This window comes from Petromyzon marinus, assembly GCF_048934315.1.
Source record: "Petromyzon marinus isolate PM22_M1 ecotype Great Lakes invasive population chromosome 77 unlocalized genomic scaffold, UKy_Petmar_22M1.pri1.0 chr77_unloc.1, whole genome shotgun sequence".
Classification (NCBI taxonomy): Eukaryota; Metazoa; Chordata; class Hyperoartia; order Petromyzontiformes; family Petromyzontidae; genus Petromyzon; species Petromyzon marinus.
In genome coordinates this window covers 500,884-572,972 of record NW_027422621.1, presented here as the reverse complement: position 1 = coordinate 572,972, position 72,089 = coordinate 500,884, and the positions used below count along the sequence as shown (strand labels likewise).

The 72,089-nt window shown below is 51.6% G+C and overlaps 1 protein-coding gene and 1 long non-coding RNA gene across 4 annotated transcripts; both read right to left on the bottom strand.

Moving 5' to 3' along the window:
• Positions 1 to 45,159: 45,159 nt before the first annotated feature.
• LOC142908221 (uncharacterized) lies at positions 45,160 to 46,913 on the bottom strand. Its single transcript, XR_012931641.1, has 2 exons — positions 46,019 to 46,913; positions 45,160 to 45,929 (listed from the first exon to the last, which is right to left on the bottom strand). It is a non-coding gene; the product is annotated as an uncharacterized LOC142908221 (long non-coding RNA).
• Positions 46,914 to 46,946: 33 nt separating this feature from the next.
• On the bottom strand, positions 46,947 to 69,841 carry LOC142908220 (BTB/POZ domain-containing adapter for CUL3-mediated RhoA degradation protein 3-like). Of its 3 annotated transcripts, XM_076058579.1 has the most exons (6): positions 69,704 to 69,841; positions 67,319 to 67,488; positions 61,708 to 61,797; positions 58,953 to 59,005; positions 49,462 to 49,657; positions 47,261 to 47,667 (listed from the first exon to the last, which is right to left on the bottom strand). In XM_076058579.1, the coding sequence occupies exons 1-6, from the start codon at positions 69,741 to 69,743 to the stop codon at positions 47,320 to 47,322; spliced, it is 897 nt and encodes a 298-aa protein (XP_075914694.1). In that variant the 5' UTR covers positions 69,744 to 69,841; the 3' UTR covers positions 47,261 to 47,319. The 3 variants fall into 3 exon arrangements, with proteins under 3 accessions (XP_075914692.1, XP_075914694.1, XP_075914693.1); XM_076058577.1 differs by lacking the exons at positions 58,953 to 59,005; positions 61,708 to 61,797; positions 67,319 to 67,488; positions 69,704 to 69,841 and having other exon boundaries at positions 46,947 to 47,667; positions 49,462 to 50,497; XM_076058578.1 differs by lacking the exons at positions 47,261 to 47,667; positions 58,953 to 59,005; positions 61,708 to 61,797; positions 67,319 to 67,488; positions 69,704 to 69,841 and adding an exon at positions 47,675 to 48,783 and having other exon boundaries at positions 49,462 to 50,458.
• Positions 69,842 to 72,089: the final 2,248 nt, after the last annotated feature.

The window sequence follows — 72,089 nt, the reverse complement described above, 5'->3', positions numbered from 1 at the left end:
TGATGATGATGAGTCTTTGGGTCTCTATGATGAGTCTATGGGTCTCTATGTGATGATGAGTCTTTGGGTCTCTATGATGAGTCTATGGGTCTCTGTGATGAGTCTATGGGTCTCTGTGTGATGATGATGAGTCTATGGGTCTCTGTGATGAGTCTATGGATCTCTATGATGAGTCTATGGGTCTCTGTGTGATGATGATGAGTCTATGGGTCTCTGTGTGATGATGATAAGTCTATGGGTCTCTGTGATGAGTTTATTGGTCTCTATGATGAGTTTATGGGTCTCTATGATAAGTCTATGGGTCTCTGTGTGATCATGATGAGTCTATGGGTCTCTATGATGAGTATATGGGTGTCTGTGTGATGATGAGTCTATGGGTCTCTGTGTGATGGTGAGTCTATGGGTCTCTGTGTGATGAGTCTATGGGTATCTGTGTGATGATCAGTCTATGGGTCTCTGTGTGATGAGTCTATGGGTCTCTGTGTGATGATGATGAGTCTATGGGTCTCTGTGTGATGAGTATATGGGTCTCTGTGTGATGATGATGAGTCTATGGGTCTCATAGAGACTCATAGAGACCCATAGACTAATCATCATCACACAAAGACCCATAGACTCATCATAGAGACCCATAGACTCATCATCACACAGTGACCCATAGACTCATCATGATCACACAGAGACCCATAGACTCATCATCACATAGAGACCCATAGACTCATCATAGAGACCCATAGACTCATCATCATCACACAGAGACCCATAGACTCATCATCATCACACAGCGACCCATAGACTCATCATAGAGACCCATAGACTGATCATCATCACATAGAGACCCATAGACTCATCATAGAGTCCCATAGACTCATCATAGAGACCCATAGACTCATCATAGAGACCCATTGACTCATCACAGAGACCCATAGACTCATCATAGAGACCCATAGACTCATCATAGAGACCCATAGACTCATCATCATCACACAGAGACCCATAGACTCATCATAGAGACCCATAGACTCATCATCACACAGAGACCCATAGACTCATCATCATCACACAGAGACCCATAGACTCATCATCACACAGAGACCCATAGACTCATCATCATCACACAGAGACCCATAGACTCATCATCACATAGAGACCCATAGACTCATCATCATCACACAGAGACCCATAGACTCATCATCATCACACAGAGACCCATAGACTCATCATAGAGACCCATAGACTCATCATAGAGACCCATAGACTCATCATAGAGACCCATAGACTCATCATAGATACCCATAGACTCATCACACAGAGACCCATAGACTCATCATAGAGACCCATAGACTCATCATCATCACACAGAGACCCATAGACTCATGACACAGAGACCCATAGACTCATCATAGAGACCCATAGACTCATCATTATCACACAGAGACCCATAGACTCATCATCACACAGAGACTCATAGACTCATCACACAGAGACCCATAGACTCACCACACAGAGACCCATAGACTCATCATAGAGAGCCCTAGACTCATCACACAGAGACCCATAGACTCATCATAGAGACCCATAGACTCACTCACACAGAGACCCATAGACTCATCATAGAGACCCACAGACTCATCACACAGAGACCCATAGACTCATCATAGAGACACATAGACTCATCACAGAGACCCATAGACTCATCACACAGAGACCCATAGACTCATCATAGAGACACATAGACTCATCACAGAGACCCATAGACTCATCACATAGAGACCCATAGACTCATCATCAGTCTATGGGTCTCTATGATGAGTCTATGGGTCTCTATGTTATGATGATGAGTCTATGGGTCTCTATGTGATGATCATGTGTCTATGGGTCTCTATGATGAGTCTATGGGTCTCTATGATGAGTCTATGGGTCTCTATGATAAGTCTATGGATCTCTATGATGAGTCTATGGGTCTCTGTTTGATGAGTCTATGGGTCTCTATGATGAGTCTATGGGTCTCTATGATGAGTCTATGGGTCTCTGTGTGATGATGATGAGTCTATGGGCCTCTATGATGAGTCTATGGGTCTCTGTATGATGAGTCTATGGGTCTCTATGATGAGTCTATGGTTCTCTATGATGAGTCTATGGGTCTCTGTGTGGTTAGTCTATGAGTCTCTGTGTGATGAGTCTATGGTCTCAATGATGAGTCTATGGGTCTCTGTGTGATGATGAGTCTATGGGTCTCTATGTGAGGAGTCTATGGGTCTCTGTGTGATGATGATGAGTCTATGGGTCTCTATGATGAGTCTATGGGTCTCTGCGTGATGATGATGAGTCTATGGGTCTCTGTGTGATGATGAGTCTATAGGTTTCTATGATGAGTCTATGGGTCTCTATGATGAGTCTATTATGGGTCTCTGTGTGATGAGTCTATGGGTCTCTGTGTGATTAGTCTATGGGTCTCTATCATGAGTCTATGGGTCTCTGTGTGGTGAAGAGTCTATGGGTCTCTGTGTGATGATGATGAGTCTATGGGTCTCTATGATGAGTCTATGGGTCTCTATGTGATGATGATGAGTCTATAGGCCTCTATGTGATGATGAGTCTATGGGTCTCTGTGTGATGAGTCTATGGGTCTCTATGATGAGTCTATGATTCTCTATGATGAGTCTATGGGTCTCTGTATGGTTAGTCTATGGGTCTCTGTTTGATGAGTCTATGGGTCTCTATGATGAGTTTATGGGTCTCTGTGTGTGATGATCAGTCTATGGGTCTCTATGTGTGATGATGAGTCTATGGGTCTCTGTGTGTCATGATGAATCTATGGGTCTCTATGTGTGATGATGAGTCTATGGGTCTCTTTGATGAGTCTATGGGTCTCTATGTGATGATGATGAGTCTATGGGTCTCTCTGTGATGAGTCTATGGGTCTCTGTGTGATGATGATGAGTCTATGGGTCTCTATGATGAGTCTATGGGTCTCTGTGTGATTATGATGAGTCTATGAGTCTCTGTGTGATGATGAGTCTATGGGTCTCTATGATGAGTCTATATGTCTCTATGATGAGTCTATGGGTCTCTGTGTGATGAGTCTATTGGTCTCTATGTGATGATGATGAGTCTATGGGTCTCTATGATGAGTCTATGGGTCTCTATGTGATGATGATGAGTCTATGGGTCTCTATGATGAGTCTATGGGTCTCTATGTGATGAGTCTATGGGTCTCTATGATGAGTCTATGGGTCTCTATGATGAGTCTATGGGTCTCTATGATGAGTCTATGTGTTTATATGATGAGTCTATGGGTCTCTCTGTGAGTGAGTCTATGGGTCTCTATGATAAGTCCATGGGTCTCTGTGTGATGAGTCTATGGGTCTCTATGATGAGTCTATGAGTCTCTGTGTGGTGATAATGATGAGTCTATGCGTCTCTATGATGAGCCTATGGGTCTCTATGATGAGTCTATGGGTCTCTGTGTGATGATGATGAGTCTATGGGTCTCTATGATGAGTCTATGGGTCTCTATGATGAGTCTAGGGGTCTCTATAATGAGTCTATGCGTCTCTGTGTAGTGAGTCTATGGGTCTCTGTGTGATGAGTTTATGGGTCTCTGTGTGATGAGTCTATGGGTCTCTATGATGAGTCTATGGGTCTCTATGATGAGTCTATGGGTCTCTATGTGATGATGAGTCTATGGGTCTCTATGTGATGATGATGATTGGTCTATGGGTCTCTATGATGAGTCTATGGGTCTCTGTGTGATGATGATGAGTCTTTGGGTCTCTATGATGAGTCTATGGGTCTCTATGTGATGATGATGAGTCTTTGGGTCTCTATGATGAGTCTATGGGTCTCTGTGATGAGTCTATGGGTCTCTGTGTGATGATGATAAGTCTATGGGTCTCTGTGATGAGTCTATGGATCTCTATGATGAGTCTATGGGTCTCTGTGTGATGATGATGAGTCTATGGGTCTCTGTGTGATGATGATAAGTCTATGGGTCTCTGTGATGAGTTTATTGGTCTCTATGATGAGTTTATGGGTCTCTATGATAAGTCTATGGGTCTCTGTGTGATCATGATGAGTCTATGGGTCTCTATGATGAGTCTATGGGTCTCTGTGTGATGATGAGTCTATGGGTCTCTGTGTGATGGTGAGTCTATGGGTCTCTGTGTGATGAGTCTATGGGTATCTGTGTGATGATCAGTCTATGGGTCTCTGTGTGATGAGTCTATGGGTCTCTGTGTGATGATGATGAGTCTATGGGTCTCTGTGTGATGAGTATATGGGTCTCTGTGTGATGATGATGAGTCTATGGGTCTCATAGAGACTCATAGAGACCCATAGACTAATCATCATCACACAAAGACCCATAGACTCACCATAGAGACCCATAGACTCATCATCACACAGTGACCCATAGACTCATCATGATCACACAGAGACCCATAGACTCATCATAGAGACCCATTAACTCATCATAGAGACCCATAGACTCATCACAGAGACCCATAGACTTATCATCATCACACAGAGACCCATAGACTCACCATCATCACACAGAGACCCATAGACTCATCATAGAGACCCATAGACTCATCATCATCACACAGAGACCCATAGACTCATCACACAGAGACCCATAGTCTCATCACACAGAGACCCATAGACTCATCATAGAGACCCATAGACTCATCACACAAAGACCCATAGACTCATCATAGAGACCCATAGACTCATCATAGAGATCCATAGACTCATCATCACACAGAGACCCATAGACTCATCATAATCACACAGAGACCCATAGACTCATCATAGAGACCCATAGACTCATCATCACACAGAGACCCATAGACTCATCATCACACAGAGACCCATAGACTCATCATAGAGACCCATAGACTCATCATCATCACACAGAGACCCATAGACTCATCATCATCACACAGCGACCCATAGACTCATCATAGAGACCCATAGACTGATCATCATCACATAGAGACCCATAGACTCATCATAGAGTCCCATAGACTCATCATAGAGACCCATAGACTCATCATAGAGACCCATTGACTCATCACAGAGACCCATAGACTCATCATAGAGACCCATAGACTCATCATAGAGACCCATAGACTCATCATCATCACACAGAGACCCATAGACTCATCATAGAGACCCATAGACTCATCATCACACAGAGACCCATAGACTCATCATCATCACACAGAGACCCATAGACTCATCATCACACAGAGACCCATAGACTCATCATCATCACACAGAGACCCATAGACTCATCATCACATAGAGACCCATAGACTCATCATCATCACACAGAGACCCATAGACTCATCATCATCACACAGAGACCCATAGACTCATCATAGAGACCCATAGACTCATCATAGAGACCCATAGACTCATCATAGAGACCCATAGACTCATCATAGATACCCATAGACTCATCACACAGAGACCCATAGACTCATCATAGAGACCCATAGACTCATCATCATCACACAGAGACCCATAGACTCATGACACAGAGACCCATAGACTCATCATAGAGACCCATAGACTCATCATTATCACACAGAGACCCATAGACTCATCATCACACAGAGACTCATAGACTCATCACACAGAGACCCATAGACTCACCACACAGAGACCCATAGACTCATCATAGAGATCCCTAGACTCATCACACAGAGACCCATAGACTCATCATAGAGACCCATAGACTCACTCACACAGAGACCCATAGACTCATCATAGAGACCCACAGACTCATCACACAGAGACCCATAGACTCATCATAGAGACACATAGACTCATCACAGAGACCCATAGACTCATCACACAGAGACCCATAGACTCATCATAGAGACACATAGACTCATCACAGATACCCATAGACTCATCACATAGAGACCCATAGACTCATCATCAGTCTATGGGTCTCTATGATGAGTCTATGGGTCTCTGTGTGATGATGATGAGTCTATGGGTCTCTATGATGAGTCTATGGGTCTCTATGTGATGATGATGAGTCTATGGGCCTCTATGTGATGATGAGTCTATGGGTCTCTGTGTGATGAGTCTATGGGTCTCTATGATGAGTCTATGGTTCTCTATGATGAGTCTATGGGTCTCTGTATGGTTAGTCTATGGGTCTCTGTTTGATGAGTCTATGGGTCTCTATGATGAGTTTATGGGTCTCTGTGTGTGATGATCAGTCTATGGGTCTCTATGTGTGATGATGAGTCTATGGGTCTCTGTGTGTCATGATGAATCTATGGGTCTCTATGTGTGATGATGAGTCTATGGGTCTCTTTGATGAGTCTATGGGTCTCTATGTGATGATGATGAGTCTATGGGTCTCTCTGTGATGAGTCTATGGGTCTCTGTGTGATGATGATGAGTCTATGGGTCTCTATGATGAGTCTATGGGTCTCTGTGTGATTATGATGAGTCTATGAGTCTCTGTGTGATGATGAGTCTATGGGTCTCTATGATGAGTCTATATGTCTCTATGATGAGTCTATGGGTCTCTGTGTGATGAGTCTATTGGTCTCTATGTGATGATGATGAGTCTATGGGTCTCTATGATGAGTCTATGGGTCTCTATGTGATGATGATGAGTCTATGGGTCTCTATGATGAGTCTATGGGTCTCTATGTGATGAGTCTATGGGTCTCTATGATGAGTCTATGGGTCTCTATGATGAGTCTATGGGTCTCTATGATGAGTCTATGTGTTTATATGATGAGTCTATGGGTCTCTCTGTGAGTGAGTCTATGGGTCTCTATGATAAGTCCATGGGTCTCTGTGTGATGAGTCTATGGGTCTCTATGATGAGTCTATGAGTCTCTGTGTGGTGATAATGATGAGTCTATGCGTCTCTATGATGAGCCTATGGGTCTCTATGATGAGTCTATGGGTCTCTGTGTGATGATGATGAGTCTATGGGTCTCTATGATGAGTCTATGGGTCTCTATGATGAGTCTAGGGGTCTCTATAATGAGTCTATGCGTCTCTGTGTAGTGAGTCTATGGGTCTCTGTGTGATGAGTTTATGGGTCTCTGTGTGATGAGTCTATGGGTCCCTATGATGAGTCTATGGGTCTCTATGATGAGTCTATGGGTCTCTATGTGATGATGAGTCTATGGGTCTCTATGTGATGATGATGATTGGTCTATGGGTCTCTATGATGAGTCTATGGGTCTCTGTGTGATGATGATGAGTCTTTGGGTCTCTATGATGAGTCTATGGGTCTCTATGTGATGATGATGAGTCTTTGGGTCTCTATGATGAGTCTATGGGTCTCTGTGATGAGTCTATGGGTCTCTGTGTGATGATGATAAGTCTATGGGTCTCTGTGATGAGTCTATGGATCTCTATGATGAGTCTATGGGTCTCTGTGTGATGATGATGAGTCTATGGGTCTCTGTGTGATGATGATAAGTCTATGGGTCTCTGTGATGAGTTTATTGGTCTCTATGATGAGTTTATGGGTCTCTATGATAAGTCTATGGGTCTCTGTGTGATCATGATGAGTCTATGGGTCTCTATGATGAGTCTATGGGTCTCTGTGTGATGATGAGTCTATGGGTCTCTGTGTGATGGTGAGTCTATGGGTCTCTGTGTGATGAGTCTATGGGTATCTGTGTGATGATCAGTCTATGGGTCTCTGTGTGATGAGTCTATGGGTCTCTGTGTGATGATGATGAGTCTATGGGTCTCTGTGTGATGAGTATATGGGTCTCTGTGTGATGATGATGAGTCTATGGGTCTCATAGAGACTCATAGAGACCCATAGACTAATCATCATCACACAAAGACCCATAGACTCATCATAGAGACCCATAGACTCATCATCACACAGTGACCCATAGACTCATCATGATCACACAGAGACCCATAGACTCATCATAGAGACCCATTAACTCATCATAGAGACCCATAGACTCATCACAGAGACCCATAGACTTATCATCATCACACAGAGACCCATAGACTCACCATCATCACACAGAGACCCATAGACTCATCATAGAGACCCATAAACTCATCATCATCACACAGAGACCCATAGACTCATCACACAGAGACCCATAGTCTCATCACACAGAGACCCATAGACTCATCATAGAGACCCATAGACTCATCACACAAAGACCCATAGACTCATCATAGAGACCCATAGACTCATCATAGAGATCCATAGACTCATCATCACACAGAGACCCATAGACTCATCATCATCACACAGAGACCCATAGACTCATCATAGAGACCCATAGACTCATCATCACACAGAGACCCATAGACTCATCATCACACAGAGACCCATAGACTCATCATAGAGACCCATAGACTCATCATCATCACACAGAGACCCATAGACTCATCATCATCACACAGCGACCCATAGACTCATCATAGAGACCCATAGACTGATCATCATCACATAGAGACTCATAGACTCATCATATAGTCCCATAGACTCATCATAGAGACCCATAGACTCATCATAGAGACCCATTGACTCATCACAGAGACCCATAGACTCATCATAGAGACCTATAGACTCATCATAGAGACCCATAGACTCATCATCATCACACAGAGACCCATAGACTCATCATAGAGACCCATAGACTCATCATCACACAGAGACCCATAGACTCATCATCATCACACAGAGACCCATAGACTCATAATCACACAGAGACCCATAGACTCATCATCATCACACAGAGACCCATAGACTCATCATCACATAGAGACCCATAGACTCATCATCATCACACAGAGACCCATAGACTCATCATCATCACACAGAGACCCATAGACTCATCATAGAGACCCATAGACTCATCATAGAGACCCATAGACTCATCATAGAGACCCATAGACTCATCATAGATACCCATAGACTCATCACACAGAGACCCATAGACTCATCATAGAGACCCATAGACTCATCATTATCACACAGAGACCCATAGACTCATCATTATCACATAGAGACCCATAGACTCATCATAGAGACCCATAGACTCATCATTATCCCACAGAGACCCATAGACTCATCATTATCACAGAGACCCATAGACTCATCATAGAGACCCATAGACTCATCATTATCACACAGTGACCCATAGACTCATCATGATCACACAGAAACCCATAGACTCATCATAGAGACCCATTAACTCATCATAGAGACCCATAGACTCATCACAGAGACCCATAGACTTATCATCATCACACAGAGACCCATAGACTCACCATCATCACACAGAGACCCATAGACTCATCATAGAGACCCATAGACTCATCATCATCACACAGAGACCCATAGACTCATCACACAGAGACCCATAGTCTCATCACACAGAGACCCATAGACTCATCATAGAGACCCATAGACTCATCACACAAAGACCCATAGACTCATCATAGAGACCCATAGACTCATCATAGAGATCCATAGACTCATCATCACACAGAGACCCATAGACTCATCATCATCACACAGAGACCCATAGACTCATCATAGAGACCCATAGACTCATCATCACACAGAGACCCATAGACTCATCATCACACAGAGACCCATAGACTCATCATAGAGACCCATAGACTCATCATCATCACACAGATACCCATAGACTCATCATCATCACACAGCGACCCATAGACTCATCATAGAGACCCATAGACTGATCATCATCACATAGAGACCCATAGACTCATCATAGAGTCCCATAGACTCATCATAGAGACCCATAGACTCATCATAGAGACCCATTGACTCATCACAGAGACCCATAGACTCATCATAGAGACCCATAGACTCATCATAGAGACCCATAGACTCATCATCATCACACAGAGACCCATAGACTCATCATAGAGACCCATAGACTCATCATCGCACAGAGACCCATAGACTCATCATCATCACACAGAGACCCATAGACTCATCATCACACAGAGACCCATAGACTCATCATCATCACACAGAGACCCATAGACTCATCATCACATAGAGACCCATAGACTCATCATCATCACACAGAGACCCATAGACTCATCATCATCACACAGAGACCCATAGACTCATCATAGAGACCCATAGACTCATCATAGAGACCCATAGACTCATCATAGAGACCCATAGACTCATCATAGATACCCATAGACTCATCACACAGAGACCCATAGACTCATCATAGAGACCCATAGACTCATCATCATCACACAGAGACCCATAGACTCATGACACAGAGACCCATAGACTCATCATAGAGACCCATAGACTCATCATTATCACACAGAGACCCATAGACTCATCATCACACAGAGACTCATAGACTCATCACACAGAGACCCATAGACTCACCACACAGAGACCCATAGACTCATCATAGAGATCCCTAGACTCATCACACAGAGACCCATAGACTCATCATAGAGACCCATAGACTCACTCACACAGAGACCCATAGACTCATCATAGAGACCCACAGACTCATCACACAGAGACCCATAGACTCATCATAGAGACACATAGACTCATCACAGAGACCCATAGACTCATCACACAGAGACCCATAGACTCATCATAGAGACACATAGACTCATCACAGATACCCATAGACTCATCACATAGAGACCCATAGACTCATCATCAGTCTATGGGTCTCTATGATGAGTCTATGGGTCTCTGTGTGATGATGATGAGTCTATGGGTCTCTATGATGAGTCTATGGGTCTCTATGTGATGATGATGAGTCTATGGGCCTCTATGTGATGATGAGTCTATGGGTCTCTGTGTGATGAGTCTATGGGTCTCTATGATGAGTCTATGGTTCTCTATGATGAGTCTATGGGTCTCTGTATGGTTAGTCTATGGGTCTCTGTTTGATGAGTCTATGGGTCTCTATGATGAGTTTATGGGTCTCTGTGTGTGATGATCAGTCTATGGGTCTCTATGTGTGATGATGAGTCTATGGGTCTCTGTGTGTCATGATGAATCTATGGGTCTCTATGTGTGATGATGAGTCTATGGGTCTCTTTGATGAGTCTATGGGTCTCTATGTGATGATGATGAGTCTATGGGTCTCTCTGTGATGAGTCTATGGGTCTCTGTGTGATGATGATGAGTCTATGGGTCTCTATGATGAGTCTATGGGTCTCTGTGTGATTATGATGAGTCTATGAGTCTCTGTGTGATGATGAGTCTATGGGTCTCTATGATGAGTCTATATGTCTCTATGATGAGTCTATGGGTCTCTGTGTGATGAGTCTATTGGTCTCTATGTGATGATGATGAGTCTATGGGTCTCTATGATGAGTCTATGGGTCTCTATGTGATGATGATGAGTCTATGGGTCTCTATGATGAGTCTATGGGTCTCTATGTGATGAGTCTATGGGTCTCTATGATGAGTCTATGGGTCTCTATGATGAGTCTATGGGTCTCTATGATGAGTCTATGTGTTTATATGATGAGTCTATGGGTCTCTCTGTGAGTGAGTCTATGGGTCTCTATGATAAGTCCATGGGTCTCTGTGTGATGAGTCTATGGGTCTCTATGATGAGTCTATGAGTCTCTGTGTGGTGATAATGATGAGTCTATGCGTCTCTATGATGAGCCTATGGGTCTCTATGATGAGTCTATGGGTCTCTGTGTGATGATGATGAGTCTATGGGTCTCTATGATGAGTCTATGGGTCTCTATGATGAGTCTAGGGGTCTCTATAATGAGTCTATGCGTCTCTGTGTAGTGAGTCTATGGGTCTCTGTGTGATGAGTTTATGGGTCTCTGTGTGATGAGTCTATGGGTCTCTATGATGAGTCTATGGGTCTCTATGATGAGTCTATGGGTCTCTATGTGATGATGAGTCTATGGGTCTCTATGTGATGATGATGATTGGTCTATGGGTCTCTATGATGAGTCTATGGGTCTCTGTGTGATGATGATGAGTCTTTGGGTCTCTATGATGAGTCTATGGGTCTCTATGTGATGATGATGAGTCTTTGGGTCTCTATGATGAGTCTATGGGTCTCTGTGATGAGTCTATGGGTCTCTGTGTGATGATGATAAGTCTATGGGTCTCTGTGATGAGTCTATGGATCTCTATGATGAGTCTATGGGTCTCTGTGTGATGATGATGAGTCTATGGGTCTCTGTGTGATGATGATAAGTCTATGGGTCTCTGTGATGAGTTTATTGGTCTCTATGATGAGTTTATGGGTCTCTATGATAAGTCTATGGGTCTCTGTGTGATCATGATGAGTCTATGGGTCTCTATGATGAGTCTATGGGTCTCTGTGTGATGATGAGTCTATGGGTCTCTGTGTGATGGTGAGTCTATGGGTCTCTGTGTGATGAGTCTATGGGTATCTGTGTGATGATCAGTCTATGGGTCTCTGTGTGATGAGTCTATGGGTCTCTGTGTGATGATGATGAGTCTATGGGTCTCTGTGTGATGAGTATATGGGTCTCTGTGTGATGATGATGAGTCTATGGGTCTCATAGAGACTCATAGAGACCCATAGACTAATCATCATCACACAAAGACCCATAGACTCATCATAGAGACCCATAGACTCATCATCACACAGTGACCCATAGACTCATCATGATCACACAGAGACCCATAGACTCATCATAGAGACCCATTAACTCATCATAGAGACCCATAGACTCATCACAGAGACCCATAGACTTATCATCATCACACAGAGACCCATAGACTCACCATCATCACACAGAGACCCATAGACTCATCATAGAGACCCATAAACTCATCATCATCACACAGAGACCCATAGACTCATCACACAGAGACCCATAGTCTCATCACACAGAGACCCATAGACTCATCATAGAGACCCATAGACTCATCACACAAAGACCCATAGACTCATCATAGAGACCCATAGACTCATCATAGAGATCCATAGACTCATCATCACACAGAGACCCATAGACTCATCATCATCACACAGAGACCCATAGACTCATCATAGAGACCCATAGACTCATCATCACACAGAGACCCATAGACTCATCATCACACAGAGACCCATAGACTCATCATAGAGACCCATATACTCATCATCATCACACAGAGACCCATAGACTCATCATCATCACACAGCGACCCATAGACTCATCATAGAGACCCATAGACTGATCATCATCACATAGAGACCCATAGACTCATCATATAGTCCCATAGACTCATCATAGAGACCCATAGACTCATCATAGAGACCCATTGACTCATCACAGAGACCCATAGACTCATCATAGAGACCCATAGACTCATCATAGAGACCCATAGACTCATCATCATCACACAGAGACCCATAGACTCATCATAGAGACCCATAGACTCATCATCACACAGAGACCCATAGACTCATCATCATCACACAGAGACCCATAGACTCATAATCACACAGAGACCCATAGACTCATCATCATCACACAGAGACCCATAGACTCATCATCACATAGAGACCCATAGACTCATCATCATCACACAGAGACCCATAGACTCATCATCATCACACAGAGACCCATAGACTCATCATAGAGACCCATAGACTCATCATAGAGACCCATAGACTCATCATAGAGACCCATAGACTCATCATAGATACCCATAGACTCATCACACAGAGACCCATAGACTCATCATAGAGACCCATAGACTCATCATTATCACACAGAGACCCATAGACTCATCATTATCACATAGAGACCCATAGACTCATCATAGAGACCCATAGACTCATCATTATCCCACAGAGACCCATAGACTCATCATTATCACAGAGACCCATAGACTCATCATAGAGACCCATAGACTCATCATTATCACACAGAGACCCATAGACTCATCATTATCACACATAGCCCCATAGACTCATCATCATCACACAGAGACCCATAGACTCATCATCATCACACAGAGACCCATAGACTCATCATCATCACACAGAGACCCATAGACTCATCATCATCACACAGAGACCCATAGACTCATCATAGAGACCCATAGACTCATCATCATCACACAGAGACCCATAGACTCATCATCACACATAGACCCATAGACTCATCATAGAGACCCATAGACTCACACAGAGACCCATAGACTCATCATCACACAGAGACCCATAGACTCATCATCATCACACAGCGACCCATAGACTCATCATAGAGACCCATATGCTCATCATCATCATCATCACACAGAGACCCATAGACTCATCATCATCACACAGAGACCCATAGACTCATCATAGAGACCCATAGACTCACACAGAGACCCATAGACTCATCATCATCACACAGAGACCCATAGACTCATCATCATCACACAGAGACCCATAGACTCATCATAGAGACCCATATACTCATCATCATCATCACACAGAGACCCATAGACTCATCATCATCACACAGAGACCCATAGACTCATCATAGAGACCCATAGACTCATCATCACACAGAGACCCATAGACTCATCATAGAGACCCATAGACTCATCATCATCACACAGAGACCCATAGACTCATCATCATCACACAGAGACCCATAGACTCATCATAGAGACCCATAAATCGACATCGGATTCGCGGGTTTAGAGCCCGCGGTTCGCGGTGCGTGGCGAGCGCGACATGCACCGCCTCCCTCCGAGGTGGCCGCCACGGCACGCACGCAAGCATGCACCTTCTTTAATCGAGCGCTCTTTCCGATTCCAAATTACCGCGATTGAGAATCGACAGGCCGATTCACTCGACGTCGATTTCAATCGACGGCGGATAGTACCCATCGCAAGCGGTTGGTTCGAATCGATTATTCTGCTCTTCTTCCCACCCTACCCCTCAGCACAAATCGAACACGTCAACTCGCTCAACTTCTCCCCATCGATTATCGATTGTTTTAAATAATCGAAATTGCGGTCGTGTTTTCTTCAGGCGGGGAATCGATTCCTCGGGTTACCTGTTTGCCTCCCCACCCCATCCCTTCCCGCCGATGACGTCACCGCTCCCACCACTCTATAAGGAACCCCTCCCCCTTCCCCACACGCGCGGACACAACCCTCCCCCCCGCAACATCCGTTACCCAAATATGGGTAAAGAGGCGTGTCTCACTAACCCACCCCTCTCCCTGCCCACTTCTGGCGCGATACGGCTCTCCCATTGGTCGATGTGTGGGTGGGAAGAGGGGTGGCCGAGAAGGGGGGGCGAAAGAGGGGGGGGCGAGAGAAAGGGGGGGCGTTGCGAGAGAGAGAAGGGGCGGGGCGAGAGAGAGGGGGCGGGGCGAGCTAGCGTGGATGGGCGGGGCGAGATAGTGGTGGGCGGGGCGAATAAAAATGAAGGGGGGGGGAGCGAGTGAGTGAGAGAGAGAGAGGGGCGGGTGCGGGCGAGAGAAGGGGGAGGGGAGGGGCCGTCGTTGCCCCTAACAACCGCGAGGCGCCCGCGCATGCGCAGTGAGGCCGAGGAGGGAATTTTGAAACGGTTGGACGGTGTGAGAGGCTTAGACGACACCAAAGAAACTCGACGCTTTTTTAAAAAAATTTTTTATTAAAATTAAAGTTATAATCGTTACGATCGCTTACTTTTACATCGTCAACTACTTCGTGAGGCGCGTGAAACCGATAGGCGTTCTAAAAACAGCAACAAAAAACGGACTAAATAATGTAACTTTTTGTGTGTGTGTTCGATTAGGTGTGTGAATATCTTGTTGAAGTTTTTATTTATTTACTAATTTGTGTATTTGTGTGTGTATATACGGATGTAGAATCGTCCGCTATTTAATCTGAGGGGAATTTTATTTTACTTTTAAAAAATAAAGTGTAAAAATTTTATTTTATTTATTTATTATTTAATTTTGTTTCATTTTAAATTAACCATCGGGTTCGCTACGCACGAAAAGTTCGGGTGAGTACTGTGTGAGTGTGTGCACCTAGCCTGGCACCAGCACTGTGTGTGTATGTCAGTGTATGTCAGTGTGTCAATGTGTGTGTGTCAGTGTGTGTGTGTGTGTCAGTGTCTGTGTGTGTGTGTCAATGTGTGTGTGTCAGTGTCTGTGTGTGTGTCAGTGTGTGTGTCTGTGTGTCAGTGTGTGTGTGTGTCTGTGTGTGTGTCAGTGTGTGTGTCTGTGTGTCTGTGTGTCAGTGTGTGTGTCTGTGTGTGTGTGTGTCAGTGTGTGTGTGTCAGTGTATGTCAGTGTCTGTGTGTGTCAGTGTGTGTGTGTCAATGTGTGTCAGTGTCTGTGTGTCAGTGTGTGTCAGTGTCTGTGTGTCAGTGTCTGTGTGTCAGTGTATGTCAGTGTCTGTGTGTGTCTGTGTGTGTCAGTGTGTGTCAGTGTCTGTGTGTGTGTCAGTGTGTGTCAGTGTGTGTGTCAGTATCTGTGTCAGTGTGTGTCAGTGTGTGTCTGTGTGTGTGTTAGTGTATGTGTGTCAGTGTGTGTGTGTCAGTGTGTGTTAGTGTGTGTGTGTCAGTGTGTGTTAGTGTCTGTGTGTCAGTGTGTGTGTGTCAGTGTGTGTTAGTGTCTGTGTGTCAGTGTGTGTTAGTGTCTGTGTGTCAGTGTGTGTGTGTCAGTGTGTGTGTGTCTGTGTGTGTGTCAGTGTCTGTGTGTCTGTGTGTGTTAGTGTGTGTGTGTGTGTCAGTGTGTGTGTGTGTCAGTGTGTGTCTGTGTGTGTCAGTGTCTGTGTGTGTCTGTGTGTGTCAGTGTCTGTGTGTGTCAGTGTCTGTGTGTGTATCAGTGTGTGTGTGTGTCTGTGTGTGTGTGTCTGTGTGTCAGTGTCTGTGTGGGTGTCAGTGTCTGTGTGTGTCAGTGTCTGTGTGTGTGTTAGTGTCTGTGTGTGTGTGTCAGTGTCTGTGTGTGTGTGTCAGTGTCTGTGTGTGGCAGTGTCTGTGTCTGTGTGTCAGTGTCTATGTGTGGAAGAGGAAGTCACCCCCTGTGAGTGGCTGGCTGAGGTGCCATCTGTTGAGGAAGTACTGAAGGCAATCCGGAGTCTGGGACCAGGAAAGGCAGCGGGCAGAGATGATTTCCCAAGCGAAATGCTGAGGGAGGGTGGCGTTTGTGCACAGACTGCCCTATATGACATCATAACAACAGTCTGGACCACTGGACGGGTTCCGCAGGATTGGAAGGATGCCCTGGTGGTCCCCCTCTTTAAGAAGGGGGACCGCACAGACTGTAACAACTACAGGGGCATCTCACTCCTCAGTGTGCCGGGAAAGGTCCTGGCAAGGATTATTCAACATCGCCTTGCCAGGCACGCTGAGGAGAGGCTTGCGGAGCCCCAATGCGGTTTCAGGAAAGGGCGGTCCTGCACAGATGCCATATTTTCTGTCCGTCTGCTACAGCAGAGGTGTAGGGAATTTCAACAAGACCTACATCTCTGCTTTATTGACCTGGTCAAGGCATATGATACCATCAGTAGGCCTGGGCTCTGGGTTGTTCTTCGTGCTTTTGGAGTCCCTGACACCCTGCTCACGATCATTAAGGACCTTCATGATGGTGAGCGAGCCCGGGTAAAACTACGTGGCCGGGAGTCAGAGCCATTCTCCATTTGGTACAGATATAATGGGATGCTGATCGATGCCCGGGTGCGGTCAAGGGATGGCTCCCTATTGGTCAACCACGTTATGTATGCTGATGATTTGGTAATAGCTGCTCAGTCAGAGGAGGAGTTGGAGACGCTCCTGCTGAAACTGGAGCGTGCCACTAAGAGATGGGGCCTTACCATCAGCCCCATCAAAACTAAGCACCTTCCTGGGTATTTTGTACCATCGGACACTCCACCCCCACAAATCCCAATCGGTGATGGGGCAGTTGTGGAGAGAGTAGAGAGTTCCCCATACCTGGGCAGTGTGCTTATGACCGGCTCCAGTTTAACAGCAGAGGTCTCACTCCGAATCAGTCGAGCGGCATTATCTTGTCATCGGCTGCGTAACACTGTGTGGAAGCTACCTGGTCTGTCGCTCCGCACTAAGCTTCAGGTCTTCTCGGCCACGGTCATTCCCTCCCTTCTCTACGCTTGCGAAACGTGGACCCCTCTAATGGAACATCTTTGCCGGTTAGAAACATTTAGGCTGGCCTGCCTACGTTCCATCCTGGGTTTAACCAGGCTGGATTGTGTGAGGAGCTCACAAATCCTTGAAATATCTGGGCAAAGTCCCATCGGTGAGCTCCTCCGGCAGGCAAGGCTGTGATGGCTGGGTCATGTAGCCCGCATGCCCAGCCACCGCATGCCGAAGCAGCTTTTGTTCGGCCGGATCGAGGGGGCTAAACGGGCGCGGCACGGGCTAGAGAAGAGATGGAGTGATGTGGTACAGGAGGACGTGGAGCTGAGTGGACTTGCCGATGACTGGTACCGGCGGTGTCAAGATCGGCCTCTGTGGAGGAGGCTCGTGAAGGACGCTACTGGGCAGTTGGAGGCAGTCGGCCTCCAACAACAACAACGGAGGGCGGAGGAGCGACGCTCACAACAACGAGTGGAGCGCCGGGTGGCTAAAGCACAGCGGGTTGGCACAGTAGGGGGCACAGGTGGTGCATCAGCCAGTCATCTCAGTCAGTCGACCCGTGGCACCTGCTGGGTCTGCCCCGTGACATCCTGCCAGCGGGCGTTCGACACTTCACGTGGCCTCAAGGTGCACGTGGCCTGGCACGAGCGTCGTGGTGACGTCACCGCCACTCGGTGGCGAATGGCGGTTGTTGTTGTTGTTGTGTTGTTGTGTTGTTGTTGTGTTGTTGTTGTGTTGTGTTGTTGTTGTGTTGTTGTTGTTGTGCAGGCGATATCGTGCTTCTTAATAAAAAGGTGCCCCCTACGAATACTGTCTCCAAAGCCACTGCACTGCAGACGTATCGCTGGGCCCACAGACTTAACGCTGGGCCCACAGACTTAACACTGGGCCCATAGACTTAACGATGGACCGATAGACTTAACGCTGGACCCACAGACTTAACGATGGACCCATAGACTCTACACTGCACCCACAGACTTAACGATGGACCCACAGACTTAACGATGGACCCATAGACTTAACGCTGGACCCATAGAATTAACTCTGGAGCCATAGACTTAATGCTGGACCCATAGAATTAACTCTGGACCCATAGACTTACCGCTGGACCCATAGAATTAACTCTGGACCCACAGACTTAACGCTGCACCCATACACTTAACGCTGGACCCACAGACTTAACGCTGGACCCACAGACTTAACTCTGGACCCACAGACTTAACTCTCGACCCACAGACTCTACACTGCACCAATAGACTCTACACTGCACCCATAGACTTAACGCTGGACCCATAGACTTACCGCTGGACCCATAGACTTAATGATGGACCCATAGACTTAACGATGGACCCATAGACTTAACGCTGGACCCATAGACTCTACACTGCACCCACAGACTTAACGATAGACCCATAGACTTAACGATAGACCCATAGACTTAACTCTGGACCCATAGACTTACCGCTAGACCCATAGACTTAACGCTGGACCCACAGACTTAACGCTGGACCCATATACTTAACGCTGGACCCACAGAGTAACGCTGGGCCCACAGACTTAACGCTGGACCCACAGACTTAACGCTGGACCCACAGACTTAACGCTGGACCCACAGACTTAACGCTGGTCCCGCAGACTTAACGCTGGACCCATAGACGTAACGCCGCACCTATAGACTTAACAATGGATCCATAGACTTAACGCTGGGCCCACAGACTCTACACTGCACCCATTGACGTAACGCTGGACCCATAGACTTAACACTGGACCCATAAACTTAACGCCGCACCCATAGACTTAACTCTGGACCCACAGACTTAACGCTGGACCCATAGACTTAACGCTGGGCCCACAGACTTAACTCTGGACCCATAGACTTAACGCTGGACCCATAGACTTAACGCTGGACCCATAGACTTAACGCTGGGCCCACAGACTTAACTCTGGACCCATAGACTTAACGCTGGACCCATAGACTTAACGCTGGGCCCACAGACTTAACTCTGGACCCATAGACTTAACGCTGGACCCATAGACTTAACGCTGGACCCATAGACTTAACGCTGGGCCCACAGACTTAACTCTGGACCCATAGACTTAACGCTGGACCCACAGACTTAACTCTGGACCCATAGACTTAATGCTGGACCCACAGACTTAACGCTGGACCCACAGACTTAACGCTGGACCCATAGACTTCACGCTGGACCCATAGACTTTACGCTGGACCCATAGACTTCACGCTGGACCCATAGACTTAACTCTGGGCCCACAGACTTAACGCTGGACCCACAGACTTAACGATGGACCCATAGACTTAACTCTGGACCCATAGACTTAACTCTGGACCCATAGACTTAACGCTGGACCCATAGACTTAATGCCGCACCCACAGACTCTACACTGCACCCATAGACTCTACGTCCACCTAACAGGAGGAACGTCGGCGGTGGTGGCGGTGGTGGTGGTGGTGGTGGTTGTGGCGGCGGTGGTGGTGGCGGTGGTGGTGGCGGTGGTGGTGGTTGTGGCGGTGGTGGTGGTTGTGGCGACGGTGGTGGTGGCGGTGGTGGCGGTGTCGGTACGCCCGGTGAGGAGATGGAATCGCCCGGCGACCTGCAATCCCTGGCGTGGCTCACGAGCGTCAGCGTTCCACGGCTCCGTCACTTTGGCATCGCCGGAGACCCTGGGGACAGCCGCCAAGGCCGCCGAGGTGACGGTGGTCTGTGGGTGATGGACTGTGTGTGATGGTCTGTGTGTGATGGTGGTCTGTGTGTGATGGTCTGTGTGTGATGGTCTGTGTGTGATGGTCTGTGTGTGATGGTCTGTGGGTGATGGTCTGTGGGTGATGGTCTGTGTGTGATGGTCTGTGTGTGATGGACTGTGTGATGGTCTGTGGGTGATGGACTGTGTGTGATGGTCTGTGGGTGATGGTCTGTGGGTGATGGTCTGTGGGTGAAGGTCTGTGTGTGATGGTCTGTGTGTGATGGTCTGTGTGTGATGGTCTGTGGGTGATGGTCTGTGTGTGATGGTCTGTGGGTGATGGTCTGTGTGTGATGGTCTGTGGGTGATGGTCTGTGTGTGATGGACTGTGTGTGATGGTCTGTGTGTGATGGTCTGTGTGTGATGGACTGTGTGTGAAGGTCTGTGTGTGATGGTCTGTGGGTGATGGTCTGTGTGTGATGGTCTGTGGGTGATGGTCTGTGTGTGATGGTCTGTGGGTGATGGTCTGTGTGTAGTGGTCTGTGTGTGATGGTCTGTGTGTGATGGTCTGTGGGTGATGGTCTGTGTGTGATGGTCTGTGTGTGATGGTCTGTGTGTGATGGTCTGTGTGTGATGGACTGTGTGTGATGGTCTGTGTCTGTCTGTGTGTGTGTCTGTGTGTCTGTATGTCTGTGTGTGCCTGTGTGTGTATCTGTCTGTATGTGTGTCTGTGTTTGTCTGTGTGTGTCTGTCTGTGTGTCTATGTGTGGGTGTGTCAGTATGTCTGTGTATGTCTGTGTGTGTCTGTCTGTGTGTGTGTGTGTCTGTGTGTGCCTGTGTGTGTATCTGTCTGTCTGTGTGTCTGTGTGTGTCTGTGTGTGTCAGTATGTCTGTGTGTCTATGTGTGGGTGTGTCAGTATGTCTGTGTATGTCTGTGTGTGTCTGTCTGTGTGTGTGTGTCTGTGTGTGCCTGTGTGTGTATCTGTCTGTCTGTGTGTCTGTGTGTGTCTGTGTGTGTCAGTATGTCTGTGTGTCTATGTGTGGGTGTGTCAGTATGTCTGTGTATGTCTGTGTGTGTCTGTCTGTGTGTCTGTATGTCTGTGTGTGCCTGTGTGTGTATCTGTCTGTCTGTGTGTCTGTGTTTGTCTGTGTGTGTCTGTCTGTGTGTCTATGTGTGGGTGTGTCAGTGTGTCTGTGTATGTCTGTGTGTGTCTGTGTGTGTGCTAGCTAACAGCACTTGCCCCTGCAGCCCTGCTAGAGGCTAACTGGGGGTCTTTGTGTGTGACGTGCAGCTCCATCCCAGATCAACGTCGAATCCACGTTCAGTGACTTTCAACTTGAGCAACAGCAGCAGCAGCAGCTCACCATTGAAGATTTCCAGGTGAGAGCACAAACACCGTCTCTGTGTCTCTCTCTGTGTCTCTGTCTCTGTGTCTCTGTCTCTCTGTCTCTGTGTCTGTCTGTCTCTGTCTGTCTCTGTCTCTGTCTCTCTGTGTCTCTGTCTCTGTGTCTCTCTGTCTGTCTCTCTGTGTCTCTGTCTCTGTGTCTCTGTCTCTCTGTCTTTCTCTCTCTCTGTGTCTCTGTCTCTGTGTCTCTGTCTCTCTGTCTCTCTCTCTCTCTGTCTGTCTCCCTCTGTCTCTCTCTCTGTCTCTGTCTCTCTGTCTGTTTCTGTCTCTCTCTGTCTCCCTCTCAGCTAAAGCCTCAGCGTCATCCACCTGCTCATCACTCTACCACCCGAAGCTTCAGCGATCCTACACACACAGACAAAGCTCCCCCAGGTAGCCTCTAGCAGGGCTGTAGGGGCAAGTGCTGCTGGTAGCGAGTAGCAGCAGCAGCGTCTATGAAGGCTACCGGCACTGTGGCTACACACAGAGGGGGTGGCCACCAGCACCACCACGCCCGGCCGCCTTTGTCTCTCCCCCAGTGCTAGCGATGTTCACTACACCACCACCACCACTACACCACCACTACATCACCACCACTACACCACCACCACTACACCACCACCACTACACCACCACCACTACACCACCACCACTACACCACCACTACACCACTACTACACCACCACTACACCACCACCACCACTACACCACCACCACTACACCACCACCACTACACCACCACTACACCACCACCACTACACTACCACCACTACACCACCACTACACCACCACCACCACCACTACACCACCACCACTACACCACCACCACTACACCACCACTACACCACCACCATTACACTACCACCACTACACCACTACACCACCACCACGACTACACCACCACCACTACATCACCACCACTACACCAGGTAGCTCGTTTGAGGCTGAGTCGACCTAGCGGAGGCCCAGGACCGGTACAGAGAATCGTCACTGAGTGGTGGTGGTCGTGAGCGGGAATCGAACTCGGGTCGCCAGGTTCGTAGCGCAGCGTAGCACTAACCACTACACCCACCACTCCCTACACCTACACACACACACCTACACACACACCCACACACACCTACACACACCTACACATACCTATACACACCTACATACACCTACACACACCTACACACCTACACACACCTACACACCTACACACACACACCTACACACACACACACATACACACACCTACATACACACACACACACCTACACACACACACACACCTACACACACCTACACACACACACCTACACACACACACCTACACACACACACCTACACACACCTACACACACCTACACACACACACCTACACACACACACACCTACACACACACCTACACACACACCTACACACACACAGGGCCTGCCAAGCCAACGGAGTGGCCATGCTGCTCACTGCTTCCTGCAACAGCAGCAGCCACGCAGCAGCAGCAGCATCAGCGGCTTCATCAGCTTCCCAGTCCAGCATCAGCATCAGCAGCATCATCATCATCAGCAGCATCAGCAGCATCATCAGCATCATCAGCAGCAGCAGTATCAGCAGCATCAGCAGCAGCATCGGCAGGTTTGTGGTGATTGCTGTGGGGTTATTATCTCCTGTTGGAGGTGGTGGTGGTGGTGACGGTGGAGGTGGTGGTGGTGCTGGAGGTGGTGGTGGTGGTGGTGACGGTGGAGGTGGTGGTGGTGGTGGAGGTGTTGGTGGAGGTGGTGGTGGAGGTGGTGGTGTTGGTGACGGTGGAGGTGGTGGTGGTGGTGGAGGTGTTGGTGGAGGTGGTGGTGGAGGTGGTGGTGTTGGTGACGGTGGTGGTGGTGGTGGTGATGGAGGTTGTGATGGTGGTGGTGATGGTGGTGGAGGTGGTGGTGGTGACGGTGGAGGTGGTGGTGGTGGTGGTGTTGGTGGTGGTGATGGTGGTGTTGGTGGTGTTGGAGGTGATGGAGGTGGTGGTGGTGGTGATGGTGGTGGTGGGGATGGAGTTATTGATGGTGGTGGTGATGGTGGTGGAGGTGGTGGTGGTGGTGGTGATGGTGGTGGTGGTGATGGTGGTGGTGGTGATGGTGGTGGTGGTGGAGGTGGTGGTGGTGATGGTGGTGGTGGTGATGGTGGTGGTGGTGATGGTGGTGGTGGTGGAGGTGGTGGTGGTGATGGTGGTGGTGGTGATGGTGGTGACGGTGGAGGTGGTGGTGGTGCTGGAGGTGGTGGTGGTGGTGGTGACGGTGGAGGTGGTGGTGGTGGTGGAGGTGTTGGTGGAGGTGGTGGTGGAGGTGGTGGTGTTGGTGACGGTGGAGGTGGTGGTGGTGGTGGAGGTGTTGGTGGAGGTGGTGGTGGAGGTGGTGGTGTTGGTGACGGTGGTGGTGGTGGTGGTGATGGAGGTTGTGATGGTGGTGGTGATGGTGGTGGAGGTGGTGGTGGTGACGGTGGAGGTGGTGGTGGTGGTGGTGTTGGTGGTGGTGATGGTGGTGTTGGTGGTGTTGGAGGTGATGGAGGTGGTGGTGGTGGTGATGGTGGTGGTGGGGATGGAGTTATTGATGGTGGTGGTGATGGTGGTGGAGGTGGTGGTGGTGGTGGTGATGGTGGTGGTGGTGATGGTGGTGGTGGTGGAGGTGGTGGTGGTGATGGTGGTGGTGGTGATGGTGGTGGTGGTGATGGTGGTGGTGGTGGAGGTGGTGGTGGTGATGGTGGTGGTGGTGATGGTGGTGGTGGTGGAGGTGGTGGTGGTGATGGTGGTGGTGGTGGTGGTGGAGGTGGTGGTGGTGTTGGTGTTGGTGATGGAGGTTGTGATGGTGGTGGTGATGGTGGTGGAGGTGGTGGTGGAGGTGGTATTGGTGGTGGTGGAGTTATTGATGGTGGTGGTGATGGTGGTGGAGGTGGTGGTGGTGGTGGTGATGGTGGTGGTGGTGATGGTGGTGGTGGTGATGGTGGTGGTGGTGGAGGTGGTGGTGGTGACGGTGGAGGTGGTGGTGGTGGTGGAGGTGTTGGTGGAGGTGGTGGTGTTGGTGACGGTGGTGGTGGTGGTGGTGATGGAGGTTGTGATGGTGGTGGTGATGGTGGTGGAGGTGGTGGTGGTGGTGTTGGTGGTGGTGATGGTGGTGTTGGTGGTGTTGGAGGTGATGGAGGTGGTGGTGGTGGTGATGGTGGTGGTGGGGATGGAGTTATTGATGGTGGTGGTGATGGTGGTGGAGGTGGTGGTGGTGGTGGTGATGGTGGTGGTGGTGATGGTGGTGGTGGTGATGGTGGTGGTGGTGGTGGAGGTGGTGGTGGTGATGGTGGTGGTGTTGGTGGTGGAGGTGGTGGTGGTGTTGGTGTTGGTGATGGAGGTTGTGATGGTGGTGGTGATGGTGGTGGAGGTGGTGGTGGAGGTGGTATTGGTGGTGGTGGAGTTATTGATGGTGGTGGTGGTGATGGTGGTGGAGGTGGTGGTGGTGTTGGTGGTGGTGTTGGTGGTGGTGCTGGAGGTGGTGGTGGTGGTGGTGGTGGTGGTGGTGGTGGTGGTGGTGATGGAGGTTGTGATGGTGGTGGTGATGGTGGTGGTGGTGGAGGTGGTGGTGGTGGTGGTGTTGGTGGTGGTGATGGTGGTGTTGGTGGTGTTGGAGGTGATGGAGGTGGTGGTGGTGGTGGTGATGGTGGGGATGGAGTTATTGATGGTGGTGGTGATGGTGGTGGTGGTGGTGGTGGTGATGGTGGTGGTGGTGGTGATGGTGGTGGTGGTGGTGGAGGTGGTGGTGGTGATGGTGGTGGTGGTGGAGGTGGTGGTGGTGTTGGTGATGGAGGTGATGGTGGTGGTGATGGTGGTGGAGGTGGTGGTGGAGTTATTGATGGTGGTGGTGATGGTGGTGGAGGTGGTGGTGGTGGTGGTGGTGTTGGTGGTGGTGGTGGTGGTGTTGGTGGTGGTGCTGGAGGTGGTGGTGGTAGTGTTGGTGTTGGTGATGGAGATGGAGGTTGTGATGGTGGTGGTGGTGGAGGTGGTGGAGGTGATGGTGGAGGTGGTGGTGGAGGTGTTGATGGTGGTGGTGATGTTGTTGGATGTGGTAGTGGTGGTTGTGGTGGTAGTGGAGGTGGTTGTGGTGGATTTGGTGGTTGTGGTGGTGGTGGTAGTGGAGGTGGTTGTGGTGGAGGTGGTGGTTGTGGTGGATGTGGTGGTTGTGGTGGTGGAGGTGGTGGTTGTGGTTGAGGTGGTGGTGATGGTGGTGGTGGTGATGGTGGTGGTTGTGGTGGAGGTGGTGGTTGTGGTGGTGATGGTGGAGGTGGTTGTGGTGGTGGTGGTAGTGGTGGTGGTGGTTGTGGTGTTTAAGAAAAGAATCGATACAGCATGAACTTAAATCATCAACAATTTAAATGTTTGAATGCCAGTTTCAAAGTACATTTAATCACCCTATACACGTACATCATTCCCTATGTGTCCTGACTCACCCTATACACTAACATCATCCCCTATATGTCCTGACTTTTGTATGACCCTATACACTAACATCATCCCATATGTGTCACTCAGCTGCACCAGCATGGTCCATTCTATTCATCTGCTGCACGGCCAAAGGTCTTTCCCAAGCCGTTATACTCTTACAGGTACCACGCATACAGACTCACTCACTCACTCACCCACTCACTCACTCATTTACCCACTCACTCACCCACTCATTCACTCACTCACCCACTCACGCACCCACTCACCCACCCACTCATCCACTCACTCACTCACCCACTCACTCACTCACTCACCCACTCACCCACTCACTCACCCACTCACTCACTCACCCACTCACCCACTCACGCACTCACTCACGCACCCACTCACCCACCCACTCATCCACTCACTCACGCACTCACTCACTCATCCACTCATTCACCCACTCACTCACTCACCCACTCACTCACCCACTCACTCATCCACTCACCCACTCACTCATTCACTCATTCATTCACTCATTCACTCACTCACCCACTCACCCACTCACTCACCCACTCACTCACCCACTCACTCATCCACTCACCCACTCATTCACTCACTCACTCACCCACTCATTCATTCACTCACTCACCCACTCACTCATTCACTCACTCACTCACCCACTCATTCATTCACTCACTCACCCACTCACTCATTCACTCACTCACCCACTCACGCACTCACTCATCCACTCATTAACGCACCCACTCACTCACTCACCCACTCACTAACGCACCCACTCACTCACCCACTCACTCATTCACTCACCCACTCACTCGCTCACGCACTCACTTTCTCACCCACCCACTCTCCCCCCCCCCCCCACCCACTCACTCTCTCACCCACCCACTCACTCACTCACCCACTCACTCACCCACCCACTCACTCACTCACCCACTCATTCTCTCACCCACCCACTCACTCACCCACTCACTCACTCACCCACTCACTCACCCACCCACTCACCCACTCTCTCACCCACCCACTCACCTCCCCACTCACTCACCCACTCACCCACCCACTCTCTCCCCACCCCCCACCCACTCACCCACTCTCTCACCCACTCACCCACTCACCCATCTACTCACTCACTCACCCATCTACTCACTCACTCACCCACTAACCCACTCTCTCACCCACCCACTCACCTCCCCACTCACTCACTCACTCACCCACTCACCCACTCACCCACTCTCTCACCCACCCACTCACCTCCCCACTCACCACTCACCCCTCCACTCATCTCCCCACCCACCCACTCACCACCCCCCCCCCCCCCTCCTCAGCTGCCTGATCGCCATGGCGCTCAGGAACAGCCCTACCGGACAGCTGCCAGTCAGCGACATCTACAGCTTCATGACTCTGCACTTCCCCTACTTTCGGGTACCACCACCACCACCACCACATCCACTACCACAACAACCACTACCAACACTACCACCACTACCACCACTACCACCACATCCACCACCACTACCACCACAACCACCACAACAACCACTACCACCACCACATCCACCACCACAACAACCACCACAACCACCACAACAACCACCACAACCAACACTACCACCACCACCTCCACAACAACCACTACCACCACAACCACCACAACAACCACTACCACCACCACATCCACCACCACAACAACCACCACAACCACCACAACAACCACCACAACCAACACTACCACCACCACCTCCACAACAACCACTACCACCACAACCACCACAACAACCACTACCACCACCACATCCACCACCACAACAACCACCACATCCACCACTACAACAACCACCACCACAACCACCACCACATCCACCACCACAACAACCACCACCACAACCACCACCACAACCACCACCACAACAACCACAACCAACACTACCACCACCACCTCCACAACAACCACTACCACCACAACCACCACAACAACCACTACCACCACCACATCCACCACCACAACAACCACCACAACAACCACTACCACCACCACATCCACCACCACAACAACCACTACCACCACATCCACCACCACAACAACCACTACCACCACCACATCCATCACTACAACAACCACCACCACCACATCCACCACCACAACAATCACCACCACCACAACCACTACAACCACTACCACCACAACCACTACCAACACTACCACCACAACAACCACTACCACCACCACCACATCCACCACCACAACAACCACTACCACCACAACCACCACAACAACCACTACCAACACTACCACCACCAGGAAAGGGCGGTCCTGCACAGATGCCATATTTTCTGTCCGTCTGCTACAGCAGAGGTGTAGGGAATTCCAGCAAGACCTACATCTCTGCTTTATTGACCTGGTCAAGGCCTATGATACCATCAATAGGCCTGGGCTCTGGGTTGTTCTTCGTGCTTTTGGAGTCCCTGACTCCCTGCTCACAATCATTAAGGACCTTCATGACGGTGAGCGGGCCCGGGTAAAACTATGTGGCCGGGAGTCAGAGCCATTCCCTGTACACCTTGGGGGTGCGACAGGGATGTCCTCTGGCTCCCACATTATTTAACATCTATTTTGAACACGTAGTTCGTGAAGCCTTCAATAGCTGTACCGGGGGAATTTCCATTTGCTACAGATATAATGGGAGGCTGATCGATGCCCGGGTGCGGTCAAGGGATGGCTCCCTATTGCTCAACCACGTTATGTATGCCGATGATCTGGTAATAGCTGCTCATTCAGAGGAGGAGTTGGAGACGCTGCTGCTGAAACTGGAGCTTGCCACTAAGAGGTGGGGCCTTACCATCAGCCCCACCAAAACTAAGCACCTGCCTGGGTATTTTGTACCATCGGACACTCCACCCCCACAACTCCCAATTGGTGATGGGGCAGTTGTGGAGAGAGTGGAGAGTTTCCCATACCTGGGCAGTGTGCTCATGACCGGCTCCAGTTTAACAGCAGAGGTCTCACTCCGAATCAGTCGAGCGGCAATATCTTTTCATCGGTTGCGTAACGTTGTGTGGAAGCTACCTGGTCTGTCGCTCCACACTAAGCTTCAGGTCTTCTCAGCCACAGTCATTCCCTCCCTTCTCTACGCTTGCGAAACGTGGACCCCGCTAATGGAGCATCTTCGCCGGTTGGAAACATTTAGCCTGGGTTTAACCAGGCTGGATTGTGTGAGGAGCTCACAAATCCTTGAAAGATCTGGGCGGGGTCCCATCGGTGAGCTCCTCCGGCAGGCAAGGCTGCGTTGGCTGGGTCATGTAGCCCGTATGCCCAGTCACCTCATGCCTAAACAGCTTTTGTTCGGCCGGATCGAGGGGGCTAAACGGGCGCGGCATGGGCTAGAGAAGAGATGGAGTGATGGGGTACAGGAGGACGTGGAGCTGAGTGGACTTGCCGATGACTGGTACCAGCGGTGTCAAGATCGGCCTCTGTGGAGGAGGCTCGTGAAGGATGCTACTGGGCAGTTGGAGGCAGTCGCCCTCCAACAACAACGGAGGGCAGAGGAGCGACGCTCACAACAACGAGCGGAGCGCCGGGTGGCTAAAGCACAGCAGGTTGGCACAGTAGGGCGCACAGGTGGTGCATCAGCCAGTCATCTCAGTCAGTCGACCCGTGGCACCTGGGTCTGCCCCGTGACCTCCTGCCAGCGGGCGGTTCGACACTTCACGTGGTAGCCTCAGGGTGCACATGGCCTGGCACGAGCGTCGTGGTGACGTCACCGCCACTTAGTGGCGAATGGCGGTTGTTGTTGTTGTTGTTGGGGCTAAGGTGGTTTTGGTCACCGCTCTGGCCCACAGACGGCGCCCGATGGCTGGAAGAATTCCGTCCGCCACAATCTCTCCCTCAACAAGTGCTTCGAAAAGGTGGAGGGCGGTGGTGGCGGTGGTGGCGGTGGTGGCGGTGTTGCAACCACCGCAACAACAACAACAACAACAACCGCCACCACCGCCACCACCGCTGGGGGTCTCCGGAAGGGCTGCCTCTGGGCTCTGAATCCGGAGCGGTCGCAGAGGATGGAGGCAGAAGTGCACAAGTGGAGGGTCAAGCACCCCTTGGAGATTCGCAGTTCCATGGCTTACCCAGGTGGGTGGGTGGGTGGGTGAGTGGGTGGGTGGGTGAGTGGGTGGGTGAGTGAGTGAGTGAGTGGGTGAGTGAGTGGGTGAGTGGGTGGGTAGGCGGGTGAGTGAGTGAGTGGGTGGGTGAGTGAGTGGGTGGGTGAGTGGGTGAGTGAGTGGGTGGGTGAGTGGGTGAGTGGATGAGTGGATGAGTGAGTGGGTGAGTGAGTGGGTGGGTGAGTGGGTGGGTGAGTGAGTGGGTGGGTGAGTGGGTGGGTGAGTGAATGGGTGAGTGGGTGACTCAGTGAATGAATGGGTGAGGGGGTGAGTGGGTGAGTGGGTGAGTGAGTGGATGAGTGGGTGGGTGAGTAGGTGGGTGAGTGAGCGGATGAATGGGTTAGATGATTAGATGGTGGGTGGGTGAGTGGGTTAGAGGGTGGGTCAGTGGGTGCACTCACCACTCAATCACCAAACCACTCACCCACCCACCCACCCACTCACCCACCCACTCACCAACCCACTCACCAACCCACTCACCCACTCACCAACCCACTCACCCCTTCCCCTCACCCCACGCAGATCAGCTGGACCGGCTAATCGGCAACCGCCCCCAAGTTCAGCACGGCGAGGTTCGCTTCCCGCTACAGCTCCCAGCCAGTCTGCAATCGACACCTCATCCTGTCCCCTATCTATCCACCACCTCCTCCACCACCTCCTCCACCACCACCACCAGCAGCACCTCCACCACCTCACCGTCAATCGACTGCACCGTCATGGCCGCCCCCGGCACCGTCATGGCCGCCCCCGGCACCGTCATGGCCGCCGTCGGCAGAGACCCACGGTTCGAGGTGGAGGAGGTAGAAGTGGTGGAGGTGGAGGAGATGGAGGAGATGGAGGAGATGGAGGAGGTGGAGGAGGTGGAGGTAGAGGTGGTGGAGGTGGTGGTGGTGGAGGAGATGGAGATGGTGGCGGAGGTGGTGGATTGTGGAGGACGACAACGAGGTGGTGGTGGTGATGGTGGTGGTGGTGGTGGTGGAGGTGCCGGTGGTGGCGGTAGAGATGGTGGAGGTGGTGGTGGTGATCGTGGTGGTGGTGGTGGAGGTGGTGGTGGTGGAGGTGGTGGTGGTGGTGGTGGAGATGGTGGAGGTGGTGGTGGTGGTGGTGGTGGTGGAGGTGGTGGTGGTGGAGGTGGTGGAGGTGGTGGAGGTGGTGGTGGAGGTGGAGGTGGTGGTGGTGGAGATGGTGGAGGTGGTGGTGGTGGTGGTGGAGGTGGTGGTGGTGGAGGTGGTGGAGGTGGTGGAGGTGGTGGTGGAGGTGGTGGTGATGTCGCCTCTCCGGATCTTCTGCTGTCGTCGGCCGCGCTGCCACTCAGCCACTCGGAACTCGAGGAGTGTGGGCTCCTCGCGGAGGAGTGTGGGCTCACCGCGGAGGAGTGTGGGCTCACCGCGGAGGAGTGTGGGCTCACCGCGGAGGAGTGTGGGCTCCTCGCGGAGGAGTGTGGGCTCCTCGCGGAGGAGTGTGGGCTCACCGCGGAGGAGTGTGGGCTCACCGCGGAGGAGTGTGGGCTCACCGCGGAGGAGTGTGGGCTCCTCGTGGAGGAGTGTGGGCTGCTCACGGGGGAGTTCGGGTTGGTCACGGAGGGGTACGGGTTGGTCACGGAGGAGTACGGGCTCACCACGGAGGGGTACGGGCTCACCACGGAGGAGTACGGGCTCACCACGGAGGAGTGTGGGCTCACCACGGAGGAGTACGGGTTGGTCACGGAGGAGTGTGGGCTGCTCACGGAGGGGTACGGGCTCACCACGGAGGGGTACGGGTTGGTCACGGAGGAGTACGGGCTCACCACGGAGGGGTACGGGTTGGTCACGGAGGAGTACGGGTTGGTCACGGAGGAGTGTGGGCTGCTCACGGAGGAGGACAGGCTCACCACGGAGGAGGACAGGCTCACCACGGAGGGGTACGGGCTCACCACGGAGGGGTGTGGGCTCACCACGGAGGAGTGTGGGCTCACCACGGAGAGGTACGGGTTGGTCACGGAGGGGTACGGGCTCACCGCGGAGGAGTGTGGGCTACTCACGGAGGGGTACGGGCTCACCACGGAGTACAGACTGGACGGCTTCATCGAATTTGGACTGCATGGTGAGCTCCAGCGGAGGTGAGTCAGTCACTCGCTCAGTCACTCAGTCAGTCACTCGCTCAGTCACTCACTCACTCGCTCAGTCACTCAGTCAGTCGCTCAGTCAGTCAGTAGCTCAGTCGCTCAGTCAGTCACTCGCTCAGTCACTCAGTCAGTAGCTCAGTCACTCAGTCAGTCGCTCAGTCACTCGCTCGCTCAGTCGCTCAGTCACTCAGTCACTCGCTCAGTCACTCAGTCAGTCGCTCAGTCACTCAGTCAGTCGCTCAGTCACTCGCTCGCTCAGTCGCTCAGTCACTCAGTCACTCGCTCAGTCACTCAGTCAGTAGCTCAGTCAGTAGCTCAGTCACTCAGTCAGTCTCTCAGTCACTCAGTCACTCGCTCAGTCACTCAGTCACTCGCTCAGTCAGTAGCTCAGTCACTCAGTCAGTAGCTCAGTCAGTCGCTCAGTCACTCAGTCAGTAGCTCAGTCACTCAGTCAGTCGCTCAGTCACTCAGTCACTCGCTCAGTCACTCAGTCACTCAGTAGCTCAGTCAGTAGCTCAGTCACTCAGTCAGTCGCTCAGTCACTCAGTCACTCAGTCAGTCACTCGCACAGTCACTCACTCACTCGCTCAGTCACTCAGTCAGTCGCTCAGTCAGTCACTCGCTCAGTCACTCAGTCAGTAGCTCAGTCACTCAGTCACTCAGTCAGTCGCTCAGTCACTCGCTCGCTCAGTCGCTCAGTCACTCAGTCACTCGCTCAGTCACTCAGTCAGTAGCTCAGTCAGTAGCTCAGTCAGTAGCTCAGTCACCCAGTCAGTCGCTCAGTCACTCAGTCAGTAGCTCAGTCAGTCGCTCAGCCACTCGCTCGCTCAGTCACTCAGTCAGTCGCTCAGTCACTCAGTCACTCGCTCAGTCACTCAGTCACTCGCTCAGTCAGTAGCTCAGTCACTCAGTCAGTAGCTCAGTCACTCAGTCAGTAGCTCAGTCAGTCGCTCACTCACTCAGTCAGTAGCTCAGTCACTCAGTCAGTCGCTCAGTCACTCGCTCAGTCACTCAGTCAGTCGCTCAGTCACTCAGTAGCTCAGTCAGTAGCTCAGTCAGTCAGTCGCTCAGTCACTCAGTCACTCAGTCAGTAGCTCAGTCAGTCGCTCAGTCACTCGCTCGCTCAGTCACTCAGTCAGTCGCTCAGTCACTCAGTCACTCAGTCACTCGCTCAGTCACTCAGTCAGTCAGTCACTCAGTCAGTCGCTCGCTCAGTCACTCAGTCAGTCACTCGCTCAGTCACTCAGTCAGTCACTCGCTCAGTCACTCAGTCAGTCGCTCAGTCACTCACTCAGTCGCTCAGTCAGTCACTCGCTCGCTCGCTCAGTCACTCACTCGCTCAGTCACTCAGTCACTCGCTCAGTCACTCAGTCAGTCGCTCGCTCAGTCACTCACTCAGTCACTCACCCACCCACTCCCTCACCCACTCACTCAACCACTCACCCACTACTCTTTGGTTCTATTGGGTAAAGTCACGTAGTAGGTAAAAAATAAAACAACAAAAGTCACGACGTTTCGGCCACAACACAAGCGGCCTTCATCAGGTGAAGGGACCAGGCTGTCTCGAGGACAGCGCTGGAGTGAAACACAGCCAAGCTCAGACCGCGACCTTTAAGCTGTGTGAGAGTAATTAAGGTGCCTTGACAAAGGAATTAGCATAACAATTAGCATTTAATTGGCCAACTTAGCATGATGAACGGTGTAGAGGTGGTGTACACTCACTCACCCACCCACTCACCCACTCACTCACCCACTCACTCTTTTACCCACCCACTCCTAAACTCACCCACCCACTCACTCACCCACTCACCCCCACCCCCCTCACCCAGGGAGTGTGCGTCAGGCAGTGTCTGTGGGGGTCTGGCAAAAAAACAACCCCCGACCTCCTCGTGGTAGCGGACGGGCAACTCTGTCGTGGGCGGTGCCATGGGGGGACAGCCAATTCCGATTGGCCTTTCCCCTCAGGGCGTGTGTAGCCACTACAGCGGCTAAATGGAGGCTCTGGATGGGTGCGAGGGGCTGGTCACCCCTCCACCTTCAATTAATTACCACTAAACCACGTCTAAAATATCTAATTAATAAGCTTGTGCCGGAGGCCCCGGGGGGGACAGGCGTCTTTGACGTCTCCTGGCCAAACCCCATTTGGCGGAGCCAGGAGATTGAATCTTTGCCCTCGGGGCTCCTCCAGAAACAACGAAAAGCCACTACGTGTGGCCACGTGGAATGTTCGAACGCTCACTGCGGAGGAGAGGCTGCCACCCCTCTGTCGGGAGCTGGACCGGTACCGCCTAGATCTCTGCGGCATTCGGGAGGTCCGGTGGACCGGTTCTGGCTCCTGCCACCATGAGGGGTGGACAGTCCTCTACTCGGGGCAGCAGACTGCCAAACAACAGGGTGTGGGTCTTCTTTTGAACAAAAGAATGAAGGGGGCGTGGGAGCGTGGCGGTGAGGTGTGGGAAGCTGTAAGCCCCAGGCTACTTTGGGCTCGCCTTCCCATCAACTGGAGGCGAGGAGTGGTGGTCGCGATTACTTATGCCCCCACCGAAGACGAACATCCGTGGAGGGATGCAGGCAAAGCCGATGAGTCAGATGCCTTCTATGACCTCCTGTCACAGGTGCTGGCTAAAGTGGCCCCTCGGGATAGTCATCTTGTTGGGTGACTTCAATGCCCGAGTTGGTCATGATGCTTGCACCTGGTCTGGAGTGATTGGAAGGCATGGGCCACATCAGCTCAATAACAATGGTAGGAGGCTGCTTGATTTTTGTGCAGCCCATGGGTTTGTAATTACCAACACGCTGTTCCGGCATCGGCGCATCCACACATCATGGATGCATGCCGGGTCCAAGTAAGAACATCTGCTGGACTACATAGTGACAGAACAGCGGATGTGGGCCCATGTCCTTGACACCAGGACCTACCGTGGAGCTGATCTGCCCTCTGACCATCGACTTGTCATCTGTAAGATGCGCCTGCCATTCTTCCACTCCGGTGGTGGGTGTACACCCAGGACCCCATTCCAACATAAAGTGGCCTGGTCTCAATTATCTGATGAAAGTTGCAAGCGAGAATTTCATCATCGCCTGCGGCTGGGGTTGGCATCGTCCCCGACTCCTCCTGATGTCGAGGGTAAATGGGCGAGGTTTAGGACTGTGACTCATGCTTCTGCAATGGCTGCTTTGGGTACGCGGTCCAGACCTCCCCAGACACCCTGGCTGACAGAGGAGGTGTTCAGGATGGTTGAGAAAAAGCGACAGGCCCACTGTCATCGGCTACAGAATCCCACGTCAGAGAATGAGGAGGCTTACCGCAGCCTTCGCTCGGAGGTTTCGGAGAGCCGTGAGGCGCTGCAAGGATGGGTGGTGGTCGAGATGGAGTCTGCCTCAGTGGCCCGCGTTCGACACTTCGCTTGGCCTCAAGGTGCACGTGGCCTGGCACAAGCGTCGTGGTGACGTCACCGCCACTTAGTGGCGAATGGCGGTTGTTGGTGTTGTTGTTGTGGGAGTCCACACCTCTGGCTGACCCACTCACCCACTCGCTCACCCACTCGCTCACCCACTCACTCACCCACTCACTCACCCTCCACCCCCCCTCACCCAGGGAGTGTGTGTCAGGCGGTGTCTGTGGGAGTCCACACCTCTGGCTGACTCACCCACTCGCTCACCCACTCACCCACTCACTCGCTCGCTCACCCACTCACTCACTCACTCGCTCACCCACTCACTCACCCACTCGCTCACCCGCTCACCCACTCACTCACCCTCCACCCCCCCTCACCCAGGGAGTGTGTGTCAGGCGGTGTCTGTGGGAGTCCACACCTCTGGCTGACTCACCCACTCGCTCACCCACCCACTCACCCACTCACCCACTCACTCACCCTCCACCCCCCTCACCCAGGGAGTGTGTGTCAGGCGGTGTCTGTGGGGGTCCACACCTCTGGCTGACTCACCCACTCGCTCACCCACTCACCCACTCACCCACTCGCTCACCCACTCACTCACTCACCCACTCACCCACCCACTCACCCTCCACCCCCCTCACCCAGGGAGTGTGTGTCAGGCGGTGTCTGTGGGAGTCCACACCTCTGAGCCGGTCTCCCATCGTCAGCCGCTGCCCATCGACGACGTCTCTGCATCGCACGCCACCACCGCCGCCGCCTCCGCTGATGATGATAGTGCTGATGATGATGCTGATGATGGTGCTGATGATGATGATGGTGGTGCTGATGATGATGGTGCAGAGTCGACGGGCCGCTATCTGGAATGGCTGAGGGGCACCCAGGCGTTGGCCTACGTGTGACGGTAGTGTGTAGTGTAGTGTGTAGTGTACAGTGTAGTGTAGTGCATAGTAGTGTAGTGTAGTGTGTAGTGTAGATTGTAGGGTATAGTGTAGTGTGTAGTGTACAGTGTAGTGTAGTGCATAGTAGTGTAGTGTGTAGTGTAGATTGTAGGGTATAGTGTAGTGTATAGTGTAGTAGTGTATAGTGTAGTGTCTAGTGTAGTATAGTGTAGTGTATAATGTAGTAGTGAATAGTGTATAGTATAGTGTATAGTATAGTGTAGTAGTGTAGTGTATAGTGTAGTGTATAGTGTAGTAGTGTAGTGTCTAGTGTAGTAGTATAGTGTAGTATAGTGTAGTTTATAGTGTAGTGTATAATGTAGTAGTGAATAGTGTAGTGTATAGTATAGTGTGTAGTGTAGTGTATAGTGTAGTGTATAGTGTAGTGTATAATGTAGTAGTGTATAATGTAGTAGTGGATAGTGTAGTGTATAGTGTAGTAGTGTATAGTGTAGTAGTGTATAGTGTAGTAGTGTAGTGTATAGTGTAGTGTATAGTGTAGTAGTGTATAGTGTAGTGTCTAGTGTAGTAGTGTATAGTTTAGTGTATAGTGTAGTGTATAGTGTAGTAGTTTATAGTGTAGTGTATAGTGTAGTAGTGTATAGTGTAGTGTATAGTGTAGTGTATAGTGTAGTAGTGTATAGTGTAGTAGTGTATAGTGTAGTGTACGTAGCCGACCGCCCTAATCGGAGTGTCACCATACGTGCGGCTGCAACCCAATGCAATTTCCGTGTGTCTGTGTCTATGTGTGTGTATCTACGTGTGTCTATGTTTGTCTGTGAGTGTCTATGTGTGTGTCTGTGAGTGTCTATGTGTGTGTCTGTCTGGGAATGTCTATGTGTGTGTGTCTGTGTGTGTCTATGTTTGTGTGTGTACATGTGTGTGTGTCTGGCCTTCATAGGTGCTCGCTAACAGCACTTGCCCCTACAGTCTGTTAAGGCTATACGGGGGATCTTTGTGTGTGTCTATGTTTGTGTGTGTACATGTGTGTGTCTGTGTCTTTGTGTGTCTGTGAGTGTCTATGTGTGTGTCTGTGTCTGTCTGTGTCTATGTGTGTGTCTGTCTGGGAGTGTCTACGTGTGTCTCTGTGTGTGTCTTATGTTTGTGTGTACATGTGTGTCTGTGTGTGTGTATCTACGTGTCTGTGTGTCTGTGTCTGTCTATGTGTGTATCTATGTTTGTGTGTGTGTGTCTGTGAGTGTGTCTGCCTCAGTGGCCCACGATCACAAATCGCTCTTTAATTCCATCAAAAAAGTAACCTGCAGCGCCAAACCTATTACCATCATTAGGGGAAAGAACGGTGATCCAATCTCCGACCCCCAGGAACAGGTTTGCAGATTTGCTGAGCATTTCTGTGAGGTCCTGGGGGAGGGGAAATCCCTCAGCCAGGAAAACATCGTGGCACAAAGTGAGGATGACCCTGCTGAGGCTGCGGTGCCTCAAATATTGGAGGAAGTCACCCCCTGTGAGTGGCTGGCTGAGGTGCCATCTGTTGAGGAAGTACTGAAGGCGATCCAGAGTCTGAGACCAGGAAAGGCACCGGGCAGAGATGATCTCCCAAGCGAAATGCTGAGGGAAAGTGGCGTTTGTGCACAGACTGCCCTATATGACATCATAACAGTCTGGACCATTGGACGGGTTCCGCAGGATTGGAAGGCTGCCCTGGTGGTCCCCCTTTTTAAGAAGGGGGATCGCACAGACTGTAACAACTACAGGGGCATCTCACTCCTCAGTGTGCCGAGAAAAGGTCCTGGCAAGGATTATTAAACATCGCCTTGCCAGGCACGCTGAGGAGAGGCTTGCGGAGCCCCAATGCGGTTTCAGTAAAGGGCGGTCCTGCACAGATGCCATATTTTTTGTCCGTCTGCTACAGCAGAGGTGTAGGGAATTCCAACAAGACCTACATCTCTGCTTTATTGACCTGGTCAAGGCCTATGATACCATCAGTAGGCCTGGGCTCTGGGTTGTTCTTCGTGCTTTCGGAGTCCCTGACCCTCTGCTCACGATCATTAAGGACCTTCATGATGGTGAGCGGGCCCGGGTAAAACTACGTGGCTGGGAGTCAGAGCCATTCCCTGTACACCTTGGGGTGCGACAGGGATGTCCTCTGGCTCCCACATTATTTAACATTTATTTTGACCACGTAGTTCGTAAAGCCTTCAATAGCTGTACCAGGGGAATCTCCATATGGTACAGATACAATGGGAGGCTGATCGATGCCCGGGTGCGGTCAAGGGATGGCTCCCTATTGCTCAACCACGTTATGTATGATGATGATTTGGTAATAGCTGCTCAGAGGAGGAGTTGGAGACGCTGCTGCTGAGACTGGAGCGTGCCACTAAGAGATGGGGCCTTACCATCAGCCCACACCAAAACTAAGCACCTGCCTGGGTATTTTGTACCATCGGACACTCCACCCCCACAACTCCCAATCGGTGATGGGGCAGTTGTGGAGGGAGTGGAGAGTTTCCCATACCTGGGCAGTGTGCTTATGACCGGCTCCAGTTTAACAGCAGAGGTCTCACTCCGAATCAGTCGAGCGGCAATCTTTTCATCGGTTGCGTAACGCTGTGTGGAAGCTACCTGGTCTGTCGCTCCGCACTAAGCTTCAGGTCTTCTCAGCCAGACATTCCCTCCCTTCTCTACGCTTGCGAAACGTGGACCCCCCTAATGGAACATCTTCGCCGGTTAGAAACATTTAGACTGGCCCTGCCTATGATCCAACCTGGGTTTAACCAGCAGACTGGATTGTGTGAGGAGCTCACAAATCCTAGAAAGATCTGGGTAAAGTCCCATCGGTGAGCTCCTCCGGCAGACAAGGCTGCGATGGCTGGGTCATGTAGCCCGCATGCCCAATCACCGCATGCCCAAACAGCTTTTGTTAGGCTGGATCGGGGGAGCTAAACGGGCGCGGCACGGGCTAGAAAAAAGATGATGGTGATGATGGTGGTGATGACGATGATGATGGTGGTGATGATGGTGGTGGTGATAATGGTGGTGATGATGGTTGTGATGATGGTGCTGATGATGGTGATGACGATATTATCATCACACTACACTATACACTACATTACACTAATTGTAAATGTCGTGGCTTGGCTCTGCAACAGACAAGCGGTATTACTGTGCTCGTACACTACACTATACACTACACTGTACACTACACTGCTATACACTACACTATACACTACAACACTACACTAAACTATACACTACCACACTATACACTATATCCACTACTACACTATAACACTATACACTACACTATACACTACAGCACTACACTAATATACACTACACTATCCATTACTACACTATACACTACTACACTACTATACTTCTATACACTACACTGCACACTCCACTACACACTACACTATACAATACACTACTATACACCACTACTATACACTACACTGCTATACACTACACACTACAACACTACACTAAACTATACACTACCACACTATACACTATATCCACTACTACACTATACCACTATACACTACAACACTACACTATACACTACAACACTACACTGGTATACACTACACTATCCATTACTACACTATACACTACTATACACTACACTACTATACACCACTATTATACACTACACTGGTATACACTACTATCCATTACTACACTATACACTACTATACTTCTATACACTCCACTACACTACTACACACTCCACTACACTTCTACACACTACACTATACACTCCACTACACTACTATACACTACACTATACACTCTACACTACACTATACCGCTATAGACTACACTACTATACTATACAATACACACTACACTACTATACACTACACTATACACTACTATACACCACACTACTATACACCACTACACTACACCACTATACACTACACTATACACTACACTACTATACAATACACGCTACACCACTACTATACACTACACTATACACTACTATACACCACACTACTATACACCACTACACACTACACCACTACACTACACCACTATACACTACACTATACACTACACACTACACCACTATACACTACACACTACACCACTATACACTACACTACACCACTATACACTACACTACACCACTATACACTACACCACTATACACTACTGGCCACGTCCTGTGTCGTGAATGGAATCAAAATAAACCTCCTCCCTCCTCGTAGCGACCTCGTAGCGACCTCGCCGCTAGGCCGGTAGGTCCAGCGTGAAGCACGTGGTTTGGTTGGCCTGTTGTTGTTGGTGTTGTTGTTGTTGGTGTTGTGTTAACGAGAGACTCGAGTTGACGTGGCCTGCGGTTTTTTTTTCGCGTTGTGTAAAAAAAAACATTTCTACAGAGTTTACAATTACGAGAGAGAGAGAGGGGGGAAAAAAACACGATCGCGTAATTTGTATTTAAAAATTGTTGTTGTTGTTGTTGTTAAATTAAAAGAAATAAGATTTGCGCTGTTAGAGCGGTCGATGTTGTGCGGGTGGTTGAGTGGGTGGGTGAGTGGGTGGGTGAGTGAGTGGGTGGGTGAGTGGGTGGGTGAGTGGGTGAGTGGGTGGGTGGGTGAGTGAGTGGGTGAGTGAGTGGGTGGGTGAGTGGGTGAGTGGGTGAGTGAGTGGGTGAGTGGGTGGGTGGATGAGTGAGTGGGTGGGTGAGTGGGTGAGTGAGTGGGTGGGTGAGTTAGTGGGTGGGTGAGTGGGTGGGTGAGTGGGTGAGTGAGTGGGTGGGTGGGTGAGTGGTGGGTGAGTGAGTGGGTGGGTGAGTGAGTGGGTGGGTGAGTGGGTGGGTGAGTGGATGAGTGAGTGGGTGAATGAGTGGTTGAGTGGGTGAATGAGTGGGTGGGTGAGTGGGTGGGTGAGTGGGTGGGTGGGTGGGTGAGTGAGTGGGTGGGTGAGTGGGTGAGTGAGTGAGTGGGTGGGTGGGTGGGTGAGTGAGTGGGTGGGTGGGTGGGTGAGTGGTGGGTGAGTGGGTGAGTGAGTGGGTGGGTGAGTGGGTGAGTGGGTGGGTGAGTGGGTGGGTGGATGAGTGAGTGGGTGGGTGAGTGGGTGAGTGAGTGGGTGGGTGAGTTAGTGGGTGGGTGAGTGGGTGGGTGAGTGAGTGGGTGAGTGGGTGAGTGAGTGGGTGGGTGGGTGAGTGGTGAGTGAGTGGGTGGGTGAGTGAGTGGGTGGGTGAGTGGGTGGGTGAGTGGGTGAGTGAGTGGTTGAGTGGGTGAATGAGTGGGTGGGTGAGTGGGTGGGTGAGTGGGTGGGTGGGTGGGTGAGTGAGTGGGTGGGTGAGTGGGTGAGTGAGTGAGTGGGTGGGTGGGTGAGTGAGTGGGTGGGTGGGTGAGTGGTGGGTGAGTGGGTGAGTGGGTGAGTGAGTGGGTGAGTGGGTGGGTGAGTGAGTGGGTGGATGAGTGAGTGGGTGGGTGAGTGGGTGAGTGAGTGGGTGAGTTAGTGGGTGGGTGAGTGGGTGGGTGAGTGGGTGAGTGAGTGGGTGAGTGGGTGGGTGAGTGGTGGGTGAGTGGGTGAGTGAGTGGGTGGGTGAGTGGGTGAGTGGGTGAGTGAGTGGGTGAGTGGGTGGGTGGATGAGTGAGTGGGTGGGTGAGTGGGTGAGTGAGTGGGTGGGTGAGTTAGTGGGTGGGTGAGTGGGTGGGTGAGTGAGTGGGTGAGTGGGTGAGTGAGTGGGTGGGTGGGTGAGTGGTGGGTGAGTGGGTGAGTGAGTGGGTGGGTGAGTGAGTGGGTGGGTGAGTGGGTGGGTGAGTGGGTGAGTGAGTGGTTGAGTGGGTGAATGAGTGGGTGGGTGAGTGGGTGGGTGAGTGGGTGGGTGAGTGGGTGGGTGAATGGTTGGGTGACTGGTTGGGTGAGTGGGTGGTTGAATGGGTGGTTGGGTGACTGGTTGGGTGAGTGGGTGGTTGAATGGGTGGTTGGGTGACTGGTTGGGTGAGTGGGCGGGTGTTTTGAGTGGGTGTGTGGCTGGGTGAGTAGGCGAGTGCGTGAGTGGGTGGATGCATGAGTGGTTGAGTCGGTGTGTGAGTGGGTCAGTGTGTGGGTGTGCGCATATGTGAGTGGGTGGCTGAGTGCACGAGTGTGTGGGTGAGTGCGTGGGTGTGTGGGTGAGTGAGTGGGTGAGTGTGTGACTGACACGGGCTAGAGAAGAGATGGAGTGATGTGGTACAGGAGGACGTGGAGCTGAGTGGACTTGCCGATGACCGGTACCAGCGGTGTCAAGATCGGCCTCTGTGGAGGAGGCTCGTGAAGGACGCTGCTGCTGCTGCTGCTACTGTGCAGTGCCAGGCTAGGTGCACCATGCGGCTACTCGTCCTCCAGCAACAACGGAGGGCAGAGGAGCGACGTTCACAACAACGAGCGGAGCGCCGGGCTCATCTCAGTCAGTCAACCCATGGCACCTGCTGAGTCTGTCCCGTGACCTCCTCCAGCGTCTAGCCTGGCGGGTGAGCGAGTGGGCGAGTGAGTGTACGAGTGAGTGGGTGTGAGAGTGAGTGGGTGAGTGAGTGTATGAGTAGGTGAGTGAGTGGGTGAGTGAGTGGGTGAGTGAGTGGGTGAGTGAGTGGGTGAGTGAGCGGATGAGTGAATGTACGAGTGGGTGTGAGAGTGAGTGAGTGAGCAGGTGAGCGAGTGTATGAGTGGGTGAGTGAGTGTACGAGTGAGTGGATGAGCGAGTGTACGAGTGAGTGGGTGAGTGAGAGGGTGAGCAAGTTCTATGAGTGAGCGGGTGAGTGTACGAGCGAGTGAGCGGATGAGGGGCTAAGTGAGTGTACAAGCTCGCGACGTACGAGTGAGCGGGTGAGCGAGTGTACGAGTGAGCGGGTGAGTGTACGAGTGAGCGGGTGAGTGTACAAGCTCGCGACGTACGAGTGAGCGGGTGAGCGAGTGTACGAGTGTACGAGTGAGCGGGTGAGTGTACAAGCTAGTGAGTGTACAAGTGAGTGTACGAGTGAGCGGGTGAGTGTACGAGTGAGCGGGTGAGTGTACGGGTGAGTGAGCGAGTGAGCGGGTGAGCGAGTGGGTGAGTGAGCGGGTGAGTGTACGAGTGAGCGGGTGAGTGTACAAGCTAACGAGTGTACGAGTGAGTGTACGAGTGAGCGGGTGAGTGTACGAGTGTACGAGTGAGTGGACGAGTGAGCGGGTGAGTGTACAAGCTAACGAGTGTACGGGTGAGTGAGCGAGTGAGCGGGTGAGCGAGTGTGCGAGTGAATGGGTGAGTGTACGAGTGAGCGGGTGAGTGAGCGAGTAAGGGGATGAGTAAGTGTACGACTGAGTGGGTGAGTGAGTGTACAAGTGAGTGTACGATTGAGTGAGCGGGTGAGTGTACGATTGAGTGGGTGAGTGAGTGTACGATTGAGTGGGTGAGTGAGTGTACAAGTGAGTGTACGATTGAGTGAGCGGGTGAGTGTACGATTGAGTGCATGAGTGAGCGGGTGAGTGTACGAGTGAGCGGGTGAGTGAGTGTACAAGTGAGTGTACGATTGAGTGGGTGAGCGGGTGAGTGTACGAGTGAGTGGGTGGGTGATGTGTGAATGAGTGGGGAGTGAGTGTACGATTGAGTGGGTGAGTGGGTGGGTGAGCGCGGGTGAGTTTACGAGCGAGTGAGCGGGTGAGTTTACGAGTGAGTGAGCGAGTGAGTGTACGAGTGAGTGGGTGATGTGTGGGTGAGTGTACAAGTTAATGTACGATTGAGTGGGTGAGTGAGCGGGTGAGTGAGCGAGTGAGTGTACGAGTGAGTGGGTGATGTGTGAGTGGGTGAGTGAGTGTACAAGTGAATGTACGATTGAGTGGGTGAGTGAGCGGGTGAGTGAGCGGGTGAGCGGGTGAGCGAGCGGGTGAGCGAGCGAGCGGGTGAGCGAGTGGGTGAGTGTACGAGTGAGCGGGTGAGTGTACGAGTGAGCGGGTGAGTGTACGAGTGAGCGGGTGAGCGAGCGTGACAGGAGGGATGGGCAGACAGACATAAGTGTGCGATATTTAATAACAATACAAACGCTGATGCAGCAGGCACACATCGCCTGAATCCCGCTCGCCCCCCTCAATCCTCGCCGATCTCAGACAACATCGTGATCACTCCCCTCCTGTGCTCACAGACGCAACTCACAACAACTACAAAGCTCCCCCAGGTAGCCTCTAGCAGGGCTGTAGGGGCAAGTGCTGCTAGTAGCGAGTAGCAGCACCTATGATACACACACACAAAGACAAAGCTCCCCAGGTAGCCGCTAGCAGGGCTGTAGGGGCAAGTGCTGCTAGTAGCGAGTAGCAGCACCTATGATACACACACACAAAGCTCCCCCAGGTAACCTCTAGCAGGGCTGTAGGGACAAGTGCTGCTAGCAGCACCACCTATGATACACACACAGACAAAGCTCCCCCAGGTAGCCTCTAGCAGGGCTGTAGGGGCAAGTGCTGCTAGCAGCACCACCTATGATACACACACAGACAAAGCTCCCCCAGGTAGCCTCTAGCAGGGCTGTAGGGGCAAGTGCTGCGAGTAGCAGCAGCAGCGTCTATGAAGGCTACCGGCACCTTGGCTACACACAGAGGGGGTGGGTGGCCACCACCACCACCACGCCCGGCCGCCTTTGTCTCTCCCCCAGTCTCACACACACACACACCCTCTCATACTCACCTACTCACTCATTCACCTACTCACTTGTACACACAAAGCTCCCCCAGGTAGCCTGTGGCAGGGCTGTAGGGGCAAGTGCTGCTAGTAGCGAGTAGCACCACCTATGATGCACACACACACAGACAAAGCTCCCCCAGGTAACCTCTAGCAGGGCTGTAGGGGCAAGTGCTGTTAGTAGCAGCAGCACCACCTATGATACACACACAGACAAAGTTCCCCCAGGTAACCTCTAGCAGGGCTGTAGGGGCAAGTGCTGCTAGCAGCACCACCTATGATACACACACAGACAAAGTTCCCCCAGGTAGCCTCTAGCAGGGCTGTAGGGGCAAGTGCTGTTAGTAGCGAGTAGTGGTGGTGGTAGTTGTGGTAGTTGTGGTGGTAGTGGTGGTTGTGGTGGTGGTGGTAGTTGTGGTGGTAGTGGTGTGTGTGGTGGTGGTAGTGGTAGGTGTGGTGGTGGTGGTTGTAGTGGTAGTTGTGGTGGTAGTGGTGGTTGTGGTGGTGGTCCTGAGTGAGAATCGAACTTGGGTCTCTGCCCAGGTTGGTAGCGCAGCGCGCTAACCGCTGCGCCACCGCTCCCCACACTAAGAAACAACTTTACAAACATGGCCGACGTGATACCCCCCCACGCAACACGGCCGACGTGACACCCCTACGCAACATGACCCATGTGACACACCTACACAACATGGCCGACGTGGCATCAAACCCCCACACAACATGGCCGACGTGACATTACACCCCCGACGCAACATGGCCGACGTGACACCCCTACGCAACATGACCGATGTGACACCCCTACACAACATGGCCGACGTGGCATCAAACCCCCCACACAACATGGCCGACGTGACATTACACCCCCGACGCAACATGGCCGACGGGACTTGCAACGTCTCTTAACCACGCCACCACCATCCACACCACCCACACCACCCATACCACTCTCCCCACACCACCCACACCACCCACTCCACCCACACCACACCACTCTCCCCACTCCACCCAAACCACCCACTCCACCCACACCACCCACACCACTCTCCCCACACCACCCACTCCACCCACACCACCCACACCACTCACTCCACCCACACCACCCACACCACTCCACTCACACCACTCACACCACCTACACCACCCACACCACCCACACCACCCACACCATACCACCCACACCACTCACACCACACCATACCACTCACACCACCCACACCATACCACTCACACCATACCACTCACACCACACCATACCACTCACACCACCCACACCACTCACTCCACTCACCCCACCCACACCACTCACACCACCCACACCACTCACACCACCCACACCACTCACTCCACTCACCCCACTCACACCACCCACACCACCCACACCACCCACACCACACCACTCACACCACCCATACCACATCACTCACACCACCCACACCACCCACACCATACCACTCTCCCCACACCACCCACACCACTCACACCACACCACCACTACTACTGCTGCTGATGATGCGAACGCTCGTCCAGCCTCTTGACGTGGATCCTGCGAACTCTGCCCACTCGCCGCTGCTGCTGCTGCTGCTGCTCCAGCTGCTGCTGCTCCACCTCCAGCTGCTGCTGCTCCAGCTGCTGCTGCTGCTGCTGCTCCAGCTCCAGCTGCTGCTGCTGCTGCTGCTGCTCTTCGTCGTCGGCGACGTCGGCGGCGGCGTCGGCGTTGGGCCGCCCGGCCGCACCGCCCGTGGCCTCCAGCAGGGCGTTGTCTGGGCCGTGTCGGCCATCGCGGGCCTCGTACAGCAGGATGTTGAGGGTCTCCTCGTAGATGCGGGCCTCCGGGAACTCCACCTGAGACGAGGCGGGGGGCGGAGGGGGCGGCAGTGGTCACGTGACCTGGTACAGCAGGATGTTGAGGGTCTCCTCGTAGATGCGGGCCTCCGGGAACTCCACCTGAGACGAGGCGGGGGGCGGAGGGGGCGGCAGTGGTCACGTGACCTGGTACAGCAGGATGTTGAGGGTCTCCTCGTAGATGCGGGCCTCCGGGAACTCCACCTGAGACGAGGCGGGGGGCGGAGGGGGCGGCAGTGGTCACGTGACCTGGTACAGCAGGATGTTGAGGGTCTCCTCGTAGATGCGGGCCTCCGGGAACTCCACCTGAGACGAGGCGGGGGGGCGGCAGTGGTCACGTGACCTGGTACAGCAGGATGTTGAGGGTCTCCTCGTAGATGCGGGCCTCCGGGAACTCCACCTGAGACGAGGCGGGGGGGCGGCAGTGGTCACGTGACCTGGTACAGCAGGATGTTGAGGGTCTCCTCGTAGATGCGGGCCTCCGGGAACTCCACCTGAGACGAGGCGGGGGGCGGAGGGGGCGGCAGTGGTCACGTGACCTGGTACAGCAGGATGTTGAGGGTCTCCTCGTAGATGCGGGCCTCCGGGAACTCCACCTGAGACGAGGCGGGGGGCAGGGGCGGAGGGGGCGGCAGTGGTCACGTGACCTGGTACAGCAGGATGTTGAGGGTCTCCTCGTAGATGCGGGCCTCCGGGAACTCCACCTGAGACGAGGCGGGGGGCAGGGGGGGGCGGCAGTGGTCACGTGACCTGGTACAGCAGGATGTTGAGGGTCTCCTCGTAGATGCGGGCCTCCGGGAACTCCACCTGAGACGAGGCGGGGGGCAGGGGGGGGCGGCAGTGGTCACGTGACCTGGTACAGCAGGATGTTGAGGGTCTCCTCGTAGATGCGGGCCTCCGGGAACTCCACCTGAGACGAGGCGGGGGGCAGGGGGGGGTGGCAGTGGTCACGTGACCTGGTACAGCAGGATGTTGAGGGTCTCCTCGTAGATGCGGGCCTCCGGGAACTCCACCTGAGACGAGGCGGGGGGCAGGGGGGGGCGGCAGTGGTCACGTGACCTGGTACAGCAGGATGTTGAGGGTCTCCTCGTAGATGCGGGCCTCCGGGAACTCCACCTGAGACGAGGCGGGGGGCGGGGGGGCGGCAGTGGTCACGTGACCTGGTACAGCAGTTGAGGGTCTCCTCGTAGATGCGGGCCTCTGGAAACTCCACCTGAGACGAGGCGGGGGGCGGCAGTGGTCACGTGACCGTGTGTGAGAGGGGGCGGCAGCAGTCACGTGACTGTGCGAGAGACAGGTGAGACGGGAACGGCAGTAGTCACGTGACCGTGAGAGGGGGCAGCAGTGGTCACGTGACCATGCTTGAGAGGGGGCGGCAGTAGTCACGTGACCGTGCGCGAGAGGAGGGCGGCAGTGGTCACGTGACCGTGCGCGAGAGGGGGGCGGCAGTAGTCCCGTGACCGTGCGCGAGAGGGGGGGGCGGCAGTAGTCACGTGACCGTGCGTGAGAGGGGGGCGGCAGTAGTCACGTGACCGTGCGCGAGAGAAGGGGGGCGGCAGTAGTCACGTGACCGTGAGAGAGGGGGCAGCAGTGGTCTCGTGACCATGCTTGAGAGGGGGCGGCAGTAGTCACGTGACCGTGCGCGAGAGGGGGGCGGCAGTAGTCACGTGACCGTGCGCGAGAGTGGGGGGGACGGCAGTGGTCACGTGACCGTGCGTGAGAGGGGAACGGCAGTAGTCACGTGACCGTGCGCGAGAGTGGGGGGGCGGCAGTGGTCACGTGACCGTGCGGCACCTTGGTCTGCTTCTTCTCGGTGGTGTAGACGATGGAGGTGCAGCAGACCTCCGCTATCTTGCGCCCCAGGCCGTAGAAGGACCAGCAGCAGATCTCGTCGCCGATCACGTCCTTGATGAAGAGCACACGGCCGTTGAATCGCAGAGACAGCTTGTCAAAGAGCTCGATGTTCTTGAGGGTGTTGTCGTCCGACATGCTGAGTAGATAAACACAGACACACACACACAGACAGACACACAGACAGACACACACAGACACACACACACAGACACACACAGACACACACACAGACAGACACACACAGACACACACAGACACACACACACACAGACACACACAGACACACACACAGACAGACACGCGCCCGTTGAATCGCAGAGACAGCTTGTCAAAGAGCTCGATGTTCTTGAGGGTGTTGTCGTCCGACATGCTGAGTAGATACACACACAGACACACACACAGACACACACACACACAGACACACACACAGACACACACACACACACACAGACACACACACACAGACAGACACGCGCCCGTTGAATCGCAGAGACAGCTTGTCAAAGAGCTCGATGTTCTTGAGGGTGTTGTCGTCCGACATGCTGAGTAGATAGACACAGACACACACACAGACACACACATACATACATACACACACAGACACACACACACATAGACACACACACACACAGACACACACACACACAGACACACACACACACAGACACACACACACACAGACACACAGACACACACACACACAGACACACAGACACACACACACAGACACACACACACAGACACGCGCCCGTTGAATCGCAGAGACAGCTTGTCAAAGAGCTCGATGTTCTTGAGGGTGTTGTCGTCCGACATGCTGAGTAGATAGACACAGACACACACACAGACACACACACACAGACACAGACACACACAGACACACACACACACAGACACACACACACAGACACACACACACACAGACACACAGACACACACACACACAGACACACAGACACACACACACAGACACACACACACAGACACGCGCCCGTTGAATCACAGAGACAGCTTGTCAAAGAGCTCGATGTTCTTGAGGGTGTTGTCATCCGACATGCTGAGTAGATAGACACACAGACACACACACACAGACAGACACACACACAGACACACACACACAGACACACACACACACACAGACACACACACACAGACAGACACGCGCCCGTTGAATCGCAGAGACAGCTTGTCAAAGAGCTCGATGTTCTTGAGGGTGTTGTCGTCCGACATGCTGAGTAGATAGACACACAGACAGACACATACATACATACACACACAGACACAAAAGACAAAGACAAAGATCCCCCGTATAGCCTTAACAGACTGTAGGGGCAAGTGCTGTTAGCGAGCACCTATGAAGGCCGGAACGGTACACGAGGGGGTGGGTGGCCAGCACCACGCCCGACCGCCTTTGTCTCCCTAGTGGCAATGTTTACACAGCGCACCAGGTACTCATTTGAGGCTGAGTCGACCTAGGGGAGGCCCAGGACCGGTTCAGATAATCGTCACTGATGTTGGCCGTGAGCGGGAATCGAACCCGGGTCGCCAGGTTCATAGCGCAGCGCGCTAACAGCTACACTATCGCTCCCCACAACACACACAGACACAACAACAACAACCGCCATTCGCCACTAAGTGGCGGTGACGTCACCACGACGCTTGTGCCAGGCTATGTGCACCCTGAGGCCACGTGAAGTGTCGAACGCCCGCTGGCAGGAGGTCACGGGGCAGACCCAGGTGCCACGGGTCGACTGACTGAGATGACTGGCTGATGCACCACCTGTGCCCCCTACTGTGCCAACCTGCTGTGCTTTAGCCACCCGGCGCTCCGCTCGCTGTTGTGAGCGTCGCTCCTCCGCCCTCCGTTGTTGTTGGAGGGCGACTGCCTCCAACTGCCCAGTAGCATCCTTCACGAGCCTCCTCCACAGAGGCCGATCTTGACACCGCTGGTACCAGTCATCGGCAAGTCCACTCAGCTCCACGTCCTCCTGTACCACATCACTCCATCTCTTCTCTAGCCCGTGCCGCGCCCGCTTAGCCCCCTCAATCCGGCCAAACAAAAGCTGTTTCGGCATGCGGTGGCTGGGCATGCGGGCTACATGACCCAGCCATCGCAGCCTTGCCTGCCGGAGGAGCTCACCGATGGGACCCTGCCCAGATCTTTCAAGGATTTGTGAGCTCCTCACACAATCCAGTCTGGTTAAACCCAGGATGGATCGTAGGCAGGCCAGCCTAAATGTTTCTAACCGGCGAAGATGTTCCATTAGGGGGGTCCACGTTTCGCAAGCGTAGAGAAGGGAGGGAATGACCGTGGCCGAGAAGACCTGAAGCTTAGTGTGGAGCGACAGACCAGGTAGCTTCCACACAGCGTTACGCAACCGATGAAAAGATATTGCCGCTCGACTGATTCGGAGTGAGACCTCTGCTGTTAAACTGGAGCCAGTCATAAGCACATTGCCCAGGTATGGGAAACTCTCCACTCTCTCCACAACTGCCTCATCACCGATTGGGAGTTGTGGGGGTGGAGTGTCCGATGGTACAAAATACCCAGGCAGGTGCTTAGTTTTGGTGGGGCTGATGGTAAGGCCCCACCTCTTAGTGGCACGCTCCAGTCTCAGCAGCAGCGTCTCCAACTCCTCCTCTGACTGAGCAGCTATTACCAAATCATCAGCATACATAACGTGGTTGAGCAATAGGGAGCCATCCCTTGACCGCACCCGGGCATCGATTAGCCTCCCATTATATCTGTACCATATGGAGATTCCCCCGGTACAGCTATTGAAGGCTTCACGAACTACGTGGTCAAAATAGATGTTAAATAATGTGGGAGCCAGAGGACATCCCTGTCGCACCCCAAGGTGTACAGGGAATGGCTCTGACTCCCGGCCACGTAGTTTTACCCGGGCCCGCTCACCATCATGAAGGTCCTTAATGATCGTGAGCAGAGGGTCAGGCACTCCAAAAGCACGAAGAACGACCCAGAGCCCAGGCCTACTGATGGTATCATAGGCCTTGACCAGGTCAATAAAGCAGAGATGTAGGTCTTGTTGGAATTCCCTACACCTCTGCTGTAGCAGACGGACAGAAAATATGGCATCTGTGCAGGACCGCCCTTTCCTGAAACCGCATTGGGGCTCCGCAAGCCTCTCCTCAGCGTGCCTGGCAAGGCGATGCTGAATAATCCTTGCCAGGACCTTTCCCGGCACACTGAGGAGTGAGATGCCCCTGTAGTTGTTACAGTCTGTGCGGTCCCCCTTCTTAAAAAGGGGGACCACCAGGGCATCCTTCCAATCCTGCGGAACCCGTCCAGTGGTCCAGACTGTTGTTATGATGTCATATAGGGCAGTCTGTGTACAAACGCCACCCTCCCTCAGCATTTCGCTTGGGAGATCATCTCTATAATAAAGGTTTTTGGGTTAGATCGCGTTTATTTATAAATGTGTCGTAACCCTCCACCACCCGACACGGCCAATCAGCAAAGAAAAGTGTCACGTTGACAAAAGACAAATAATTCACTACTTCAGCCCACCGGTGTGTTAAAGAGTTAATCCACATTTACAGTTTGAGTACGACGTTTCGCTGGTAAATACTTCCAGCATCATCGGGCAATTCGCCAGAATGGTAAAGCCCTCGCTTGCTCCCGGTTTTATATAGAGCAGAAGAGTGACGTCATCACTTAACTCATCAGGTGCAGTGATTAGAGGCGGAGGGGGGGGTAATGTAATTATATAATCGATTAGTAATCAGTCATTGGTTATGATTAGTAATGAGTTGTAGATTAGTAATTCTTTAAATCAAAATGTAATGTGTATTATTTAATAATACGCTTCCAGGCCGCACTGAGCCGGTAGCTGTCAGAGCGATTAAAGTTATTCTTGTTCCTCTCAATTTCAATGGATTCTCTAATTAGTCTTTGCCAGTAATAATTAGTTTTACACACCACTGCAACATTGTCAAAATCAATTGAGTGTCCTTGTTGACAAGCATGTTCTGCCACTGCCGACAGTTGTGTTTGAGATAATTTAATATTTCTCTGATGTTCTTTTAGTCTTACGCTGATGTTACGTCCCGTCTGCCCAATGTAGCAGCTGCCACATGAACAATTAATCCGATATACACCTTCTGTTGATAGTTTAGGTAATGCGTCTTTAGTGCAAGATACTAGTTTTTGAATTTTGTGTACTGTACCAAATCTTACTGTAATGTTTTGCTTTTGCAAAACGCGGGCTAATTTGTCAGTTACTCCTGAGATATATGGAATTTTTATTGTTTTAACAATCTGGTCGCTTTCAGTAGTATTGCTTTGCGATCGTGATTTGGCATTCAGTGCTCTGTTAATTTGAGCATTATTGTAGCCATTCTGTCGTAGTGCGTCTTTAACGTGTTTAATCTCTCTCACTAGACTCTCACCATCTGACACTGTTTTCGCCCGATGCACGAGCGTCTTAATAAGAGAGGATTTTTGAGCTGGATGATGATGTGATTCCTAGATATTTTGCTTGGACATGGCCTAAACGGTAAAATAACACACAGCGTTTACAGAAAGCAAACGCACACTGATGCCTATCTGAATGCAGAATCACATCATCATCCAGCTCAAAAATCCTCTCTTATTAAGACGCTCGTGCATCGGGCGAAAACAGTGTCAGATGGTGAGAGTCTAGTGAGAGAGATTAAACACGTTAAAGACGCACTACGACAGAATGGCTACAATAATGCTCAAATTAACAGAGCACTGAATGCCAAATCACGATCGCAAAGCAATACTACTGAAAGCGACCAGATTGTTAAAACAATAAAAATTCCATATATCTCAGGAGTAACTGACAAATTAGCCCGCGTTTTGCAAAAGCAAAACATTACAGTAAGATTTGGTACAGTACACAAAATTCAAAAACTAGTATCTTGCACTAAAGACGCATTACCTAAACTATCAACAGAAGGTGTATATCGGATTAATTGTTCATGTGGCAGCTGCTACATTGGGCAGACGGGACGTAACATCAGCGTAAGACTAAAAGAACATCAGAGAAATATTAAATTATCTCAAACACAACTGTCGGCAGTGGCAGAACATGCTTGTCAACAAGGACACTCAATTGATTTTGACAATGTTGCAGTGGTGTGTAAAACTAATTATTACTGGCAAAGACTAATTAGAGAATCCATTGAAATTGAGAGGAACAAGAATAACTTTAATCGCTCTGACAGCTACCGGCTCAGTGCGGCCTGGAAGCGTATTATTAAATAATACACATTACATTTTGATTTAAAGAATTACTAATCTACAACTCATTACTAATCATAACCAATGACTGATTACTAATCGATTATATAATTACATTACCCCCCCCTCCGCCTCTAATCACTGCACCTGATGAGTTAAGTGATGACGTCACTCTTCTGCTCTATATAAAACCGGGAGCAAGCGAGGGCTTTACCATTCTGGCGAATTGCCCGATGATGCTGGAAGTATTTACCAGCGAAACGTCGTACTCAAACTGTAAATGTGGATTAACTCTTTAACACACCGGTGGGCTGAAGTAGTGAATTATTTGTCTTTTGTCAACGTGACACTTTTCTTTGCTGATTGGCCGTGTCGGGTGGTGGAGGGTTACGACACATTTATAAATAAACGCGATCTAACCCAAAAACCTTTATTATGAATAATATTGGTCGCGAAAGCCTACGTGTTAAACTGAGATCATCTCTGCCCGCTGCCTTTCCTGGTCTCAGACTCCAGATCGCCTTCAATACTTCCTCAGCAGATGGCACCTTAGCCAGCCACTCACAGGGGGTGACTTCATCCAATATTTGAGGCACCGCAGCCTCAGCAGGGTCATCCTCACTTTGTGCCACGATGTTTTCCTGGCTGAGGGATTTTCCCTCCCCCAGGACCTCACAGAAATGCTCAGCAAATCTGTGAACCTGTTCCTGGGGGTCGGAAATTGGATCACCGTTTTTTCCCCTAATGATGGTAATAGGTGTGGCGCTGCAGGTTACTTTTTTGATGGAGTTAAATAGAGATTTGTGATCACGGGCCACTGAGGCAGACTCCATCTCCTCAGCAACCCGCGACCACCACCCATCCTTGCAGCGCCTCACGGCTCTCCGAACCTCCGAGCGAAGGCTGCGGTAAGCCTCCTCATTCTCTGACGTGGGATTCTGTAGCCGATGACAGTGGGCCTGTCGCTTTTTCTCAACCATCCTGAACAACTCCTCTGTCAGCCAGGGTGTCTGGGGAGGTCTGGACCGCGTACCCAAAGCAGCCATTGCAGCTGCATGAGTCACAGTCCTAAACCTCGCCCATTTACCATCGACATCAGGAGGAGTCGGGGACGATGCCAATCCCAGCCGCAAGCGATGATGAAATTCTCGCTTGCAACTTTCATCAGATAACTGAGACCAGGCCACTTTAGGTTGGAATGGGGTCCTGGGTGTACACCCACCACCGGAGTGGAAGAATGGCAGGCGCATCTTACAGATGACTAGTCGATGGTCAGAGGGCAGATCAGCTCCACGGTAGGTCCTGGTGTCAAGGACATGGGCTCGCATTCGCTGGTCCGTCACTATGTAGTCCAGCAGATGTTCTTGCTTCGACCCGGCATGCATCCATGATGTTGTGTGGATGCGCCGATGCCGGAACAGCGTGTTGGTAATTACAAGCCCATGGGCTGCACAAAAATCTAGCAGCCTCCTACCGTTGTTATTGAGCTGATCTGGCCCATGCCCTCCAATCACTCCAGATCAGGTGCCAGTATCATGACCAACTCGGGCATTGAAGTCACCCAACATGATGACTCTATCCCGAGGGGCCACTTTAGCCAGCACCTGTGACAGGAGGTCATAGAAAGCATCTGACTCATCGGCTTTGCCTGCATCCCTCCACGGATGTTCATCTTCGGTGGGGGCATAAGTAACCACGACCACCATTCCTCGCCTCCGGTTGATGGGAAGGTGAGCCCAAAGTAGCCTGGGGCTTACAGCTTCCCACACCTCACCGCCACGCTCCCACGCCCCCTTCATTCTTTTGTTCAAAAGAAGACCCACACCCTGTTGTTTGGCAGTCTGCTGCCCCGAGTAGAGGACTGTCCACCCCTCATGGTGGCAGGAGCCAGAGCCGGTCCACCGGACCTCCTGAATGCCGCATAGATCCAGGCGGTACCGGTCCAGCTCCCGACAGAGGAGTGGCAGCCTCTCCTCTGCAGTGAGCGTTCGAACATTCCACGTGGCCACCCGTAGTGGCTTTTCATTGTTTCTGGAGTAGCCCCGAGGGTAGGTATTCAATCTCCTGGCTCCGCCAATTGGGGTTTGGCCAGGAGACGTCATAGACGCCTGGCCCCCCGGGGCCTCCGGCACAAGCTTATTTGTTACATATTTCAGTTTAATTCGTGGTTTCGTGGTAACTAATTGAAGGTGAAGGGGTTACCAGCCCCTCGCACCCGTCCAGAGCCCCCGTTTAGCCCCTGTGGTGGACACATATGCCATGAGGGGAGGAGCCAATCAAAATTGGATCTCCCCCCACAGCGCTGTCCACGACAGAGTTGCCCGTCCGGCACCGCGAGGAGGTAGGGGGTTGTTTTTTTCACAGACACACACACAGACACACACAGACACACAGATACACACACAGATGGGCATCGATCAGCCTCCCATTATATCTGTACCAAATGGAGATTCCCCCGGTACAGCTATTGAAGGCTTCACGAACTACATGGTCAAAATAGATGTTAAATAATGTGGGAGCCAGAGGACATCCCTGTCGCACCCCAAGGTGTACAGGGAAGGGCTCTGACTCCCGGCCACGTAGTTTTACCCGGGCCCGCTCACCATCATGAAGGTCCTTAATGATCGTGAGCAGAGGGTCAGGGACTCCAAAAGCACGAAGAACAACCCAGAGCCCAGGCCTACTGATGGTATCATAGGCCTTGACCAGGTCAATAAAGCAGACACACACACAGACACACACACAGACACACACACAGACACACACACAGACACACACACAGACAAACGCACGCACACAGACACTGACATGTACACTGACACAACAACCGCCATTCGCCACTAAGTGGCGGTGACGTCACCACGACGCTTGTGCCAGGCCACTGACACACAGACACACACAGACACACACAGAGAGACACAGAGAGACACCTACAGAGAGAGACAGACACAGACGAGAGACACACACACAGAGAGACAGAGAGAGACACCTACAGCGAGAGACAGACACACACCGCCTTAGACTCACACAGAGACACTCGCATAGGGACACAAAGACAAAGATCGCCCGTATAGCCCGGACAGACTGTTGGAGCAAGTGCTGAGTGGGTGGGTGAGTGAGTGGGTGAGTGAGTGGGTGGGTGGGTGAGTGGGTGAGTGGGTGGGTGAGTGGGTGAGTGAGTGGGTGGGTGAGTGGGTGAGTGGGTGGGTGAGTGGGTGGGTGAGTGGGTGGGTGGGTGAGTGGGTGGGTGGGTGAGTGGGTGGGTGGGTGAGTGGGTGAGTGAGTGGGTGAGTGGGTGGGTGAGTGGGTGAGTGGGTGAGTGGGTGGGTGAGTGGGTGGGTGAGTGGGTGGGTGGGTGGGTGGGTGAGTGGGTGAGTGAGTGGGTGGGTGGGTGGGTGAGTGGGTGGGTGGGTGAGTGAATGAGTATGTGAGTGAGTGGGTGAGTGGGTGAGTGAGTGGGTGGGTGAGTGGGTGGGTGGGTGAGTGGGTGAGTGAGTGGGTGGATAAGTGGGTGAGTGAGTGGGTGGGTGAGTGAATGAGTATGTGAGTGAGTGGGTGAGTGGGTGAGTGAGTGGGTGAGTGGGTGGGTGGGTGAGTGAATGAGTATGTGAGTGAGTGGGTGAGTGAGTGGGTGAGTGGGTGGGTGGGTGAGTGGGTGGGTGGGTGGGTGAGTGAGTGGGTGAGTGGGTGGGTGGGTGAGTGAGTGGGTGAGTGAGTGGCACAGGCTAAAAACGACATGGAGTGATATGGGAGGATGTGGAGCTGAGTGGCGGTGTGGTTCGTGAAGGACGCTGCTGCTGCTACTGGGGCTGGTGCCAGGCTAGGTGCACCGTGAGGCTACTGGGGCTAGTGCCAGGCTAGGTTCACCGTGAGGCTACACTGGGGCTGGTGCCAGGCTAGGTGCACCGTGAGGCTACTGGGCAGCTGGAGGCAGTCGCTCCTCTGCGGAGGGCAGAGGAGCGACGCTCACAACAACGAGCGGAGCGCAGGGTGGCTAAAGCATAGCAGGTTGGCACAGTAGGGGGCACAGCTGGTCCACCTAGCCTGGCACAGCAGCAGCAGTCAACCCGTGGCACCTGCTGGGTCTGTCCCGTGACCTCCTCATGCACCTAGCCTGGCACAGCAGCAGCAGTCAACCCGTGGCACCTGCTGGGTCTGTCCCTCCTGGTGAGTGTAGCTGGTGAGTGTAGCTGGTGAGTGTACTCACCTGGTGTAGGAGTATTTGTTGTTACTGCGATTATACAGCAGCTTCACCACCGGCTAGACACACACAGATACACACATACACACACACAGACACACACAGATACACACACACAGATACACACACAGACAAAACAAAGATCCCCCGTGTAGCCTTAACAGACTGTAGGGGCAAGTGCTGTTAGCGAGCACCTATGAAGGCCGGATCGGTACACGAGGGGGTATGTGGCCAGCACCACGCCCGACCGCCTTTGTCTCCCCAGTGGCGATGTCTACACACTGCACCAGGTACTCATTTGAGGCTGAGTCGACCTAGGGGAGGCCCGGGACCGGTTCAGATAATCGTCACTGGTGTTGGCCGTGAGCGGGAATCGAACCCGGGTCGCCAGGTTCATAGCGCAGCGTAGCGCTAACCACTACACTATCGCTCACACACACTCACATACGGTGACACACGCACACACACACGCACACAAACACACACAGACACACACACAGACACACACATAGATACACACACAGACACACACACAGATACACACACAGATACACACAGACACACACACAGATACACACACACACAGACAAACACACAGACACACACACACACAGATACACACACAGCCACATACACACAGACACACACAGACACACACAGACACACACACACAGACACACACACACAGACAGACACAGACACACAACGACACACACACAGACACACACACAGACACACACAGACACACACAGACACACACACAGACACACACACAGAGACACACACACACACACAGAGACACACACACACAGACACACACACACAGACACACACAGAGACACATGGAGACATACATATAGACGTGTACAGATGGACAGTGATGATGGCGGTGATGGTGATGGTGATGATGGTAGTGATGGTGGTGATGGTGATGGTGGTGGTGGTGATGGTGTTGATGTTAGTGATGTTGATGGTGGTGATGGTGGTGGTGGTGATGGTGGTAGTGGTGATGATGGTGGTGATGTTGATGGTGGTGATGGTAGTGTTGATAGTAGTGATGGTGGTGATGGTGGTGATGATGGTGGTGATGGTGATGTTAATGGTGGTGATGGTGGTGATGGTGGTGGTGATGATGGTGGTGATGATGGTAGTGATGGTGGTGGTGGTGATGATGGTGATGATGGTGGTGATGATGGTGGTGATTATGGTGGTGATGATGGTGGTGATGGTGGTGGAGGTAATGGTGGTGATGATGATGGTCGTGATGGTGGTGATGGTGGTGTTAATGGTGTTGATGGTAGTGATGTTGATGGTGGTGATGGTAGTGATGGTGGTGATGATGGTGATGATGGTGGTGACGTTGATGATGGTGATGATGGTGGTGGTAGTGATGGTGGTGATGGTGGTGATGATGTTGATGATGGTGGTGATGGTGATGATGGTAGTAATGGTGATGATGGTGGTGATGATGGTGGTGGTGGTAGTGATGGTGGTGATGGTGGTGATGGTGGTGACGATGTTGATGATGGTGGTGATGGTGATGATGGTAGTGATGTTGATGGTGGTGATGGTAGTGATGGTGATGATGGTAGTGATGGTGGTGATGGTGATGTTGATGATGGTGGTGATGTTGGTGGTGATGTTGATGATGGTTGTGATGATGGTGGTGATGTTGATGATGTTGATGATGGTGGTGATGGTAGTGATGTTGATGGTAGTGATGTTGATGATGGTGATGATGATGGGTGATGGTAGTGATGTTGATGGTAGTGATGGTGATGGTGATGATGTTGATGATGGTGGTGATGGTGGTGGAGGTGATGGTGGTGATGATGATGGTCGTGATGGTGGTGATGGTGGTGTTAATGGTGTTGATGGTAGTGATGTTGATGGTGGTGATGGTAGTGATGGTGGTGATGATGGTGATGATGGTGGTGATGTTGATGATGGTGATGATGGTGGTGGTGGTAGTGATGGTGGTGATGGTGGTGACGATGTTGATGATGGTGGTGATGGTGATGATGGTAGTGATGGTGATGATGGTGGTGATGATGGTGGTGGTGGTAGTGATGGTGGTGATGGTGGTGACGATGTTGATGATGGTGGTGATGGTGATGATGGTAGTGATGTTGATGGTGGTGATGGTAGTGATGGTGGTGATGGTAGTGATGGTGATGATGGTAGTGATGGTGGTGATGGTGATGTTGATGATGATGTTGGTGGTGATGTTGATGATGGTTGTGATTATGGTGGTGATGTTGATGATGTTGATGATGGTGATGATGATGGTGATGGTAGTGATGTTGATGGTAGTGATGGTGGTGATGGTGATGTTGATGATGGTGGTGATGTTGGTGGTGATGTTGATGATGGTGATGTTGATGGTAGTGATGGTGATGTTGATGATGGTGGTGATGTTGGTGGTGATGTTGATGATGGTGATGATGATGGTGGTGATGTTGATGATGGTGGTGATGATGTTGATGATGGTGGTGATGGTAGTGATGTTGATGGTAGTGATGTTGATGATGGTGATGATGATGGGTGATGGTAGTGATGTTGATGGTAGTGATGGTGATGATGTTGATGATGGTGGTGATGTTGGTGGTGATGTTGATGATGGTGGTGATGTTGGTGGTGATGTTGATGATGGTGGTGATGATGATGGTGGTGATGATGGTGGTGATGGTGGTGATGTTGATGATGGTGGTGATGTTGGTGGTGATGTTGATGATGGTGATGATGATGGTGGTGTTGGCACCTTCTGCGAGGCTGTGATGAGCTGCTGCTCCTCTTTAGAGGAGGTGATGACCGGAATCTTGCAGATTGGCTCATAATGATGCTTGGTCTGCTGTCAGACAACCACCACCACAACCACCACAACCACCACCACCACCACCACAACTTTGAACATCAATCACAACCACCATAACTATAAACATCAATCACAACCACCACAACCACCACAACCATGAACATCAATCAGAACCACCACAACCACCACAACTATAAACATCAATCACAACCACCACAACCACCACCACCACAACCATGAACATCAATCACAACCACCACAACTATAAACATCAATCACAACCACCACAACCACCACCACCACCACGAACATCAATCACAACCACCACAACCACCACCACCACCACAACTATAAACATCAATCACAACCACCACAACCACCACAACTATAAACATCAATCACAACCACCATAACTATAAACATTAACCACCACTACCACCACAACTATAAACAGCAACCACCACCACAACCACCACTACCACCACAACTATAAACAGCAACCACCACCACCACAACTATAAACATAAACCACAACCACCACCACAACTATAAACATCAACCACAGCCACCACCACCACAACCACAACCACCACAACTATAAACATCAACCACCACCACAACTATAAACATCAACCACAGCCACCACAACTATAAACATCAACCACCACCGCAACCACAACTATACACATCAACCACCACAACCACCACAACTTTAAACATCAATCACAACCACAACCACAACTATAAACATCAACCACCACAACCACCACCACCACAACCACCACCACCACTACCACCACAACCACCACCACTACCACCACCACCACCACAACCACCACCACAACCACCACCACCACTACCACCACGACTATAAACAGCAACCACCACAACTATAAACATCAATCACAACCACCACAACTATAAACATCAACCACAACCACCACCACAACTATAAACATAAACCACAACCACCACAACTATAAACATCAACCACCACAACTATAAACATCAACCACAACCACCACCACAACTATAAACATAAACCACAACCACAACTATAAACATCAACCACCACAACTATAAACATCAACCACAACCACCACCACAACTATAAACATCAACCACAACCACAACTATAAACATCAACCACAACCACAACTATAAACATAAACCACAACCACAACTATAAACATCAACCACCACAACTATAAACATCAACCACAGCCACCACCACAACCACCACCACAACTATAAACATAAACCACAACCACCACAACTATAAACATCAACCACAACCACCACCACAACTATAAACATAAACCACAACCACCACAACTATAAACATCAACCACCACAACTATAAACATCAACCACAGCCACCACCACCACAACCACCACCACCACAACTTTAAACATCAATCACAACCACAACTATAACCATCAACCACCACAACCACCACCACTACCACCACAACCACCACCACAACTATAAGCATCAACCACCACAACTATAAACATCAACCACCACAACTATAAACATCAACCACCACCACAACTATAAACATCAACCACCACCACAACTATAAACATCAACCACCACCACAACTATAAACATCAACCACCACCACAACTATAAACATCAACCACCACCACAACCACCACAACTATACACATCAACCACCACCACAACCACCACAACTTTAAACATCAATCACAACCACAACCACCACAACTATAAACATCAACCACCACAACCACCACCACAACCACCACCACCACCACTACCACCACAACCACCACCACTACCACCACAACCACCACCACCACAACCACCACCACGACCACCACGACTATAAACAGCAACCACCACAACTATAAACATCAATCACAACCACCACAACTATAAACATCAACCACAACCACCACAACTATAAACATAAACCACAACCACCACAACTATAAACATCAACCACCACAACTATAAACATCAACCACAACCACCACCACAACTATAAACATAAACCACAACTATAAACATCAACCACAACCACCACCACAACTATAAACATAAACCACAACTATAAACATCAACCACCACAACTATAAACATCAACCACAGCCACCACCACCACAACTATAAACATCAACCACAACCACCACCACAACCATAAACATAAACCACAACCACCACAACTATAAACATAAACCACAACCACCACAACTATAAACATCAACCACCACAACTATAAACATCAACCACAGCCACCACCACCACAACCACCACCACCACAACTTTAAACATCAATCACAACCACAACTATAACCATCAACCACCACAACCACCACCACTACCACCACAACCACCACCACAACTATAAGCATCAACCACCACAACTATAAACATCAACCACCACAACTATAAACATCAACCACCACCACAACTATAAACATCAACCACCACCACAACTATAAACATCAACCACCACCACAACTATAAACATCAACCACCACCACAACCACCACAACTATACACATCAACCACCACCACAACCACCACAACTTTAAACATCAATCACAACCACAACCACCACAACTATAAACATCAACCACCACAACCACCACCACAACCACCACCACCACCACTACCACCACAACCACCACCACTACCACCACAACCACCACCACCACAACCACCACCACGACCACCACGACTATAAACAGCAACCACCACAACTATAAACATCAATCACAACCACCACAACTATAAACATCAACCACAACCACCACAACTATAAACATAAACCACAACCACCACAACTATAAACATCAACCACCACAACTATAAACATCAACCACAACCACCACCACAACTATAAACATAAACCACAACTATAAACATCAACCACAACCACCACCACAACTATAAACATAAACCACAACTATAAACATCAACCACCACAACTATAAACATCAACCACAGCCACCACCACCACAACCACCACCACAACTATAAACATCAACCACAACCACCACCACAACCATAAACATAAACCACAACCACCACAACTATAAACATAAACCACAACCACCACAACTATAAACATCAACCACCACAACTATAAACATCAACCACAGCCACCACCACCACAACCACCACCACCACAACTTTAAACATCAATCACAACCACAACTATAACCATCAACCACCACAACCACCACCACTACCACCACAACCACCACCACAACTATAAGCATCAACCACCACAACTATAAACATCAACCACCACAACTATAAACATCAACCACCACCACAACTATAAACATCAACCACCACCACAACTATAAACATCAACCACCACCACAACTATAAACATCAACCACCACCACAACCACCACAACTATACACATCAACCACCACCACAACCACCACAACTTTAAACATCAATCACAACCACAACCACCACAACTATAAACATCAACCACCACAACCACCACCACAACCACCACCACCACCACTACCACCACAACCACCACCACTACCACCACAACCACCACCACCACAACCACCACCACGACCACCACGACTATAAACAGCAACCACCACAACTATAAACATCAATCACAACCACCACAACTATAAACATCAACCACAACCACCACAACTATAAACATAAACCACAACCACCACAACTATAAACATCAACCACCACAACTATAAACATCAACCACAACCACCACCACAACTATAAACATAAACCACAACTATAAACATCAACCACAACCACCACCACAACTATAAACATAAACCACAACTATAAACATCAACCACCACAACTATAAACATCAACCACAGCCACCACCACCACAACCACCACCACAACTATAAACATCAACCACAACCACCACCACAACTATAAACATAAACCACAACCACCACAACTATAAACATAAACCACAACCACCACAACTATAAACATCAACCACCACAACTATAAACATCAACCACAGCCACCACCACCACAACCACCACCACCACAACTTTAAACATCAATCACAACCACAACTATAACCATCAACCACCACAACCACCACCACTACCACCACAACCACCACCACACTATAAGCATCAACCACCACAACTATAAACATCAACCACCACAACTATAAACATCAACCACCACCACAACTATAAACATCAACCACCACCACAACTATAAACATCAACCACCACCACAACTTTAAACATCAACCACAACCACAACTATAAACATCAACCACCACCACAACTATAAACATCAACCACCACCACAACTATAAACATCAACCACCACCACAACTTTAAACATCAACCACAACCACAACTATAAACATCAACCACCACCACAACTATAAACATCAACCACCACCACAACCACCACAACTATACACATCAACCACCACCACAACCACCACAACTTCAAACATCAATCACAACCACCACAACAACCACCACCACAACTATAAACATCAACCACCACCACAACTGTTGGTGGTGCTGGTGGTGGTGCTGATGGTGCTGGTGGTGGTGCTGGTGGTGGTGCTGGTGGTGGTGCTGGTGGTGCTGGTGGTGGTAATGGTGGTGCTGGTGGTGGTAATGGTTGTGCTGGTGGTGGTGCTGATGGTGGTGGTGCTGGTGGTGGTAATGGTGGTGCTGGTGGTGGTAATGGTGGTGCTGGTGGTAGTGGTGGTGGTGCTGGTGGTTGTGGTGGTTGTGGTGGGGGTGGTGGTGCTGGTTGTGGTGGTGCTGGTGGTGGTAATGGTGGGGGTGGTGGTAGCGGTGGGGGTGGTGGAGGTGGTGGTAATGCTGGTGGTTGTGGTGGTTGTGGTGCTGGTGGAGGTGGTGGTGGTGGAGGTGGTGGTGGTGGTGGTGGTGGTTGTGCTGGTGGTGCTGGTGGTTGCGGTGGGGGTGGTGGTAGCGGTGGGGGTGGTGGTAGCGGTGGGGGTGGTAATGCTGGTGGTGGTGCTGGTGGTTGTGCTGGTGGTTGTGGGGGGGGTTGTGGTGCTGGTGGTGGTGGTAATGCTGGTGGTGGTGGTGCTGGTGGTGGTGGTTGTGCTGGTGGTGGTAATGGTGGGGGTGGTGGTAGCGGTGGGGGTGGTAATGCTGGTGGTGCTGGTGGTGGTGCTGGTTGTGCTGGTGGTGGTGGTGGTGGTTGTGGTGGTTGTGGTGGGGGTGGTGGTAGCGGTGGGGGTGGTGCTGGTGGTGGTAATGGTGGTGCTGGTGGTGGTGGCTGTGCTGGTGGTGGTGGTTGTGGTGGGGGTGGTGGTGCTGGTGGTGGTGCTGGTGGTGGTGCTGCTGGTGGTGGTGGTTGTGGTGGGGGTGGTGGTGCTGGTGGTGGTGGTGGTTGTGCTGGTGGTGGCTGTGCTGGTGGTGGTGGTAATGCTGGTGGTGGTGCTGGTGCTGCTGGTGCTGGTTGTGCTGGTGGTGCTGGTGGTTGTGGTGGTGGCTGTGCTGGTGGTGGTGGTTGTGGTGGGGGTGCTGGTGGTGGTGGAGGTGGTAACGGTGGAGGTGGTTGTGTACCTGCAGTGCCAACTGGCTCTCCTCCACCAGGCCCTGCAGCAGGTAGTGGCGGGCCTCCGTGAGGATCTCCTGCAGGGCCCTGCGGCTGTGTGGGAGCGCCACCGACCCATCCCTCAGGTAGCTCAGCAGCGTGCCAAAGTGCTTGCCACAGCGGTCTATGAGGATCCAGCCTGGGTAGGTGGGTGGGTGGGTGAGTGGGTGGGTAGGTTAGTGGGTGAATGGGTGAGTGGGTGGGTAGGTGAGTGGGTGGGTGAATGGGTGGGTAGGTGAGTGGGTGGGTGAATGGGTAGGTTAGTGGGTGGGTGGATGGGTGAGTGGGTGGGTAGGTGAGTGGGTGGGTAGGTGAGTGGGTGGGTGAATGGGTGGGTAGGTTAGTGGGTGGGTGGGTGGCTGAGTGAGTGGGTGAGTGAAGGAGTGGGTCGGTGAGTGGGTGAGGGAGTGGGTAGGTGAGTGGGTGAATGGGTGAGTGGGTGGGTAGGTGAGTGGGTGGGTAGGTAAGTGGGTGGGTAGGTGAGTGGGTGGGTAGGTGAGTGGGTGAATGGGTGAGTGGGTGGGTAGGTGAGTGGGTGGGTAGGTGAGTGGGTGGGTAGGTGGGTAGGTGAGTGGGTGGGTAGGTGAGTGGGTGAATGGGTAAGTGGGTGGGTAGGTGAGTGGGTGGGTAGGTGAGTGGGTGGGTAGGTGAGTGGGTGAATGGGTGAGTGGGTGGGTAGGTGAGTGGATGGGTGAGTGGGTGGGTGAAGGAGTGCGTGGGTGGGTAGGTGGGTAAATGGGTGAGTGGGTGGGTAGGTGAGTGGGTGGATAGGTGAGTGGATGAGTAGGTGAGTGGGTGGGTAGGTAAGTGGGTGGGTAGGTGAGTGGGTGGGTAGGTGAGTGGGTGGGTAGGTGAGTGGATGGGTGAGTGGAAGAGTGAGTGGGTAGGTGAAGGAGTGGGTCGGTGAGTGGGTGAGTGAGGGAGTTGGTGGGTGAAGGAGTGGGTGGGTAGGTAGGTGAGTGAGTGGGTAGGTGAGTGGGTGGGTAGGTGAGTGAGTGGGTAGGTGAGTGGGTGGGTAGGTGAGTGGATGAGTGAGTGGGTGGGTGAAGGAGTGGGTCGGTGAGTGGGTGAGTGAAGGAGTGGGTGGGTGAAGGAGTGGGTGAGTGGGTAGGTGAGTGGGTAGGTGAATGGGTGGGTGGGTAGGGGGTTGGTGAGTGTGTGAGAGTGGATAGTGAGTCAGCGAGTTCGTGACTTAGTGAGTGACTTAGTGAGTGACTTAGTGAGTGAGTTGGTGAGTGAGTTGGTGAAGTAGCGAGTGACTTAGTGAGTGACTTAGTGAGTGAGTTGGTGAGGCAGTGAGGGAGTGACATAGTGAGTGAGTTGGTGAAGTAGTGAGTTACTTAGTGAGTGACTTAGCGAGTGACTTAGTGAGTTGGTGAGGCAGTGAGTGACTTAGTGAGTGAGTTGGTGAGTGAGTTGGTGAAGTAGTGAGTGACTTAGTGAGTTGATGAGTGAGTTGGTGTAGTGAGTGACTTAGTGAGCGAGTTGGTGAGTGCGTTGAAGTATTGAGTTAGTGAGTGACTTAGTGAGTGAGTTGGTGAGGCAGTGAGCGAGTGACTGAGTGAGTGACTGACTGAGTGACTGACTGAGTGACTGAGTGACTGACTGAGTTAGTGAGTGAGTGACTGAGTGAGTGACTGAGTGACTGAGTGACTGACTGAGTGACTGACTGAGTGACTTAGCGAGTGAGTGACTGAGTGAGTGACTGAGTGACTTAGTGAGTGACTTAGCGAGTGACTGAGTGACTGATTGAGTGAATGAGTGACTGAATGACTGAGTGAGTGACTGAGTGACTGACTGAGTGACTGAGTGAGTGACTGAGTGAGTGACTGAGTGACTGAGTGACTGAGTGAGTGACTGAGTGAGTGACTGAGTGACTGAGTGAGCGAGTGACTGAGTGACTGAGTGAGTGACTGACTGAGTGAGTGACTGAGCGAGTGACTGAGTGAGTGACTGAGTGACTGACTGAGCGAGTGACTGAGTGACTGACTGAGTGAATGAGTGACTGACTGAGTGAATGAGTGAGTGAGTGACTGACTGAGTGAGTGAGCAAGTGACTGAGTGACTGAGTGACTGAGTGACTGACTGACTGAGTGACTCAGTGAGTGACTGAGTGAGTGAGTGACAGAGTGACTGAGTGACTGAGTGATTGAGTGACTGAGTGATTGAGTGACTGAGTGACTCAATGACTGACTGACTGAGTGACTGACTGAGTGAGTGACTGACTGAGTGAGTGACTGAGTGACTGAGCGAGTGAGTGACTGAGTGAGTGACTGAGTGAGTGAGTGACTGGGTGAGTGAGTGACTGACTGAGTGAGTGACTGAGTGAGTGACTAGACCCTCCCAGTCACCACCTTCGCTGTCTGTAAACACCTCCAAGTGCCCGCTGAACATGGCCCTCAGCAGGCCGTCTCTCCGTGTCACCGTACGCAAGGCGGCGTGGAGTCAGTCAGTAAGTCAGTGACTGACTCAGTGACTGACTGAGTGACTGAGTGAGTGAGTCACTGAGTGAGTGGCTGAGTGAGTGACTGAGTGACTCAATGACTGACTGAGTGACTGAGTGACTGAGTGACTGAGCGAGTGACTGAGTGACTGAGTGAGTGACTGAGTGACTGAGTGAGTGACTGAGTGAGTGAGTGACTCAGTGACTGAGTGACTGACTCAGTGAGTGACTGAGTGAGTGACTGAGCGAGTGATTGAGTGAATGAGTGACTGAGTGAGTGACTGAGTGAGTGACTGTATGAGTGACTGAGTGAGTGACTGAGTGAGTGACTGAGTGACTGACTGACTGAGTGACTGAGTGAGTGACTGAGTGACTGACTGAGTGACTGAGTGAGTGAGTGACTGAGTGAGTGACTGATTGACTGACTGACTGAGTGAGTGACTGAGTGAGTGGCTGAGTGAGTGACTGAGTGAGTGACTGAGCGAGTGAGTGACTAGACCCTCCCAGTCACCACCTTCGCTGTCTGTAAACACCTCCAAGTGCCCGCTGAACATGGCCCTCAGCAGGCCGTCTCTCCGTGTCACCGTACGCAAGGCGGCATGGAGTCAGTCAGTAAGTCAGTGACTGACTCAGTGACTGACTGACTGACTGAGTGAGTGACTGACTGAGTGACTGACTGACTGAGTGACTGAGTGACTGATTGACTGAGTGACTGATTGACTGAGTGAGTGACTAGACCCTCCCAGTCACCACCTTCGCTGTCTGTAAACACCTCCAAGTGCCCGCTGAACATGGCCCTCAGCAGGCCGTCTCTCCGTGTCACCGTACGCAAGGCGGCGTGGAGTCAGTCAGTAAGTCAGTGACTGACTCAGTGACTGACTCAATGACTGAGTGACTGACTGACTTAGCGAGTGACTGAGTGACTGACTGAGTGAGTGGCTGAGTGAGTGATTGAGTGACTGATTGACTGAGTGAGTGACTGAGCGAGTGAGTGACTGAGTGAGTGACTGAGTGACTGAGTGAGTGACTGACTGAGTGAGTGACTGAGTGACTGATTGACTGAGTGAGTGAGTGACTGAGCGAGTGAGTGACTGAGTGAGTGACTGAGTGACTGAGTGAGTGACTGACTGAGTGATTGAGTGACTGATTGACTGAGTGAGTGAGTGAGTGACTGAGCGAGTGAGTGACTGAGTGAGTGACTGAGTGACTGAGTGAGTGACTGACTGAGCGAGTGAGTGACTCAGTGACTGAGTGAGTGAGTGAGTGACTGAGCGAGTGAGTGACTGAGTGAGTGACTGAGTGACTGAGTGAGTGAGTGATTGAGTGACTGAGTGAATGACTGAGTGAGTGAGTGAGTGACTAGACCCTCCCAGTCACCACCTTCGCTGTCTGTAAACACCTCCAAGTGCCCGCTGAACATGGCCCTCAGCAGGCCGTCTCTCCGTGTCACCGTACGCAAGGCGGCGTGGAGTCAGTCAGTAAGTCAGTGACTGACTCAGTGACTGAGTGACTGAGTGACTGACTGAGTGAGTGACTGAGTGACTGAGTGAGTGACTGAGTGACTCAATGACTGAGTGAGTGACTGAGTGAGTGAGTGACTGACTGAGCGAGTGAGTGACTGACTGAGTGACTCAATGACTGAGTGAGCGAGTGAGTGACTAGACCCTCCCAGTCACCACCTTCGCTGTCTGTAAACACCTCCAAGTGCCCGCTGAACATGGCCCTCAGCAGGCCGTCTCTCCGTGTCACCGTACGCAAGGCGGCGTGGAGTCAGTCAGTAAGTCAGTGACTGACTCAGTGACTGAGTGAGTGACTGAGTGACTGACTGAGTGAGTGAGTGACTGAGTGAGTGAGTCACTGAGTGAGTGGCTGAGTGAGTGACTGAGTGACTGAGTGACTGAGTGAGTGACTGAGTGAGTGACTGAGTGAGTGACTGAGTGACTGAGTGAGTGACTGACTGAGTGACTCAATGACTGACTGAGTGACTCAATGACTGACTGAGTGACTGAGTGACTGAGTGAGTGACTGAGTGACTGAGTGAGTGACTGAGTGAGTGATTGACTGAGTGACTCAATGACTGACTGAGTGAGTGAGTGACTAGACCCTCCCAGTCACCACCTTCGCTGTCTGTAAACACCTCCAAGTGCCCGCTGAACATGGCCCTCAGCAGGCCGTCTCTCCGTGTCACCGTACGCAAGGCGGCGTGGAAGAGGCAGCCGCCCACGTTGATCTTCACGTAGTCGTCGGCAGCGGGCAAACTCAGCGGACTCGCGCACTGACGCCACGGGAGACACAAG

Excerpts from the sequence above, each read along its gene's own strand:
- LOC142908220 (XM_076058577.1), bottom strand. The coding sequence starts at position 50,334 with ATGTCGGACGACAACACCCTCAAGAACATCGAGCTCTTTGACAAGCTG. Across the intron at positions 47,668-49,461 it reads CCGAGAAGAAGCAGACCAAG|GTGGAGTTCCCGGAGGCCCG; the intron begins GTGCCGCACGGT and ends GCCTCGTCTCAG.